The sequence below is a fragment of the Saimiri boliviensis genome, chromosome X, assembly GCF_048565385.1.
Source record: "Saimiri boliviensis isolate mSaiBol1 chromosome X, mSaiBol1.pri, whole genome shotgun sequence".
In the NCBI taxonomy this organism is placed as follows: Eukaryota; Metazoa; Chordata; class Mammalia; order Primates; family Cebidae; genus Saimiri; species Saimiri boliviensis.
Window position 1 is genome coordinate 37,503,307 of NC_133470.1, and position 66,619 is coordinate 37,569,925.

General features: G+C 43.3%; 1 pseudogene; it reads left to right on the plus strand.

Moving 5' to 3' along the window:
- Positions 1-30,886: 30,886 nt before the first annotated feature.
- Positions 30,887-60,563, plus strand: LOC101049346 (large ribosomal subunit protein eL13 pseudogene; annotated as a pseudogene).
- The last annotated feature ends 6,056 nt before the right edge of the window (positions 60,564-66,619 follow it).

The following is a 66,619-nucleotide window of genomic DNA, read 5'->3' on the forward strand; positions in this document are numbered from 1 at the left end:
AGGCTGCAGTGAGCCATGATTGCGCCACTGCACTGCACTCTAGCTTGGATGATAGAGTGAGACCCCATCTCAAAAAGACGGAAACAAAGACAAAACAAAGACTTTGAGCAAAGGAAGATTCTCATGAGAGTAATTATAAACCAGCCTGGTATTAGGAGCTCATCCAAACACAAGCAACAATGTTCTGAACTTATCTCCTGTTATGCTGGCTCTAAGTGCAAACAAGAAATGTAATAAAACATAAAAATAACTAAAAGAAGATGCTAATCAATCCTCCATTTTCCTAATTAAATACACAAGTAATCTATATTTCATTTCAGATAAATTTTTTTTTCTTCTGAGAGTGAGTCTCACTCTGTCGCCCAGGCTGGAGTGCAGTGACATGATCTCGGCTCACTGCAAACCTCTGCCTCCCAGGTTCAAGGGATTCTGCTTTCTTGGCCTCCTGAGTATCTGGGAATTACAGGCGCCCACCACCACACCCAGCTAATTTTGTATTATTAGTAGAGACTGGTTTCCCCATATTGGCCAGGCTGATCTCAAACTCCTGACTTCAGGTGATCCGCCTGCCTCAGCCTCCTACAGTGATGAGATTACAGGCGTGAGCCACAACACCTGACCCATTTTAGATAAATTAAAAAGTGAAAATTCAGGAAAAAAAAATTAAAACTCATAATTCCATTGCCGAGAAATAACCACTCATAATATGTTGGTGTATTCTTTTTGTTACTTTTATTTTATTTTAAATTGACAAGTAATGAGGTACAATATGATGTTACGATACATATAAACATTGTGAAATGAGTGAATCAGGCTAATGTAGCTATCACCTCACATACTTATTATTTTGTGGTGAGAACATTTAAATTCTACCCTTTTTTGGGCCAAGCGCAGTGGCTCACACCTGTAATTACAGCATTTTGGGAGGCTAAGGCGGGCAGATCACTTGAGGTCACGAGTTTGAGACCAGCGTGGCCAACATGCCAAAACCCCATCTCTACTAAAAATACAAAAGTTAGCTGGACGTGGTGGTGGGCACCTGTAATTCCAGCTACTGGGGAGGCTGAGGCATGAGAATCACTTGAACCGGGAGGCAGAGGTTGCAGTGAGCCGAGATCACGCCACTGCACTCCAGCCTGGGTGATAGAGTGAGAATCAGTCTCAAAATGAATAAATATTAGCTGGGCATGGTGGTGCGTGCCTGTAATCCCAGCTACTCAGGAGGCTGAGGCAGGAGAATTGCCTGAACCCAGGAGGCGGAGGTTGTGGTGAGCTGAGATTTCACCATTGCACTCCAGCCTGGGTAACAAGAGTGAAACTCTGTCTCAAAAAAAAAAAAAAAAAAAAAAAAGAATAAATAAAAGTAAAAATAAAATCTACCTTTTTAACAATTTTGAAATATACATTATTATTAACTACAGTCACCATGCTGTGCAATGCATCACCAGAACTTACTCCTCCTGTCTGACTGAAACTTCGTACTGTTTTCCTAACATCTCCTTTCCTCACACAGCCACATCTCAGTCTCTCATAACCACCATTCTACTCTCTACATCTGAGTTCAACTTTTTTAGATTCCACATATCAGTGAGATTATGCAGTATATCTTGGTGTATTCTGTAAAGAAATACCAGTATTCAGGTAATCTTTAAAGAAATAGATATGTATGGAGGTGACTATGAAAAATATTCTGTTCCATATTCCACTTTCCTCACTTAACTATGTTTTCTTTTCTTTTCTTCCTTTTTTCTTTTTTTTTTAAGATGGAGTCTCACTCTGTCACCCAGGTTGGAGTGCAGTGGCGTAATCTCGGCTCCCTGCAACCTCCACCTCTTGGGTTCAAGCGATTCTCCTGCCTTAGCCTCCTGAGTAGCTGGGATTACAGGTGCACACCACCATGCTTGGCTAATTTTTGTATTTTTAGTAGAGACAAGGTTTCACCATCTTGGCCAGGCTGGTCTTTTTTTTTTTTTTTTTTTTTTTTTTGAGATGGAGTTTTCGCTATTGGTACCCAGGCTGGAGTGCAATGGCGCGATCTCGGCTCACCGCAACCTCCGCCTCCTGGGTTCAGGCAATTCTCCTGCCTCAGCCTCCTAAGTGGCTGGGATTACAGGCATGCGCCACCATGCTCAGCTAATTTTTTGTATTTTTAGTAGAGACGGGGTTTCACTATGTTGACCAGGATGGTCTCGATCTCTTGACCTCGTGATCCACCCGCCTCGGCCTCCCAAAGTGCTGGGATTACAGGTGTGAGCCACCGCGCCCGGCCCAGGCTGGTCTTGAACTCCTCACCTCATGATCCACCTGCCTCAGCCTCCCAAAGTGCTGGGATTACAGGCATGAGCCACTGTGCCCGGCCTTAACTATGTTTTTGCATCTTTCCATGTCAATAAATATAGCTCTACTTCATATTTTCATGATCAGAAAGTAACCTGTCAATTAAATGTACCTTGATTAAATATTCAGTTTCCCTTTGGAAATGTTGTCATTTCTACTTGCTTTCCATTACACAGCCTTGCAGTGAACATCTCTGTACACACATAACTGATCATTTCTTTATGATAAATTGCTAGAAGTAGAATAATAGGATCAAAGGGTCAGAACCTTATAGATCTTTTGACAAACCATGCTACATTGCCCTCCAGAAAGGTTATGACAATTTACACATAAACCAGCAGGGTTTGAGAGTACCCCTGCTAACACTCAGATTTATTGTTTTTTTAACTTAGCTAATCTTATAAGCAAAACATATGTACATTGTTGTAATTTGCACCTTTAAAGGTAAATGTGTTTTTGTTTTGCGTTTTGGTCATTTGTAGTTATTTGGGAGTTGTCTGATCTTATTCTTTGCCCCCTCTAATGTATATACAGTTGTTCCTTGGTATCTGCATGGCAGATGCTCAAGTCCCTGAGATTAAATGGTGTAGTATTTGCATATAACCTACAACATCCTCCTGTACACTTTAAATCATCTCCAGATTACTTAAAATACCTAATACAGTCTAAATGCTATGTAAACAGTTGTTACACTGTATGGGTTTTTAATTTGTCTTCTTTTTATTCTTGTATTGTTATTTGTTGTTGTTGTTGTTGTTGTTGTTTTTCAATTATTTTGACCCAAAGTTGGTTGAATCCACAGATACGGAACCCATGGATAGGGAGGGCCTACTGTATATTTATTAATTGGTTCGTAGGAACCATTTATATGTTAAAGATATTAGCTCCTTGTCTATCATAGTTCTTAAGTGCTCATTTGTCTTTTAAAAGTATTAGTGGTATTTCCTTTTCTCCAGATTTTCTAAATAGGAAATACCTTCACACCTAGTGATGATAAAAGAGTCTGCTATTAGCATACACCATATATGCAAAAAGAACTGGGGGAACGAAAGCCTCAAGGGAAGATTGCCCTGAGTGATGCTCTTTGTACATTTCTATACATTTCAGATTTACTAAAATGAATAAATAACTTTTTTTTTTTTTTGAGACAGAGTCTCACTCTGTCACCCAGGCTGCAGTACAGTGGTGCCATCTCGGCTCACTGCAGCCTCTGCCTCCTGGATTCAAGCAATTCTCATGCCTCAGCCACCCGAGTAGCTGGGATTACAGGTATGCGCCATCACACAAGGTTAATTTTTGTATTTTTAAAAGAGACAGGATTTTGCCATGTTGCCCAGGCTGGTCTCAAACTCCTGGCCTCAAGTGATCCACCCAACTCTGCCTCCAAAGGTGCTGGGATTACAGGCGTGAGCCATGGTGCCCAGACTGAATGAATAACTTTTATAATCTTAAAAAGTATTCTAGAGATTTTGTTTTTCTTAAGTGCAGGGAAATTTGTGTGGTCTATGTGAGTGGAAAGCCAGAAGCAGAAAGAGAATGAGAGTGAAATACAATGAGAGGAATAAGAGGTAAAGGGTGAAGTTGAAAAAATAATGAGCAAAACATCGTGTTGTATAACATAAATATACACAATTTTTGTTTGTCAGCTAAAATATATTAAATAAATAAATAAAAAGAAAATAGGGACCAGACCACCAAGGACTTTGGATTTCATGTTTGGGTTGCAGTCTATAGCCAAAGGCTTGTAGACAGTAAAGTGATCTGATAATATCTGTACTTCAGAAATTTTTGGTTACAACAGAAAAGAGAAATTAGATTTTGGAATTAAGAAGTCATCTGTGATGGTATCAGTTGTTTATTGCTATAATAAAATCATGTAACAACCACAAAACCTCAGAGATAAACAGAGTGTTTATTGCTTACATGTCTGGGGTCAATTGCAGGCCAGCTAAACAACTCTGCCTCTTGGCTAAGCTCATCCACATCTGATCTAGACTGCCATTTGCTTGTTCCAGACTATCGTTTTAAGGATGTTTGTGATGGTATCTCCCTCCAGAGTAAAGGGCAAGCATGTTCACCACTTATTATAAAAAATTCAGTTTCCCTAACTCTAGTATTTTTCTCCTTTAATGCAATCCACTGTGTGTGCAGACATTCATCTGAGCACATCCACATCACCATCATCAGATTTGGGAGACACAGGGAACTGATATAAATGTGCTCATGCATATACTGCTTGCTGTGTCGTGAGTAATGAAATCCTTCACGTTTGACCTAAGAACCTCTTGTTTTCTGCCCACATCCATGAAACTCTGACAAGTTATCTTATTACCTTGCAAGTAGGATAAAATCTCAGATCCTTCACAGTTCTTGATACTGGTCTACTCCCCCTTCTCAACCACGGGATCCATGAGGACCTTTCATAGCTATATTCCCAGCACCAGGCGCAGAGCTCAGTATATAATTGGCACTTCAGAAATATTTGTCAATGAAGCTGGGCATTGTGGCTCACGTCTGTAATCCCAGCACTTTGGGAAGCCGAGGAGGGTGAATCACTTGAGGCCAGGAGTTTGAGACCAGCCTGACCAACATGGTAAAAACCTGCCTCTACTAAAAATACAAAAAATCAGCCAGGTGTGGTGGCAGGCACCTGGCGTCCCAGCTACTCAGGAGGCTGAGGCACGAGAATTGCTTGAAACCAGGAGGTGGATGTTGCAGTGAGCCAGGATTGTGCCACTGCACTCCAGCCTGGGCAACAGAGCAAGACTATGTCCCAAAAAAGAAAAAAAAAAAAAGAAATATTTGTCAATGAATAAATTAATTATTATTTATTTACTTTTCATTTTCAGTAGATAGGCTTGAAAATACCGTTTCATTTGACATGGCCATCAATCTCCTGTCATTGTTACTCTAAGTAAGCTTTCCTCTACCTCCTCAGTACTTGTTAAGATAGTGGCGTCCCAACACTGGCATACTTGGCTGTATCCTACTTTTTTTGTTTTTTTGAGATGGAGTCTTGCTCTGTCACCCAGACTGGAGTGCAGTGACACAATCTCAGCTCACTGCAACCTCTGCCTCCCGGGTTCAAGCAATTCTCCTGCCTAGCCTCCCGAGTAGCTGGGACTACAGGCGCCTGCCACCACACCTGGCTAATTTTTGTATTTTTAGTAGAGATGGGGTTTCACCATATTGGCCAGGCTGATATCGAACTCCTGACCTTGTGATCAACCCGCCTCAGCCTCCCAAAGTGCTGGGATTACAGGCATGATCCACTGCGCCCGGCCAGATGTAGCCTACTTTTTAAAGCATTATGGAATGACACCTGACAAGGCTTCCTTATATCCAAAACAGCCATATATTTACTCTTGTAAATATTGTTCCTACTTTGCTGAGATTTATTTATATGTGGGCTTTGATTTCTTTATGAAAATTTTTCTTGAAGACTTTAGAAAAGAAACTTGTAATGCTTCCACGTATACTTGTCAGTTGGATTCCCAACTGTTTGTCCAACTGAGTGGGTAAGCCCAGAATGAAGATGGGGGAAAATAAAAATAGGGAACCAACTAACTCAAAAGGAGAGAAATGAATAAACGTCAGGACATCTTGTCCATTCAACTGTATTGTGCAAGTTTTCTGCAGCTGTCTCCTCAGCTGCCAAAGACTGGGTTAAAGTTCAAGGGGAAAGCTCTCCGTCCACATATTTTCCAATTAAAAAAAAAAGTTAAAGTATTTGAAACTCAAATATTTTTATACATTAAAAATACAGTGGTGAATTTTAATAAAGCCCATGAGCGAGACAGAAGTAATTCAGCTCTGATTTAAACAACATTAATGTTTAAACTGTATTAATTTTAAAACCTCAGCCTTGGCACACTTAGAAAGCTTGTCTTCTTCCTGCTAACTCTGGCAACAATCTCTGGGCTAAATGTGAGTCATAACTTGTGACGCTGCAGACAGCATCTGCAAGGTGGGGTGTTTCACTTCTCACTTTGGCTCATGTTTGCTTGTGCTGGTTGGGAAGTAAGGACATAAGAGGAAAGCAAATGTGGGAACAAGGTTCCCCTAATTTCATTCAAAAGGCTCTAGGCTAGGAAAGGTTTAAAGATTTTAAAAAACAGAAGAGATTTCTAAAAATGGAACAGAGCTTCAGTAAGTATTAAAATGCAGTGGATACTTAATGCCATAAAACTGTATACTTAAAAATGGTTCGAAAGGTAAATTTTGTTATATGTATTTTGCCACAATAAAAAAAGCAACAAATTAAAACCCATAAAGTATGTTTGAATTTTTAAATTCATGGTGATATTTAAAAATTGGCCACCTTGAAGGATGTTAGGGGACCAATTCATCATCTGAAAATGGATAAAAAGGGAAAAGAATCAAACATATATCCCTCTTTTCCTATAGAAACTGTGCAACTAGGTAACCAAATAATCCATCAGGGAAGCATCTCTTCTTAAAATTATCCAACATCCCAACTAATAAATGAAATAAAATGATAGAATTCGATTATAATCATTTTGCAACACTTTATGAATTAATTGATCTAGGAAATAAGAATCAACATTAACAGCTGCTAAAATCACAAAAGGAGACACAACCAGACACTACATGTCTCCTGAGGAAAGAACTCAGCACCACTTATAGTCTTGCAAAAAAGATAGAAATTCAGTCTAATCTGGATCCAACTGACAATTTGCAAGAAAGGCAGGGGACAGAATACATGCTGAAATGACCGTAAGTGTGTCATCAGCAAAATGCAGATTTTAGGAAACTGTAGGTCAAATTGTTTTGTTCTTCAACAAGCAAAGAATAAAGAAAAGAAAGGGTCACAGAGGGCCCGGCGTGGTGGCTCACGCCTGTAATCCCGGCACTTTGGGAGGCCGAGGCTGGTGGATCACCTGAGGTCAGGAGTTCAAAACCAGCCTGACCAATATGGTGAAACCCTGTCTCTACTAAAAATACAAAAATTAGTGGTGGCGTGGATCTGTAGTCCCAGCTACTCGTAAGGCTGAGACAGGAGAATCACTTGAACCAAGGAGGCAGAAGTTGCAGTGAGCCGAGATCCAGCCACTGCACTCCAGGCTGGGCAACAGATGGAGACTCCGTCTCAAAAAAAACAATGATAACAGAGAGGAAAAGATGAATCAAGGCCAGGCACGGTGGTTCATGCCAATAATCCCAGCTCTTTGGAAGGCCGAGGTTTGAGATTAGCCTGAACAACATGGCAAAACCCCATATCTGCCAAAATATATATATATGTATATATATACATACACACACACACACACACACATACATACATATGCATATATATGTGTATACATATATATATATATATATATATATATATATATATATATTAGCCAGATGTGGTGGTGTGCATCTGTCGTCCCAGCTACTTGACTCGGGAGGCTGAGGTGGGAGGATGGCTTGAGCCTGGGAGGCAGAGGTTGCAGTGAGCCAAGATCATGCCACTGCACTCCAGCCTGGGCAACAGAGCCAAACCTTGTCTAAAAACAAACAAACAAACAAGACAAATCAACCTTTTTAATGAGCATGGTGCAACTAGAATGTCTAAGGGTATACATTTAGGTGATAGAGCTGTTAAGAAGAATAAGGAAATGATTGCTATAAAAATCAGGATAGTGGCCATGGAGAGGCTTTCGGGGTGGCTGGCAAAGTACTCCTTCTTGACCTGGATGGTAGTTATGAAGTTGTGGCCATACAATAATGTACTATTCTGTGCATTTGTTTTGTAAGCTTTTCTGTGTTTTATAATAAAAGTAGAGTTTAGCTGGGGCCTCTGGGATGACCTGTGGTCATATGAGTCACCCAGGACTGCTAACTGGACATGAGCAGCTGGTCAGAGAAGGATGATGGGGGAATTGGTGAGCCCCTAGAGGTTACCTAAGGGCCAGGAATTTGCCCAGAGACATGTGAGCAGGTAAAACCTGAATTGTACCATGAGTTTCTGCCAGGACAGAGTTTTGAATTCCCGGCAGAAATGGTTGGGAAAGGACTCAGAAGTTGTTTTGAGCATACCACATTTTAGTTCCTGGAACAGTTTAGTTCTTTGGCATTATAGCTCCGGCCAGCCAACTGCCAGCAAAACTTCAACTTAAGCCTTCAACACTGGACTGTTTGCGAGCTACCAGTGAGGAAGTCCTAGCTCTAGAGATCCCATTTCATTACAGATAAATGCTGCAGCATCCTTATCAGCAATTCACAGTGCACTTGAAGCTATATCAAAGGTTGCAGCCAGCTCTCCTTCCACCAAGAAATCTGGAGAAGGTGAAGACATTATTAAATAAATGATACCAAAAAACCTGGATGTAAGTCCCTAAGGAGAAGGCAGCATAAAATGTCAGAGTGGGAGAAACCGTGTGGTCTACCAAAGACTATTTAACAACAATCGGGTACCAATACACACCTATTAGAATCCCGAAAGCCAAACAAAACTGACAATACCAATTGCTGGGGAGAATGAGGAACAAGAGTAATTCTCACTCATAGCTGACAGGGATGCAAAATGGCACAGCCACTTTGAAAGACCATTCGGTCTTTCTTGCAAAGCTAAACATAGTCTTACCATACAATCCAGCAATTGTACTCTTAGGTATTTAAGTAACTGGTTTGAAAGTTATGTCCACACAAAAACCTGCACACTAATGTTTATAGCAGCTTTATTCATAATCACCAAAAACTGGAAGCAACCAAGATGTCTTTTGATAGGTAAATATATAAACTAACTGTGGAACAGCCATCCAGTGAACATGATTTAATGATAAAAAGAAATGTGCGCCGGGCGCGGTGGCTCAAGCCTGTAATCCCAGCACTTTGGGAGGCCAAGGCGGGTGGATCACGAGGTCAAGAGATCGAGACCATCCTGGTCAACATGCTGAAACCGCGTCTCTACTAAAAATACAAAAAAAATTAGCTGGGCATGGTGGCACGTGCCTGTAATCCCAGCTACTCAGGAGGCTGAGGCAGAAGAATTGCCTGAACCCAGGAGGCGGAGGTTGCGGTGAGCCGAGATCGCGCCATTGCACTCCAGCCTGGGTAACAAGAGAGAAACTCTGTCAAAAAAAAAAAAAAAAGAAAAAAAGAAAAAGAAATGTGCTATCAAGCCATGCAAAAACATGGATGAATCTTAAATGCCTATTGCTAAGTGGAAGCAGCCAGTCTGAAAAGTATAAGTCCATTTCATATGACATTCTGTAAAAGGCAAAACTAGAGCTATCAAACAGATCAGTGGTTGCTGGGGGGCCAGAATGGGGAGGCTTGGGAAGTAAAGCACAGGAGAATTTGAGGGCCGTAAAAATATTCTGTATGATACTATAATGGGGGCTACATGACATTGTACATTTTTTAAAAACCCATAGTACTTTCTAGCACAAAGAGTGACAATGCATGCAATTTAACAAACAGTCATTTAGAAGGTCAGGTGATCCCAAGATGGTATACAGAATATAACAAAGTAATCTAGCTGCATTACAATCTAGCTTCATTTCACTGAAGGGGGTAGGGAGGAAGCGTGCTGACCTACATAACTGGAAATGAGTGGACACTGTAAGACCAGAGACAAAAGGAGCTGTATATAAACACTATATTCTAGTTGTTAAAGTTGTTTCCCATGTGGGTATGTGTTAATAATTCTAATCCTACCGAGGCAAGATGGCTCATGACTGTAATCCCAGCAACTCAGGAGGTTGAGGTGGGAGGACTGCTTGCAGCTAGATTGAGGCTAGGAGTTTGAGACCAGCCTTGGCAAACAGAGAGACTCTGTCTCCACAAAAAATTTTTTTAAAGTTGCTGGGTGTGTGGCAGGTGCCTGTAGTCCTAGCTAATCGGGAGAGTAAGGCAGGCAGATCTCTTGAGCCCAGGAGTTCCAGGCTTAAGTGAGCTATGCCCACACAATTGCCTTCCGATCTGGGTGACAGAGAAAACCCCTCTCTCAAAAAATAAAAATAAAAATAATTCAGGGCAACTGTCAACCATTAGAACTGCAATTTTTACCTACAGAAGGCTGGACCCTTTCAGGGATCAGGGACAAGCTGGGAATGGTAAAGTTGAAAACAAGTGTATTAGTTCATTCTTGCATTGCTACAAAGAAATATCTGAGACTTTATCTGGGTAATTTATAAAGGAAAGAGCTTAATTGGCTCATGGCTCTGCAGGCTGTACAAGAAGCATAGCAGTTTCTGCTTCTGGGAGGCTTCAGGAAACTTACAATCATGGTGGAAGGCAAAGGAATGAGACATTTCTTTTTTTTTTGAGACGGAGTTTCGCTCTTGTTACCCAGGCTGGAGTGCAATGGCGCGATCTCGGCTCACCGCAACCTCCGTCTCCTGGGTTCAAGCGATTCTCCTGCCTCAGCCTCCCGGGTAGCTGGGACTACAGGCGTGTGCCACCACGCCCAGCTAATTTTTGTATTTTTTTTAGTAGAGACGGGGTTTCACCATGTTGACCAGGATGGTCTCGATCTCTTGACCTCGTGATCCACCCGTCTCGGCCTCCCAAAGTGCTGGGATTATAGGCATGAGCCACCGCGCCCGGCACGGAATGAGACGTTTCACATGGCCAGAGCAGGAGAAAGAGAGTGGGTAAGGGAGGTGCCACACACTTTTAGACAACCAGATCTCTTAAGAACTCTATCACGAGAACAGCACCAAAGGGATGGTGCTAAACCATTAATGAAGAATCCATCCCCGTGATCCAGTCACCTTCCACCAGGCCCCACCTCCAACACTGGGGATTACAATTCAACATGAGATTTGGGTAGGGACACAGATCCTAACCATTTTATTCTGCCCTGGCCCTTCCAAAATCTCATGACCCTCTCACATGGCAAAATCCAGTTATGCCTTCCCAACAGTTCCCAAATGTCTAAACTCATTCCAGCATTAATTCAAAAGTCTAAAGTCCAAAGTCTCATCTGCGACAAAGCAATTCCCTTCCACTATGGGCCTATAAAACAAAAAACAAGTTAGTTAATTCCAAGATACAATGGGGGTATAGGCCTTGGGTTAATACTCCCATTCCAAAAGGGATAAATCAGCAGAAAGATAGAGACTATAGGCCCCACACAAGTCTGAAGCTCAGCAGGGCAGTTGTTAAATCTTAAAACTTCAAAATAATCTCCTTGACTCTATGCCTCACATCCAGGGCACACTGATGCAAGAGGTGGGCTCCCAAAACCTTGGCAGCTCTGCCCTTGTGGCTTTTCAGGGTTCAGCACCCATAGCTGCTCTCATCAGCTGGCACTGAGTGCCTACGACTTTTCCAGATACATGGTGCAAGCTGCCAATGGATCTACCATTGTGGGGTCTGGAGGATGCTGGCCCTCTTCTTACAGCTCCACTAGGAAGTGTCCCAGGGTGGACTCTCTTTGGAGGCTCCAACCCCACATTTCCCCTCAGCACTGCTCTAGTAGAGATTCCCCATGAGGGCTCTGCCCTGAAGCAGGCTTCTATCTGGTCATCCCAGTGTTTTATGCATCCTCTGAAATCCAGGCAGACTCCCAAACCTCAACTCTTGCATTTTGGGCATCTGTAGGCTTAACACCATGTGGAGGCCATCAAGGTTTACGGTTTGCACCCTCTGATCACCTGAGGTCAGGAGTTCGAGACCAGCCTATCCAACATGGCAAAACCCCGTCTATACTAAGAAATACAAAAATTAGCTGAGTGTGGTGGCACATGCCTGTAATCCCAGCTACTTGGGAGGCTAAGGCAGAATTGCTTGAACCCGGAAGACAGAGATTGAAATGAGCCGAGACTGGGCCACTGCACTAACAGAGCAAGACCTCATCTAAAAAAAAAAAAAAAAAAAAAAGACACATAATGTGAAGAAGTTGTAATCCTCATACATTGCTGGTGGGAATGTAAAACATTGCAGCAGCTTTGGAAAACAGTTTAGCAGTTCCTCAAAATATTAAACATAAAGTTATCATATGACCCAGCAATTCCACTCCTAGGCATACACACAAGATAAATGAAAACACATGTCCACACAAGAACTTGCATACCAATGCTCATTGCAATGTTATTCACAATAGCCAAAAAGTGGAAACAACAATGTAATTAATTTCCTGGGGCTGCAGTACCATATTGCTACAAACTGGGTGGCTTAAAACAAGAGAAATTTGGCCTTATAAGAGACATATGCAGGAGAAACAGAAGGAGAAGGAGGAGAATGTCATATAGAGACATAGCTCATGCCTATAATCCCAGCACGTTGGGAGGCTGAGGTGGGTGGATCACCTGAGGTCAGGAGTTCGAGAACAGCCTGGCCAACATGGCAAAATCCTATCTCTACTAAAAATACAAAAATTAGCCTGGCATGGTGGCACCTGCCTGTAATCCCAGATACTTGGGGAGACTGAGGTGGGAGAACTGCCTGAACTGCAAGGTGGAGGTTGCAGTGAGCCAAGATCCCGCTACTGCACTCCAGCCTGGGTGACGGAGTCAGATTCCATCTTAAAAAGAAAACAAAACAACAACAACAAAAAACAAAAAACAAAAAAAAAAAACAAGGGAGAGAAATTTATTCTCTCCTAGTTCTGGAGGCTGGAAGTCTGAAACCCCAATGTTGGTAGGGCCACTCTCGCTCTCAGCATTCTAGGAAAGAAAGCCTATCCCACCTTCCGGCCGCTCCAGGTGTTCCCCTGGCTTGCTGTGGCTGCGTCATCCCAATCCCTGCTTCCCTCTCTATATGACATTCTTCTCCTTCTCCTTCTGTTTATCCTGCGTATGTCTCTTAAAAGGGCATTTGTCACTAGATTTAGGACCCGCCTATATAATACAGGGTGGTCTTATCTTGTGATCCTTAACTTAATTACATCTGCAACGAATCTTTCTCCAAATGAAGTCATGTTCACAAGTTCCAAGGGTTGAGAGATAGACATATCTTTTTGGAGGCCACCATTCAACCCACTACAAACCCAAATGTCCAGCAACTGATGAATGGATAAACCAAATGTGGTTCATCCTTATAATGAAATATTATTTGGCAGTAAAAAGGAATGAATGTACTGATGAGGCAGAATAGAGTGTGGAGGCAGGGAACATAAAGTTGTTTCACGCCAACTTCCTAGAACTAAATTGAAAGGAAAACCCTAACTTTCCACGCTTAAGTGACAAAAGGACCAGAGGCTACTCCCTTTGATCTTTTCCGCCTGGCAGATGGGAAGTTGGCTATCCACAACAAATCAGACTTATTGTGCGTCAAGTCTTCCTTTGGAACTTTGTAACTTCACCCTAGCCTCTGATTGGATGCTTTTTGGAACCCACCAATCAAATGTTTGCACAGGAGTGTGACCTTTGTAACTTCACTTCAGCTGCTTTCTTGCAACCAATCACACAGATTGCAGGCTACCACTTCAGTTACATAAGGTGAGCACAACGTGGCCAATGGGAAACTACTAGGGATACTTGAACCCAAGAAGATTCTGTATTTGGGCCCTTGAGCCGCTGCTCAGGTCCGCTCCCACACTGTGGAGTGTACTTTCGTTCAATAAATCTCTGCTTTCGTTCTTTTGTTGCTTCATTCTTTCTTTGCTTTGCTGGTCGTTTTTTTCCAATCCTTTGTTCAAAATGCCAAGAACTTGGGTAGCTTGCAGTCAGGACCCTCTACTGGTGATACATGCGACAACATGGATAAGCCTTGAAAACATTATACTAAGAGAAAGAAGCCAAAGACCACGTGACATGTAATTCCAGATATGTGAAATGTCCAAAAGAGGCAAATCCATTGACATAGAAAGTAGATCAATGGTTGTTTAGGGCTGCATCGAGTGTTGGAAGCGGGAATGACTGTTAATGGATATAGGGTTTCTTCTTTTAAAAAAAATTTTTTTTTTTTTTTAGATCTTCTTGAAAACCAAGGATATAGGGTTTCTTTTTGGCATGACGAAAATGTTCTAAAATTCGATTATGGTCATAGTTGTGCAACCCTGTAAATACACTAAAAACCATTGATTTGTGCACTTCTTTTTTTTTTTTTTTTTTTGAGATGGAGTCCCACTCTGTCACCCAGGCTGGACTGAAATGACTCCATCGGCTCACTGCAACCTCCGCCTCCCAGGTTCAAGCAATACTCCCGAGTAGCTGGGATTACAGGCTTGTGCCACCATGCTCGACCTAATTTTTGTATTTTCAGTAGAGACGGGGTTTCACCATGTTGGCTGGGCTGGTCTCTAACTCCTGACCTCAAGTGGTCCACCTGCCTTGGCCTCCCAAAGTGCTGTAATTATAGGCATGATCCACCACGCCTGGCTGGACTTATGCACTTTAAATGGATGAACTGTGTGGTATGTGAATTGTATCTCCATGAAACTGTCATAATATGAGGAATTTAAAAATGAATAATGAATTGAAATACATCAAATAGACTAAAATCCATAGGCTCATAATGATTTTTTAAAAGTTCGTCTTTAGACAATGCTAGGGACCCAACTGATTTTTATGAAAACTGATGAATAAAGGTAAGAAATCAAGCACTTTTTTCTGCCATTCTAATATGAACTGTACTTGGGGGTATTCAAATAGTTAATGAGAGGAAATTATTTATTATGGAAAAATTCTAGTTAATAAAGGCGGAAGAAATCACAGAATTAGAATCTCACAAATTTGCAAGACCTAATGAAATAACAGATCTAGGCAATGCTTTCCATTATATGAAAGGTTTATGGGTTGATGAGAACACTGAAAGGGGGGCTAACAACACCGGAACCCAGTGATTAATGTTAACATCACTAAAAATGGGACAGCCAGACACCATCGGCCTCCTGATGTGATGCAATGGAAAGTACACAGTATCACCTACAAAGTAATCCTGCTAAAAAAATCAAACCTGACTTGGATCAAGGCTCTAAATCTACCAACTTAAAGAAAATACAGGGTTTAAAGGAATAGATTAGATGATCCTAGAGAGATTGATGAAATCAGCAAAATATTGACTATGGGAAAATTTTCTAGGGCAAATGTCCCAATTTTTTCAGCAAACAATTGGCAAGAACACAAGAGGGAAGGGGTAACCTATCAAATAGATGTAAGACACACACATTTATGCCTAGTGTTCCATTATTGGAACTCTAAGCATGTGGGAGTTATTTATATCTTATTGCTCAAGATCATCGCCAAGGTCTGATTTTGAAATTCAAAAAAATTGCAACCTCAGGCATAAATGGGTTAACCACATGCAGTGATGGACCTTGTCTAGTTTCTGGTTTGAAGAAACCTACTACAAAAAAAATATTTTGGGGAGCTGGGCAAAGAATCTGTAGCCATCTTCAATTCATTACATTAAGTATTCCTGTTTCCCCAGTACTTGATCCATAGATAAAGATATCGATTTCAAAGAAACACACCAACAGATCGAGACCATCCTGGTCAACATGGTGAAACCCCGTCTCTACTAAAAAATACAAAAAATCAGCTGGGCATGGTGGCACGTGCCTGTAATACCAGCTACTCAGGAGGCTGAGGCAGGAGAATTGCCTGAACCCAGGAGGCGGAGGTTGCGGTGAGCCGAGATCACGCCATTGCACTCCAGCCTGGGTAACAAGAGCGAAACTCCGTCTCAAAAAAAAAAAAAAAAAAAAAAAGAAAAAGAAACACACCAACAAACTACTCCATATATATGTTTCTGGAAGGTGCTTGCTAAACACCATTCTTCCTGCTGACATTCTTCCTGCTGCTCAGCTGACTAAGCCAGGGCCTGCGCGGGCGGGGGATTGGGAGCAGTAACTATCGTCCCCACCCCTGAGGCTGGACGGGAGAAAAAAGCAGGGCAGGACTAAGTCTTCACAGCAGAAACACCTTGGCATGAGTTAGTCGTTCGCAAAAATAATTTATGAGATCAAATTAGGTCATCTATTTTTAATTATTGTGGTTATTAATTTGAAAAACTGTAATTCAATACTGTTCTCACATGCAATATAATTCTTGAGACTTGAGGAACCGTTCGTGTTCTCTTCCAAGGTATTATTTCCTTAATTCTTTACTTTTAAGGCACAGGGGCTTTCCGAATATTTCCTTCTCCTACCCTTTAACCAACAACTGCTGACTCTCACATTTTCTCTGGCATTATCTAAAACCACAGTCCAAGAGGAGTTCTTTTTTTTTCTATTTTTTTAAATCTACATTATACAAACACAAAGTCCTCTATTTTGAGTCAGAAACATTTCCTAGAGCTAAAAAAAATGCAGTTAGTGGCAAGCTTGGGCAATCTCTAATTACAGCATTTACAGTAAATAAATGATTGATAAAGACACCCAGACACCTCTATAAACAAGGAAGTACAGAATCAGACATGCTGAACACTGTGTTTATTTTCCACCGAAAGAGGATATAAACTGCTCATCACAGGCATGCCACAGTTGAATTTCCACACAAGACCTTTTCTTAGTTTTCTATTAAAAAATAAATGATGACAATCAGTTTTGTTCACTAAATTTATTTCTGTAGAATTTTCAAATACTGTTAATTTCAATACAGGTTATATTTTTAAAAGTCTTTTTAAAAAAGCCTTAGGCGCTTCTAACCTTGGATTTATTTTGCTGTTGAGAAGATCTCAGCTAACAGGTGTGATGTAAATGCACAGAGAAGGAAATACACACTGGGTCTTTGACCGTGACCTGAAAGTTATGTCAGAAGAGCTAGGCCTTCTATTCATTTGTCACAAAGCAAATGCCGTGGCGGACAAAGGGAGGGAGAAAGGGGATGGATGGAATGGCTACACATTTCTGGCTGTTTCTGAACTTCTGAATGCATAGGGCATACAGCTATAGAGGCCCAGGATCATCGTGGTGATGAAGGAATGGTTAAAAACATTTCCTTAGAAATGAATTGTCCTTAGGCCGGGCGCGGTGGCTCAAGCCTGTAATCCCAGCACTTTGGGAGGCTGAGGCGGGTGGATCACGAGGTCAAGAGATCGAGACCATCCTGGTCAACATGGTGAAACCCCATCTCTACTAAAAATACAAAAAATTAGCTGGGCATGTTAGCGCATGCCTGTAATCCCAGCTACTCAGGAGGCTGAGGCAGGAGAATTGCCTGAACCCAGGAGGTGGAGGTTGCGGTGAGCCGGGATCGCGCCATTGCACTCCAGCCTGGGTAACGAGAGTGAAACTCCGTCTCAAAAAAAAAAAAAAAAAAAGAAAAAAAAGAAATGAATTGCCCTTGTCTAAGCTAAGACCCTTACTCAAATACTTGAGAAGATTTCAGACCTGTTTGAGACTCTTTCTGACTTGAGCCCTTTCTGATTTGTGTCAGACCCTGTCTGGTGAATTAAATACACGTCCTGGTGTGGAAGGGACTCTTCCTAACTTATTTAAGACCCTTTCTGACATGTTTGAGTCCATTCCTAACTTGTTTCAGACCCATCCTTTCATGTAAGAGACTCTTCCTGACATATTTGAGATAGTTTCTGACTTGATTGAGAGATTTCCTGATGTATTTGAGACATTTCCTGACTTGTTTGAGACTTCCTAATTATTTAAGACTCTTCCTGATCTATTTGTTCCTCTTCCTGACTCGTTTGGAACCCTTCCGGACATGTTTGAGATCCTTCCTGATGTATTTGAGACAAGTCCTGAGGACTCTGACACACTTCCTGAGACAGTTCCCAATGATTTGTTTGCAATGATGCCTGCCGTTTGAGACAGTTCTCAATATTTTTGAGCCTTGTTCTGTCTCAGATCCTTTCAGACGTATTTCCAACTCTATCGGACAACTTGGAGACCCATTCTGACTTGTTGGAGACACTTCCAGACCTGTTGGAGACCTTCCTTGGCATGTTTAACACCATTCCAGGCAACTTGAGACTATTTCCATGTGTGAGATGCTTATATATTTTTTTTTTTTTTTTTTTTTGGAGACAGAGTTTTGCTCTTGTTACCCAGGCTGGAGTGCAATGGCACGATCTCGGCTCACCGCAACCTCCGCCTCCTGGGTTCAGGCAATTCTCCTACCTCAGCCTCCTGAGTAGCTGGGATTACAGGCAGGCGCCACCATGCCCAGCTGATTTTTTTGTATTTTTAGTAGAGACGGGGTTTCACCATGTTGACCAGGATGGTCTTGATCTCTTGACCTCGTGATCCACCCGCCTCAGCCTCCCAAAGTGCTGGGATTACAGGCTTGAGCCACCGTGCCCGGCCGAGATGCTTACATATTTAAAATTCTTCTGAACCGGATGCAGTGGCTGACACCCAAGCACTTTGGGAGGCCAAGGCAAGAGGATTGCTTGAGGCCAGGAATTTGAGACCAGCCTAGCAACACAGTGAGATCCACAGAAAATAAAATGTTAGCCAGGCATGGTGGCACATGTCTGTAAGTCGAAGCCACTTGGGAGGCTGAGATGAGAGGATTGCTTGAGCCCAGGAGGTCAAGATGGCAGTGAGGCATGATCATGCCACTGCACTCGAACCTGGGCAACAGAGCAAGACTCTGTCTCAAAAAATAGAAAATAAGGCCGGGCGCGGTGGCTCAAGCCTGTAATCCCAGCACTTTGGGAGGTCGAGGCGGGTGGATCACGAGGTCGAGAGATCGAGACCATCCTGGTGAACATGGTGAAACCCCATCTCTACTAAAAATACAAAAAATTAGCTGGGCATGGTGGCACGTGCCTGTAATCCCAGCTACTCAGGAGGCTGAGGCAGGAGAATTGCCTGAACCCAGGAGGCGGAGGTTGCGGTGAGCCGAGATCGCGCCATTGCACTCCAGCCTGGGTAATAAGAGAGAAACTCCGTCTCAAAAAAAAAGAAAAAGAAAAAGAAAATAAAACTCCTCTGGACTATGTTAGCCACTTCCTAATTTTTTTGTGATGATTGCTGACATGTTTGAGACCACACCTGCCATATTTCAGATCCTTCCTCACATGTTTAAGACCCTTCATGAGTTGTTCTACAGTCTTGCTGACTGCGAGAAAATTCTTGACATGGTTGAGACCCTTCCTAGGTAGTTTGAGACCCTGTTTCATCTATTTGCGAAACAACCCGATACAGTTAAGACTCTTCCAGTCAGATTTCAAACACTTGGTGACTTGCAGAAGACGATCCTGACATGTTAGAGAACTTTGTTGACTACTTGAGATCCTTCCTCTCTGTGACCCTTCCAAAAGTATTTGAGACCCTTCTTGACTCGTTGAGACTCCCCCTGACAGAGACCCTTCCTGTCTGTTTGAGACCCTTTCGGAGATAACAAAAACTAACTGACAACTGTGATATCCTTCCTGCCACGTTTGAGACAATTTCTGCTAGTTTGAGACACTTCCTAACATATCTGACCCCTTCCTGCCTTGGTTGAGACCATTTGTGATTGTTTGATTCACTTCATTACATGTTTGAGACACTTCTTAGGGTATTAGAAATATTGACTGATGTAGTTAATGCCTCCTTGTATGTTTGAAACCCTTTCTGATGAATCTGAGACTCTTCCTGGATGATGATGATGATGATGATGATGATTATTATTATTATTATTATTATTACTATTTGAGACAGGGTCTTACTCTGTCACCAAAGCTGGAGTGCCGTTGCATGATCATAGCTCACTGCAATCTTCACCTGCTGGGTTCAAGTGATCTTCTCACCTCAGCCTCCCAAGTAGCTGGGACTATAGGCATAGGCCATCATGCCAGGCTAATTTTTGTATTTTTAGTAAAGATTGGGTTTTGCCATGTTGCCCAGCCTGGTCTCTAACTCCTGGGCTCAAGTGATTTACCCACCTCAGCCTCCCAAAGTGCTGGGATTACAGGCATGAGCCACTGGGTCCAGCCTCCTCCTGTATTATTGAGAACCTTCCTTGATGTATTTGAAACTTGTACTGACTTTGACACTTTTTCTGACTCATTCAAGATCATACCTGAAGTATCTGAGACTCTTTCAGAGCCTTACTGCATTAGTCCATTCTCACATTGCTAATGAAGACATACCCGAGACTGGGTAATTTATAAAGGAAAGAGGTTTAATTGGCTCACAGTTCTGCATAGCTGGGGAGGCCTCAGGAAATTTACAGTCTTGGCAGAAGGGGAAGCAAACACGTCCTTCTTCATGTGGCAGCAGCAAGGACAAGTGCTGAGCAAAGTAGGGGAAAAGCCCCCTATAAAACCATCAGATCTCATGAGAACTCACTATCATGGATGTAACCACCCCTATGATTCAATTACCTCCCACTGGGTCCCTCCCACAACACATGGGGATTATGGGAACTACAATTCAAGATGAGATTTGGGTGAGATACAGCCAAACCATATCACTTACTAACTTATCTAAAAGGCCCTCTGGGCTGGGTGTGGTGGCTCACACCTGTAATCCTAGCACTCTGGGAGGCAGAGGTGGGTAGATCACTTGAGCTCAGAGTTTGAGACAAGACTGGGCAACATGACGAAACCCCATCTCTACTAAAAATACAAAAATTAGTGGGGTGTGGTGGCAGATGCCTGTGGTCCCAGCTACTCAGTAGGCTAAGGTGAAAGGATTGCTTGAACGCAGGAGGCAGAAGCTGTAGTGAGCCGAGATTCCTTCTTCATTCTTTTGAGATGCTCCCTGACGTATTTGAGACCTTTGCTGACTGTTTAAAACTTTTCCTGTTGACTCTGAGATACATCCTGACAAATGTGAGACCCTTCCTTACTCGCTCAAGACTCTTCCCGAAATATTTGAAACCTTTTCTGATTGTTTAAAGCTCTTCTTGAGCTATCTGAGATCCTTCTGACATGTCTGAGATCATTCTCGAAGAATATGAAAGTCTTCCTGACTCTAAGACTCTTAGTGAAATTTTTAAAACTCTTCCTAGCTACATTCAAATACTGCGGAAAGCAAACCAATCAGAGGCTGAAGTGAAGTTAGAGAGGTTACATTCATATGCAAAGGTCTGATTGGTTGCAGAAGTTACAAAGTTGCACTCCTATGCAAACAAACACTTGGCCCACGATCAGTCTGATTGTTTTCGGGAAGCAACCAATCAGAGGTACTTTCAATTTTCCATCTGCCATGCAGAAAAGCCAGGGATTTGCAAAGGGAGTAGCCTCTGGTCTTTTTGTTACTAGGTGTGGAAAGTTGGGTTTTTCCTTTCAATTTAGTTCTAGGAAATCAGCATAAATCGGCCTTAGGTTACCTGCCTCCAGACCCCATTTTCCTGCTTCATGAGACGGTTTCTGGCTTTTTTGAGCCCCTTCCTGACTTATCTTGAGACCCTCGTGACATGTCTGAGACTCTCTCAGATGTATTCAAGACCCTCCATCTTTTTGACACAACATACAGAATTATTTACACCTCAGACTTACTACTTTGAGAAACTTCCTGACTTGAGATGCTTCCTGATATGTTTGAGAACTTTCCTCTATGTTCTAGATAGCTCTTGAGAAGTTTAAGACACTTTCTCTCATGTCACTTACTGTCAAATACTCATTCTGACTTTTTGTTGTTGTTGTTCCCCAAGCTGGAGTACAGTGCTGTGATCCTGGCTCACTGCAACCTCCGCCTCCCAGATCAAGTGATTCTCCTGCCTCAGCCTCCCAAATAGCTTGGTTTACAGGCACGCATCAGCATACCCAACACATTTTTATATTTTTAGTAGAGAAGGGGTTTCACCATGTTGGCCAGGCTGGTCTCAAACTTCCTACCTCAGGTGATGGACTCACCTTGGCCTCCCAAAGTGCTGGGATTACAGACGTGAGCCACTGCACCCAGCCCACATATCTTTTCGATATAATGATTTTTTTTTTTTTTTTGCTTGGGTTAGATACCCAAATTACTTCTGGATCATAGGTAATTCTATTTTTAGTTCTTGAGAAATCACTATACTGTTTTCCATAGAGGTTGTACTATTCCCACCAAAAGGGTAACTGTTCCCTTTTCTCCACATTCTTGCTCTGTTGCTAAAGCTGGAGTGCAGTGGCATGATCAAAGCTCACTACAGCCTACCTTCTGGGCTCAAACCATCCTCCCACTTCAGTCTCCCAATTAGCTGGGACTACAAGCACGCACCGCCATGTTCTGCAAAATTTTTAAATTTTTTGTAGAGACAGGATATGCCAATGTTGCCCAGGCTTGTCTCAAACTCCTGGCTTCAAGCAGTCCTCTCACCTAAGCCTCCCAAAGTCTTGGGATTACTGGCGAGCCATTGTGCTCAGCGATTTTTTTTTTTTTTTTTTTTTTTTTTTTTTTTTTTTTTTTTTTTTTACCTACCACTTTTTTTTATTTTTTTGAGACAGAATCTTGCTCTGTCACCCAGGTTGGAGTGCAGTGGTGCAATCTTTGCTCACTGCAACCTCTGCCTCCCAGGTTCAAGCGATTCTCCTGCCTCAGCCTCTCGAGTAGCTAGGACTACAGGCATGCAACACCATGCCCAGCCAATTTTTTTTGTATTTTTAGTAAAGACTGGGTTTCACCATGTTGATCAGGCTAGTCTCATACTCCTCAAATGACCTGCCTGCCTCAGCCTCCCAAAGTGCTGGGATTACAGATATGAACCACTGCTCCCAGTCATTACCTGCCACTTTCAAGATTTTCTCCTTGTCTTTGGTTTTCAGCATTTTTGCTGGATATGTCTGTTTGTGGATCACTTTGCATTTATCCTATTTGGAATTCATTGAGTTTCCTATATGTATAAGGTTTTCATCAAATTTAAGAATTTTTCAGCCCTTACTTCTTGAAATATTTTTTCTGCTCCTTTATCTCCTCTCCTTCTTGTATTCCTAGCACATTGGCTCAGTGTGCTCAATGGTGGACCACAAATCTGAGGGTCTATTTTTCTTCATTCTATTTTCTCTTTGTTCTTCAGACTGCATAATCTCCATTGATCTATCTTCAAGTTAACTGATTAGTTCTTCTCTCAGTTCAAATCTACTTTTGAGTTCCTCTAGTGAATTTTTCATTTCAGTTGTAGTTTTCAACTCTGGAATTTCCATTTTGTTCTTTTTCATAACTTCTATTTCTTTACTGATATTTCTCTTTTTTTTTGAGACGGAGTTTTGCTTGTTACCCAGGCTGGAGTACAAGGGCGCGATCTCGGCTCACCACAACCTCCGCCTCCTGGGTTCAGGCAATTCTCCTGCCTCAGCCTCCTGAGTAGCTGGGATTACAGGCACGTGCCACCATGCCCAGCTAATTTTTTGTATTTTTAGTAGAGACGGGGTTCCACCATGTTGACCAGGATGGTCTCAATCTCTTGACCTCGTGATCCACCCACCTCGGCCTCCCAAAGTGCTGGGATTACAGGCTTGAGCCACCACGCCCAGCTCTTTCCTGATCTTTCTTATTTGGTTGGACACTGTCATCATACCTTCCTTTCCCTCTTTAACCATGCTTTCCTTTAATTCTTTGACTATATTTGTAATGGCTACCAAGTAGATTTTTTCCCATTAAAACTTACATCTGGTTGTTCTCACAGTTTCTCTTTCCTTTTTTCCTGGTGTATGAATCACACTTTTCTGTTTCTTTGTTATGTCTTGTAATTTTCTTTATTGAAAACTGGACATTTTATATATCATAGTAACTCTAGGTACTAGTCCCCTTGCCCCAGGGCTTGTTATTGTCATTTGCTTGTTTATTTGCTTAGTGACTGGCTGGATTATTTTAGTGAAGTCTATTTCCTCTGCAGCATGAAGTCCCTAACGTCATTCTTCAGAGAGCAAAGTCTAGGGCAAGAGCAGTCACCCTGGGATGAAAGTGGTTTTAGCAGGGCTCTATCTCTGTCCCTGATCACACTCAGCTGTTAAGTTCCACTAATTACTGGCTGATTGCTCTATTGCTTTCAACAATGGTCTAGGGCATAAATTGTTCCCCAGGCTGATCCCATTAAATTCAGACTCCTTTGCAATGATAGTTGTTGAGGTCAGTGTTTGAGGTTTGTTCTGACTCTAATAGGGCTACTTTTAGCTGTCACTTTCCCTGGTTCTCTCTGGTAAACTAGTTGGCCTATGGTTTATTTATTTCATTTATTTAATCAACGTATTTATTTTGAGACAGAGTCTTGCTTTGCTGTCCAGGTTGGAGTGCACTGGCTGGATCTCAGCTCACTGCAACCTCTGCTTCCTGGGTTCAAGCTATTCTCCCGCCTCAGCCTCCCAAGTAGCTGGGATTACAGGCACACATCATCACACCCAGCTAATTGTTGCATTTTTGTAAAGACAGGGTTTCACCATGTTGCCCAGGCTGGTCTTGAACTCCTGAGCTCAAGCAATCCTCCTGCCTTAGCCTCCAAAGTGCTGGGATTACAGGTGTGAGCCACTGCACCTGGCCTTCTCAGTCTCCTCTTAATTGCATTCCACCAAAACCTCCATTGTTCTTGAGAGCTTCCTTAGGCTTTAACTTCCCCACGACATGTTTCAAATAAAGGTTGCTTTGGGAAGAGCTTCAGAATCCTCTGTTTTATGGCATGCCTGTCCCTCTATCAGAGGCATGTGAACCAGAGCAACTCTATCTTGAATAAGAGCTGGGTAAAATGAGGCTGAGACGTACTGGGCTGTGTTCCCAGATGGCTAAGGCATTCTAAGTCACAGGAAGAGATAGGAAGTTGGCAAAAGGTCAGGTCATAAAGATCTTGCTGATAAAACAGGTGCAGTAAAGCCTGCTAAAACCCACCAAAACTAAGATGGCAACAAGAGTGACCTCTGGTCATCCTCACTGCTATACTTCCACCAGTGCCATGACAGTTTACAAATGCCATGGCAACATCAGAAAGTTATCCTATATTGTCTAAAAAGTGGAGGCACGAATAATCCACACATTGTTTAGCATACCATCAAGAAATAACCATAAAAATGGGCAACCAGCAGCTCTCGGCGCTGTTCTGTCTATGGAGTAGCCATTCTTTTATTCCTTAACTTTCATTTCTTTCTTTTTTTTTTTTTTTCAATAGAGACAGGGTTTCACTGTGTTAGTCAGGATGGTCTTGATGATCTGACCTTGTGATCCGCCCACCTCGGCCTCCCAAAGTGCTGGGATTACAGGCATGAGCCAACCCGCCCAGCCTTATTCCTTTACTTTCTTAATAAACTCGCTTTCACTTTACTATATGGACTCGTCCTGAATTCTTTCTTGCATGAGATCCAAGAACCCTCTCTGGGGGTCTGCATCGGGACCCCTTTCCTGTAACACCTCCGGGCAACCTTTTGGAGCTGTGGCTCCAGAGCTTGGAGAACGGAGATTGGCAGACTTCTCTCGGAGTAACACCTCCACTTTAGGAGCTGGGCACTGCGCAGGGGGTCGGGAGGACACAGTGGGGATAGTTTCTTGTCTATTTTGTGTGCCTCTTCTTTCATGGAACCTCTGCCATACTAAGAAGCTGAGGTAAGCGTGATCAGGGCTCCAGCGTTCTCAATGCAGTGTACCTGAGGTAAGCGTGATCAGGGCTCCAGCGTTCTCAATGCAGTGTACCTGAGGTAGAGCCTACACTCAAGGAATGGGGGCCGTGTGGAAGATCGGAGCCTCTTCTCTCAGCCTCACTCACCTGGAACACCTCTGCAACAGGTACCTAGGGGATGGAATAATAAATGCTGAAGTTCTGCCCCTCCTGGGAACATATAGTAGACTGTGATTGGGAGACTGGGAGAGAGGGAGCCCAGAGTCCTTGGCTGCACCTGCCTGGAGCAGAATGTCCATCTGCTAAGCAGGAAAGGGGAGAGAGGGAGTAGCTTGTGGTTCAAACACCACTAGACTGTCACTGTTCTCATCAAGTTTTAGTAGATTTTCTCGAACGAATGTTTCTTTATTTGCTCTACGCTCTTAGGACCATTTCCAGATACTTTAAATGTGGTTTTAAAAATAAATATCACAGTTTCAAGGAGAAGCAGGTGTGCAAAGCTCCTCGTGATGCCATTCCAGAAGAACTCCCAAAAAGAGTTTTAATGATCTCAGGAAGGGTCTCAAACAGACGAGAAAGGCCTCCGATCTGTCAGGAACAGTCCCAAACAACTCAGGAAGTGTCTCAAACATGTCAGAACAGATTTAATATTTGTCAGGCAGAATTTTAAATAGGCCAGGAAGGGTCTTAAACACAGAGGAGGACTCTAGAATACTTCAGGAATGTGACAAACAAGTCAGGAACAGCCTCAGAGACATTCAGAGGAGTCAGAAATACATGACAAAGAGTTTCAACTGCTTGAAGAAGGGTCTCAGCAACTCAGGAAAGGTCTAAACATGTCAGGAATGGCCTCAGAGTCAGCAAGGGCTTCAAATATGTTGGGACTCAAATATGTGAAAAATGCCTCAAAAAGACAGAAAGAAACTCACACAGCAGGAAGCACCTCAAACCAGTCAAGAAGGATATCAGGATACTTGGAATTTTAAATTTGTCAGTAGGGTTCTCAAACAGATGAAAAGGGTCTCCAATATGCCAGAAAGGTTTTAAATATGTCAGAAAGCGTCTCCAACAAGTAAAAATGAGTTCAAGCAAGTCACAAAGGGTCCCAAATATGTCAGGAAAAGTCTCAATCAGACAGGAAGAGACTCATGCAAAAAGAATTGAATACAAGTCATGGAATGTCTCAAACATTTCAGAAAGAGCCTTACTGTTTGTCAGGTGGTATTTTAATGTATCAGATGGGGTCTCATACAGACAGAAAGAGTCTCATGTCAGTAAGGGTCTCAGAAAAGTCAGGAAAGATTTCAAATATGTCAAGAAGTGTCTCAGTATGTTAAAGAGTCTCAAATATGTCAGAAAGGGTCTCAAACATTTAAAAAAAGGCTCAAATAGTAAGAGTTTCAAATGTGTTTCAGATAACTCAGGAAGGGCCTCAAACATCTCAGAAGCTACTTCACCTACGTAAAAAGGGTCTCAGGCTGGACGCGGTGGCTCACGCCTGTAATCCCAGCATTTTGGGAGGCCGAGGCGGGTGGATCACGTGGTCAAGAGATCGAGACCATCCTGGTCAACATGGTGAAACCCCATCTCTACTAAAAATACAAAAAATTAGCTGGGCATGGTGGCGTGTGCCTGTAATCCCAGCTACTCAGGAGGCTGAGGCAGGAGAATTGCCTGAACCCAGGAGGCGGAGTTTGCGGTGAGCTGAGATCACCCCATTGCACAGCAGCCTGGGTAACAAGAGCGAAACTCCGTCTCAAAAAAATAAAATAAAATAAAATAAAATGGGTCTCAAATACATTAGGTAGTTTCCAAAAAAAGTTGAGAAAGTCCCCAAAGCAGTCAAGAAGAATTTTATTTTTTATTATTTATGTATTTATTTTTCGAGACAGAGTCTCGAAACTCTGTTGCCCAAGCTGGAGTGCAGTGGCATGATCTCAGTACACTGCTACCTCCGCTTCCTGGATTCAAGCTATTCTCCTGTCACAGCCTCCCTAGTAGCTGATATTTCAGGTGCCTGCCACCACACCCAGCTAATTTTTGTATTTTTAGTGGAGACGGGGTTTCTCCATGTTGCTCAGGCTGGTCTCAAACTCCCGACCTCAGGTGATCCACCCACCTCAGCCTCCCAAAGTGCTGGGAATATAGGCGTGAGCCACCCTACCTGGCCTAAGAAAAACTTTAAAGGAATCAATAAGGCTTTCAATTTTTATTTATTTATTTATTTATTTTGAGACAGAGTTTCACTCTTGTCACCCAGGCATCCCGGATTCAAGTGATTCTCCTGCCTCAGCCTCCCGAGTAGCTGGGATTACAGGCACCTGCCACCACGCCCGGCTAATATTTGTATTTTTAGTGGAGACGGGGTTTCTCCATGTTGGTCAGGGTGGTCTCAAACTCCCGACCTCAGGTGATCCACCCGCCATGGCCTCCCAAAGAGCTGGGAATACAGGTATGAGCCACCGCGTCTAGCCAATAAGGCTTTCAAACAGAGGAAGAGTCTCCAATATGTCTGGAGAGTTCTCAAACACATGGAAAAGCATGTCAAGCAAGCCACAACGCTCAAAAATGTGTCCAGAAGAGCCCACAAATAGTCAGAAAAGATCTGACACATTAGGAAGGGTCTCAGCAAACCAGGAAGTGTCTTAAATAAGTCAAGAAGAGTCTCAAATATATCACAAAGGGTCTCCAACTGGATGGAAATGCCTCCAGTACTCAGGAAAGTTCTCAGGTCTGTTAGGAATGGTCTCAACAGCATCAAGTGTCTCACATGCTAGGAAGCATCTCAAACAATTCAGGAAGAGTCTCAAATACATCCGAAATGGTCTCAACTGAACAGGGAGAATTTCAATGTGTCAGGAAGAGGCTTTATCCATCAGGAAGAGTCTCAAACAAGTCATTAAGTATCTCAACCACATCAGGGAGGGTCTCAAATTACTAAGAATCTCAAACAAAAGGAAGAGTCTCGAATAGTCAGAAAAGATCACAAACACATCATAACATTTCTCTGATGAGTCTGGAGAGTTGCCAAGATGACAAGATGTTCTCAAAATGGTCTAGGCGTATCTAGAGTAGTAGAGATGATGATGATGATGATGATGATTATTATTATTATTATTATTATTATTTTGAGACAGAGTTTTGCTCTTGTTGCCCAGGCTGGAGTGCAATGGCATGATCCCAGCTCACCACAACCTCTGCCTCCTGGGTTCAAGTGATTCTCCTGCCTCAGCCTCCCAAGTAGCTGGGATTGCAGGCATGTGCCACCACACCTGGCTAATTTTGTATTTTTAGTAGAGAAAGGGTTTCTCCATGTTGGTCAGGCTGATCTCAAAATCCCGAACTCAGGTGATCTGCCCACCTCGGCCTCCCAAAGTGCTGGGATTACAGGCATGAGCCACCACGCCCAGCTGAGGATATTCTTTAATACACAAGGAAGGTCTCAAACATGTTCCTAACAGTCTTAAGAAGTCAGGACAGGTCTTAAATATGTCAGGAAGTATTTCAAAGTTGAAAGTTATCGGGAAGGTTTTTCTGTAATAAATTTTTTTTAAGTTCCACAGGTTTTTGGAGAACAGGTGGTATTTGGTTACATGAGTAAGTTCTTTAGTGGTGATTTGTCAGATTTGGGTGCACCCATCACCCAAGTAGTGTACACTGAACCCACTTTGCAGTCTTTTATTTCTCATACCCTTCCCACCCTTTCTCCTGAGTCCCCAAAGTTTATTGTTTCATTCTTATGCCTTTGCATCCTCATAGCTTAGCTCCCACTTATAAGTGAGACTATACGATGCTTGGTTTTCCATTCCTGAGTTACTTCACTTAGAATAATAGTCTCTAATCCCACCCAGGTTGCTGCGAGTGCCATTAATTTACTCCGTTTTATAGCTGAGTAGTATTCCATCATATATATATATAATAATTTTTTCATCCACTCATTGATTGATGGGCATTTGGGCTGGTTCCATATTTTTTGCAATTGTGAATTGCTATAAACACACATGTATAAGTATCTTTCATATAATGACTTCTTTTCCTCTGGGTAGATACCCAGTAGTGGAATTGCAGGATCAGATGGTAGTTCCACTTTTATTTCTTTAAGTAATTTCCATACTGTTTTTCATAGGAGTTGTTCTAGTTTACATTCCCAACAGCAGTGTAGAAGTGTTCCCTTTTCACCACATCCATGCCCATATATATATATATATATATATATATATATATATATATATATATTAGCAGAATTTCCCTCTTGTTGCCGAGGCTGGAGTGTAATGGCACGATCTTGGCTCACTGCAGCTTGCACCTCGCAGGTTCAAGCGATTCTCCTGCCTCAGCCTCCTGAGTAGCTGGGATTACAGGCATGTACCACCATGCCCAGCTAATTTTGTATTTTTAGTAGGTTTCTCCATGTTGGTCAGGCTGGTCTCACCTCAGCCTCCCAAAATGAGCCACCATGCCCAGCCATAATTGTTATTAATATATAACTTGCATAGAGTAAAAATTACCACTTGTAAGTGTACAATTCAGTGGTTTCTTGAACATACACAAGTTTGTGCAACCTTCACCACTATCTAACTCCAGGATATTTTCATCACCCTAGAAAGAAACCCCCATGCCCCTTAGCAGTCATTCCCCACTCCTCCCTATTCCCAGTCAGTGTTAACAACTAATCTATTAATACTTTTTGTCTCTACGGATTTGCCTATTCTGGACATTCCGTATAAATGGAATCATACACTATGTGGCCTTTTTTGTCTGGCTCCCTTCTCTTAGTATAATGTTTTCAAGATCCATCTAGGTAGTAACATGTATTAGTACTTCATTCCTTTTTATGGCTGAATAATAATCCATTGTATGGATATACCACATTTTATTTACCCATTTATTAGTTGATGGATGTTTGGATGGTTTCCACTTTTTGGCTATTATTAATACTGCCGCAATGAACATTTGAAAACAAGTTTTTGTGTGAACATGTTTTCATTTCTCTTGGGAAATTCCATCTAGGAGTAGAATTGTTGGGCCATGCAGTAAGGAAGAGTTTTCATCACCTCAGGAAAGGTCACAGATAAAAAAAAGAAGGATCTTGATCATACAGGAAGAATTCAAATACCTCAGGAAGTGTCTCACACATGTCATAAACATTCTCAAAGACAAAGGCAGTGTCTCAAATACATTATAAATAGTATCAAATGACTTGGTAATAGTCTCAAGGTAGTCAGGAAGATTTCAAAATGTCAGTACCTGAGATGAACATCGTAAATATCCCACAAAAGGGTCTCAAAATTAAAGCAACAGTATCAATCAATCAGTAAAGCTCAGCTCATAAATCTGTTAAGAAGAGTCTCGCTTTCCACTCGGCTATTTTCCTGTGCCGGGGCCACAGGGCCGTAGGCAGCCATAGTGCCCAGCTGGAATGGCATGATCTTGAAACCTCACTTCCACAAGGACTGGCAGCGGCACATTCCACGTGGTTTAACTAGCTGGCCCAGAAGATCCTCAGATGTTAAGGCTCAGCAAGCCAAGGTGCACCACATCGTCCCGTGCCCCGCATCTCAGGGGCCCATTCAGCCCATGTGCTCTGCCCCCGCAGTTCGGTACCACACAAAGGTATGCACCGGCCGTGGCTTCAGCCTGAAGGAGCTCAGGGTGGCAGGCATTCACAAGAAGGTGGCCCGGACCGTTGGCATTTCTGTGGATCCAGGGATCCACCGAGTCCACTGAGTTCCTGAAGGCCAATATGCAGCAGCTGAAGGAGGACGGCTCCGAACTCATCCTCTTCCCTAGGAAGCCCTCAGCCCCCACAGAAGGCAGACAGTCTTCTGAAGAGCTGAAACTGGCCACCGAGCTGACAGGACCCGTCACGCCCGTCTGGAATGTCTGTAAGAAGGAGAAAGCTGGAGTCATCACTGAGGAGGAGAAGAGTTTCAAAGCCTTCGCTAGTCTCCACATGGCCAGTGCCAACGCCTGGCTACTCAGCATCCAAGCAAAAAGAGCCAAGGAAGCTGTAGAACAGGATGTTGAAAAGAAAAAAATAAAGCCCTCTTGGGGACATGCAATAAATCAGCAGTCATGCTGGGGGAAAATAAAGAAAGAAAGAAAGAAAGAAAAGAACAGCCTCAAAAAATAACAGAAAGGGTATCAAATAGTTAGGAAAGGTAGCAATGTCAGGAAGTCTCAAATATATCGGGAGTCATCTTCCTCACACAAGAAGAGTCCAAATAGTTCAGATAGGCATCCAACATGGCAGTAGAAGACTCGAATAAGGTAAGGGTGTGAAACTAGGAAAGAAAGGTCTCACATTTGTCAGGCAGAGTTTAAAATATGTCTCTAGCTGGGGTGTGGTGGCTCACGCCTGTAATCCCAGCACTTTGGGAGGCCGAGGTGAGTGGATCACCTGAGGTCAAGAGTTCAAGACCAGCCTGGCCTACAAGGTGAAACCCCGTCTCTATTTAAAATGTGAAAATTAGCTGGGTGTGGTGGTGGGCACCTGCTGTAATCCCAGCTACTCCAGAGGCTGAGGCAGGAGAATCTCTTGAACCTGGGAGACGGAGGTTGCAGTGAGCCAAGATTGTGCCACCGCACTCCAGCCTGGGTGACAGAGCAAGACTCCGTCTCAAAAAAATAATAAATAAATAAAATGTGTCTCTAATAATTCTAACTAGATAGACAAAATTAAGAAGAGTCTCAAATATATTAGGAAGAGTCTCAAAACTATCAAGAAGTGTCTTAAACATGTCAGAAAGGGTCATAAATAGAGAGAAAATGTCTGAAGTCCTCACAAATGATCTCAAACAAATCAGAAACAGTTCCAAAGTAGTCAGGAAGTTTCAAATAGGTCAGCAAGAGTCTGGAATGAAGAGTAACAGTCTCAAATACTCAGGGAAGGTCACAAATACATCAAGAAGTCTTAAGCTTGTCAGGAAGACTCTCAAACAATTAAGTACAGGTTTCAATCTTGTTGGGGAGGATCACAAACAATCAAGACGAGTCTCATGCCAGTCAGAAATGGCTTGGAACGTTCTTCAGGGAGGGCCTCAACATCATCAGGAAGAGTCTCATTATGTCAGAATGTGTTTCAAACATTACAGAGAGTGTCACAAAGAGAGAAGGGTCTATAATGCATTATGAATTCTCTCAAGCCAGACTGGAAGTTTTCTTGAAGTAGTCAGGAAGAGCTTTTAAATTTGTCAGCAAGGGGCCAGGTGTGATGACTCATGCCTGTAATCCCAGCACTTTGGAAGGCTGAGGCGGGTGGATTACTTAAGGTCAAGAGTTCAAGACCAGCCTGACCAACATGGCAAAATGCCATCTCTACTAAAAATACAAAAATTAGGACCAGGCATGGTGGCTCATGCCTGTAATCACAGCACTTTCAGAGGTCAAGGTGGGTGGACCACCTGAGGTCAAGAGTTTGAGACCAACCTGGCCAACATGGTGAAACCTCATCTCTACTAAAAATATATAAATTAGCCAGGCATGATGGTGGGCACCTGTAATCCCAGCTACTCGGGAGGCTGAGACATGAGAATAGTTTGAACCTGGGAGGTGGAGTTTACAGTGAGCTGAGACCACACCATAGCACTCCAGCCTGGGCAACAGAGTGCGACTCCATCTCAAAAAAAAAAAATTAGTCAGGCATGGTGGTGCACACCTGTTGTCCTACCTACTCAGGAGGCTGAAGTATGAAAATCACTTGAACCTGGGAGGCAGAAGTTGCAGTGAGCCAAGATTGCACCACTGCACTCCAGCCTGGTCAACAAAGCAAGACCCTGTCTCAAACAAAAATAAAAATAAAATAAATAAATTTGTCAGCAAGGGATCCAAACATGTAGGAAAGTGTCTCTAGGAAGTTAGAAAAGATCTCTAATATATTAGGAAAAGTCACGAAGGCTCTTAAACCTGTCAGGAAGTGTGTTAAATATGTCACGGCCAGGTGGGGTGGCTCATGCCTATAATCCCAGCACTTTGGGTGGTCGAGATGAGCAGATCTCTTGAGGTCAGGAGTTTGAGACAAGCCTGGACAACATGGCAAGATCCTGTCTCTACAAAAAATACAAAAATTAGCCAGGCATGGTGGTACGTGCTTGTAGTCCCAGCTACTTGGGAGGCTGAGGCAGGAGGATTACCTGAGCCTGGGAGGTTGAGGCTATAGTGAGCTGTGATTGTGCCACTGCATTCCAGCCTGGGCAACAGCAAAAGACCCTGTCTCGAAATTTAAAAATGTTGCAATCGGGCGTGGTGGCTCATGCCTGTAACCCCAGAACTTTGGGAAGCCAAAACAGGCAGGTCATTTGAAATCCGGAGTTCAAGACCAGCCTGGCCAACATGGTGAAACCCTATCTCTACTAAAAATACAAAAATTAGCCGGGTGTGGTGACAAACACCTGTAATCACAGCTACTTGAGAGGCTGGGGAATGAGAATTGCTTGAATCCAGGAAGCAGAGATTGCAGTGAGCCAAAATGGCGGCCACTGCACTCCAACCTGGGCAATAAAGCAAGGCCCAGTCTCAACACAAACAAACAAACAAAAATGTGGCAAAGGTTCTCTAACACATTAAACAGGTCTCAAACACATCAAAAGCAGTCTCAAATATGACAGAAAAGGACTCAAGCTTGTCAGGAAATATCCAGAACAGAGAGAAAGAATTTCATATACTAGCCGGGCGCGGTGGCTCAAGCCTGTAATCCCAGCACTTTGGGAGGCTGAGGCGGGTGGATCATGAGGTCGAGAGATCGAGACCATCCTGGTCAACATGGTGAAACCCCGTCTCTACTAAAAATACAAAAAAATTAGCTGGGCATGGTGGCACGTGCCTGTAATCCCAGCTACTCGGGAGGCTGAGGCAGGAGAATTGCCTGAACCCAGGAGGCGGAGGTTGCGGTGAGCCGAGATTGCGCCATTGCACTCCAGCCTGGGTAACAAGAGCGAAAACTCCGCCTCAAAAAAAAAAAAAAAAAAAAAAAAAAAGAATTTCATATACATGAGGAAGCATTACAAACAGGTAGGGAGGTTTCTCAAAGAGTTACAAAAGGGTCAGTAAAAGTCTTAAATAGAAATGGAGTGCCCCTGATACAACCTAGCATGTCAGCATGTCAGAAATGATCTCCAGCTGTCAGGAGGGGTCTCAAAAAAAATCAGAAAGAACCTCAAATACATCAGGAAGAGTGGCAAACTATCAGGACGTGTTGCAAACAGAGAGGAAGGGTCACATGCATCAGGAATCTTCTCAAACGAGAAGGCCTCTAAGTAGTCAGGAAGAGTATTAAGTATGCAAATAAAGGGCGCCAAAAGAGAGAAAAAGACCTAAATACCTCAGGAATGCTGTCAAACTTGTCAGGAAAGGTTTCAGGTAAGTTGGGAAAGGTCTTAAGCAAGTCAGAGAGACATTCCTAATAGGGTAGAAAGTCACAAAGTAGTTACGGATGCTTGGCCAGGTGCGGCGGCTCCTGCCTGTAATCCCAGCACTTTGGGAGGCCAAGGTGGGCGAATCACTTGAGGTCAGGAGTTCGTGACCACCCTGGCCAACACAGTGAAACCCCATCTCCACCAAAAATATGAAAAATTAGCCAGGTGTGGGACTTTGGGAGGCCAAGGCTGGTGAATCACCTGAGGTCAGGAGTTCAACACCAGCCTGGCCGACATGGTGAAACCCTGTCTCTATTAAAAATACAAAAATTAGCTGGGCGTGGTGGCAGGCACCTGTGATCCCAGCTACTCAGGAGGCTGAGGCAGGAAAATGAGTTGAACCTGGGAAGCAGAGGTTGCAGTGAGCCCAGACAGTGCCACTGCCCTCCAGCCTGGGCTACAGAGTGAGAAAGGAAGGAAGGAAGAAAGGAAAGAAGGAAGGAAGGAAGGAAGGAAGGAGAAAAGGAAGGTTCTCGAACCATCAAGAATGATTACATAAAGATAAGCAGAGTTTCAAATATGTCACAATGGTCTTGAACAGTCAGGAAATGTCTCAAAGACATCAAGAAAATTCTCAAAGACATCAGAAAGAGTAGCAAACATGTCAGAACAGTCTCAAACATAGGACCAGTCTCAAACAAATTAGGAATGGCCTCAAACATATCACGAAGTATCTCCAACAAGCCAGGACATATCTCAAAACAGAGAGAAAATGTCTCAAATACTTCAGGAACAGTCACATATGTGTCAGGAAGGGTCTCAAATATGTCAAGAAGAGTCATGCATGTCAGAAAAGACTTCAAAAACACCAGAGGAGGGCCCCAAAATCATGGGGAAGTCTCAAATACACTCAAAAGAGTCTCAAACATGACAGGAAGTGCCTTGAACATGACAGGAAGTGTTCCTAAGAGAGAGGAAGAGTCTGGAATCTATTACAAATTCTCTCAAACCAGAATGGAAGGATCTCACAGTAGTCAGGAAGAGCATTACATTTTCCAACAAGGGTCAGTAATGGTCTGATACGGTTTGGCTGTGTCCGCACCCACATCTAGAATTGTAGCTCCCATAATGCTCATGTGCTGTCAGAGGGACCCAGTGGGAGGTAATTGAATCACGAGGGTGGGTCTTTCCCGTGCTGTTCTCTTGATAGTGAATAAGTCTCACAAGATCTGATGGTTTTCAAAGGGGAATTGACTTTGCTCCTCCTTTGTCTTCCACCATGATTGTGAGGGCCCCCCACCAAGCCATGTGGAACTGTGAGTCCATTAAACCTCTTTCCTTCAAAAATTACCTAGTCTCGGGTATGTCTTTGTTAGCAGCATTGAGAACAAACTGATACATGATCTCATATACATCCAGAAAGGTTTTAACATTTCAGCAAGAGACATAAATGAGTTGGCAGGCAACTCAAGCATCAAAAAATGTCTCTAACATGTCACAAAGAGTTAGAAGCCTCAGACAGGCTTAGGAAAGTCTTAAATATGTCATAAACTTCTCAAATATAAGGAGGGTCTCAAACACATCAGAAGGAGTTTAACAAGTTAGGAAGTGTCTGAGTCTTCTCAGGGTTTTATCTAGAAGAGAGACAGGAAAGAACTCTATTTCATCAGCAGTCCTCTCAGACAAGTCTAGAAGGGCTCAAAGTACTCAGCAAGAGCTTTAAATATGTCACTAAGTGTCTCAAACGGAGAGAGGAGACACCACAAAAACCTTCAGATAGGTCTCGAACATGTCAGAGAAGAGATCTAATATGCCAGTTAGAGTCTCAAACAAATCATGAAGGATGTCAAACATATCACGGAGAGATTTAAATACAAAAGGAAGGTTTTTGAATACATCAGAGAGCCTCAAACATGACAGGAAAGTTCTCAACTTCTCAGAAAGTTTTTAGAAGAACAATGAAGGGTCTCAAATACATTAGGAACCATCTCATACACATCATGAAGGTTCTCAAACAGGTCAGGAAGAATCTAAAATAAGTTCTAAATACATCAGGAAGGTTCTCAAATAAGTCAGAATGCAGAATGGGCTGGGTCCAGTCGCTCACGCCTGTAATCCCAGCACTTTAGGAGGCCAAGGTGGGTGAATTACCTGAGGTCAGGAGTTCAAGACCAGCCTGGCCAACATGGTGAAACCCCATCTCTACTAAAAATATAAAGATTATCCAGGCATGGTGATGGTGCCTGTAATCCCAGCTACTCGGGAGACTGAGGCAGGAGAATTACTTGAATCCAGAAGGTGGACGTTGCAGTGAGCTGAGATCGTACCACTGCACTCCAGCCTGGAGAACACAATGAAATTCTGTCTCCAAATAAATAAATCAACACATATATATCGACTTCTATGTTTATCCCAGCAATATTCACAATAGCAAAGATAGGGAATCAATCTAAGTGTCTGTCAATGGATGACTGGATTAAAAATGTGACATACGGCCGGGTGTGGTGGCTCATGCTTGTAATCCCAGTACTTTGAGAGGCTGAGGCGGGTGGATCATGAGGTGAGGAGTTCAAGACCAGCCTAGCCAACATGGTGAGACCCTGTCTCTACGAAAAAAAAACAGACTACAAAAATTAGCCAGGCACGGTGGCAGGCGCCTCTAATCCCAGCTACTCAGAAGGCTTAGGCAGGAGAATCACTTGAACTCGGGCGGCAGAGGTTGCAGTCAGCCGAGATCGCACCGCATCACCGCACTCCAGCCTGGGCTACAGAGCGAGACTCTACCTCAAAAAAAAAAAAAAAAAAAAAAAAAAAAAAAAAAAAAAAAAGAGAGAGAGAGAAAGAAACAACTCAGAAAGTCAAACACCACACATTCTCACTTACAAGTGGGAGCTAAATAATGTGTATACATGGAAACGCAGTGTGGAATAATAGACATTAAAGACTTGGAAGGGGGAAGGGAAGGAGGAGTAGATGATGAGAAATTACTTAAGGGGTACAATGTACCTTATTTCAGTGATACACACTAAAAGCCCTGAATTCACCGCTGTACAATATTTCGATGTAACAAAATTATACTTGTACCCCATAAATTTATACAAATAAATATTTAATCTAAAAAAAAACAATAAAAGATTTCAATAGCCTCCCCCTCCTCTTTTTCAGGTTGTTTTTATAAAATCTTTACCTTGCAACAAATTGGGTTGGTATTGAGTAGAAAATGATCTTCGTGTATTTTTTGTTTTTACTTTTAAGTTCACGGTACAAGCGCAGGTTTGTTACATAGGTAAACTCAGGTCATGGAGTTTGTTGTACAGATTATTCCATCACCCAGATATCAAGCCTAGTAGCCACTAGTTGTTTGACTTGATTCTCTCCCTTCTCCCACTCTCCATCCTCCAATTGGCCCCAGTGTATGTTGTTCCCCTCTGTATGTCCATGTATTCTCATCATTTAGCTCCCACTTTTAAGTGACAGCAAGCAGTATTTGGTTTTCCGTTCCTTTGTTAGTTTACTAAGGATAATGGCCTCCAGCTCCATCCATGTCCCTGCAAAGGACATGATCCCATTTTTTTTTATGGCTGCATAGTATTCCATGGTATATATGTACCACATTTTCTTTAGCCAGTCTATCATTGATGGGCATTTAAGTTGAGTCCATGCCTTTGCTGTAGTGAAGAGTGATGTAATGCAATACACTTACATGTGTCTTTATAACAGAATGATTTATACTCCTTTTGGTATATGCCAGTAATGGGATTGCTGGGTCGAATGGCATTTCTGTCTTTAGGTCATTGAAGAATTTCCACAGTCTTCCACAATGAATAGCCCCCATTTTAATAATGAATAGGACAATTAGACAGAAGGTATAACTGGCAGAAGATCAACAAGGAAAGAGAAAACTTGTCTAGCACTATAAACCAACTATATTAAATGGACATCTCTAAAACATCCCACCCAACAACAGCAGAATATATATTCTTCTCAAATTCATATAAAACAGTCTTTACATTAGACCATGTATTAGGCCATAAAACAAACCTCAGTTTAAAAGAACTGAGGCCAGGTGTGGTGGCTCATGCCTATAATCTCAGCACTTTGGAAGGCTGAGTCAGGTGGATTACTTGAGACAGGAGTTCAAGACCAGCCAGGGCAACATGGTAAAACCTCATCTCTACAAAAATTAAAAAAAGTAGGTGAGATGGTGGCACATTCCTGTAGTCCCAGCTTACTTGGGAGGCTGAGGCGGGAGGATCAGAGGATAGCTTGAGCCCAAGAGTTCAAGGTTGCAGGGAGCCATGATCATGGCTCTGCACTCTAGACTGGGTGACATAGCAAGACCCCAACTCAAAAAAAAATTGGCAAACTTTTAGTTAAATTTACCAAGAAATAAAGAAAGGAGACTCAAATTATAATACTAAAATAATAAGTGAAAGAAGGGACATTACCGGCCGGGCACGGTGGCTCAAGCCTGTAATCCCAGCACTTTGGGAGGCCGAGGCGGGTGGATCACAAGGTCAAGAGATGGAGACCATCCTGGTCAACATGGTGAAACCCTGTCTCTCCTAAAAATACAAAACATTAGCTGGGCATGGTGGCGCGTGCCTGTAATCCCAGCTACTCAGGAGGTTGAGGCAGGAGAATTGCCTGAACCCAGGAGGCGGAGGTTGCAGTGAGCCGAGATCGCGCCATTGCACTCCAGCCTGGGTAACAAGAGCGAAACTCCATCTCAAAAAAAAAAAAAAAAAAAAAAAAAAAAAAAGAAGCAATATTACCACTAACCTTACAGAAATAAAGTGGATTATGAAGAAACACTATGGGCTGAGCACAGTGGCTTACGCCTGTAATCCCAACATTTGAGGAGGCCCAGGCAGGCAGATTGCTTGAACCTAGGAGTTTGAGACCAGCCTGGGCAACATGGCACTACCCCATCTCTACCAAAAGTACAAAAACATTAGCCAGGCTTAGTGGTATGCTCCTGCAGTCCCAGCTACCCTGGAGGCTGAGGTGGGAGGATCGATTGAGACCAGGGGATCAAGGCTATAGTGAACCATGCTTGCGCCACTGCACTCCAGGCTGGGTGACAGAGCGAGACCCTGTCTCATACAAAACAAAAAAAAAAGAAATACTATAAATAACTGTATGCCAACAAATTGGGTAACTTACATGAAATAGACAATACCTAGGATACAAACTACCAAAACGGCTCAAAAAGAAATAAAGAATATAAATAGACCTATAACAAGTAAAGAGATTAATTAGTAGCCAAACAACTATTCACAAAGAAAAGCTGAGACTCAGATGGCTTCAGTGATGAATTCTAATAAACATTTAAACATTTAAAGAATTAATACCAGTTATTCACCAACTCTTCCAAAAAATAGAAGAGGAAGGAATACTCAGTTCTCTCTATGAGGCCAGTATTACCCTGATACCAAAACCAGACAAACATCCCAAGAAAAAATAATTACAGGCCAATAACCCTTATGCATATAGACCCCCACACACACAAAATCAGCAAATTATCAACTATATTGTATATATTTTTTATTTTCTATTAGGTTTTAATTTTTTAAATTTAAAAAAATTTTAAAAATATGATGTTTTGAAATCTTAAACAACTTTTCTAGCTGAGGAAAAATTGTCCTTCCCTGGTCTAGCCAATTCTTAAAGATAACAAAGGGCCCAGCCAGGAGCATCTCTTTGATATGCAAACTAACCAATCCAGAGCCATCCCTTCTCTATCTGGCCCATGCACCCCAGGAGGCAATATTCCTCGGCCTTAATCATCCCAGTGTCAGGTGCCAGGCAACCAGGAACCACTACTACAGCTCAAAGCCCTCCAACATTCTTCAAACTAACCAAACCATTCACCTTGCCCTGCCTTGCCTCTCCTATGGAAACCCCAGTAAAGGCAATGGCCTAAACTTTCTCCTTACTCCTGTCTTCTGCCTTCTGACCACTCTGGTGCCTTTCCCATGTGATCCTGTGTGGTCTGCCATGCTTCCTGTCTCTAAGACCTGGGAGTATAATAAACCTTGTGTTCTCCTGAGCTTCTCCTGTGTCTCCTTTTGTGGTCACATCTGACTGATCATCTCATAAAAATACAAAACACTAGGAAATCAAATCTAGCAATGTATAAAAAGGGTTTGGCACGATGATCAAGTGGGATTTATCTATCCCAGGAATGCAAAGTTGGTCTAACATCTAAAAGTAAGTTATTGTAATATACCATATCAATAGAATAGAAACAAAAACCACAGGATCATCTAAATCAATACAGAAAAAGCATGTGACAAAATCCAACATTTTCATGATAAATAACACCCAAGAAATTAGAAATAGAAGGAAATTTCCACAACCTGATAAAGAATGTCTATGAAAAACCCACAGGTAACTTCAAACATAATGTTGAAAAACTGGCTGCCTTCCCCCTAAAGTCAGAAACAGGACACGTATATTTGCTCTCTTTGCTTCTAATCAACCTTGTACTGAAGGTTCTGCCTAGGGCAATTTGGCCAGGAAAAGAAATAAAAAGCGTCCGGATCAGAAAGTAAACAGTATAGCTATCTCCATTTACAGATGACATGATCTTACATGTAAAAAATCCTAAGGAATCTACTTTTTAAAAAGAACTATTAGAACTAATAAACAAAGTCAGCAAGGGTGCAGAATACAAGTTCAATAAACAAAAATCAATTTTATTTCTCTACACTTGCAGTGAACAATTTCTGACTTGTCATTATTCCTGACAGGTTTTCAGTCCTTCCTGACTTTCTGAGACTTTTTCTCCTTTATTAGAGATTCTTTCTGCACGTGTGAGATCCCTTATGAGGTATTTAAAATTCTTCCTGGCCAGGCATAGTGGCTCACGCCTGTAATCCCATCACTTTGGGAGGCTGAGCCAGGTGGATCACCTGAGGTCAGGAATTCAACACCAGTCTGAGCAATATGATGAAACCCTGTCTTTACAAAAAGACAAAAATTAGCTGGGCATGATGGTGGGTGCCTGTAATCCCAGCTACTTGGAAGGCTGAGGCAGAAGAATTGCTTCAACCTTGGAGGTGGAGGTTGCAGTGAGCCAAGCTTGCACCATTGCACTTCAGCCTGGGTGACAGAGCAAATTCCATCTTAAAAAAAAAATTTAAAAAAAAAAGTCTTGACTACTTTATATCTGTGCCTTACAAATTTGGAATTCCTTATGACTCTTTGAGACCCTTGCCTACTCTTTGATCAGGAAGACTCATATACATAAGACCCTCCCTGAAATGTATAAGGCTCCTCCTGATAAAAGCACGAGATACCACTTCTCACCCACTAGGATGGGTAGAATCATCAGATAACAAGAAGTGTTGGTGAGGATGTGGAGAATCAGAACTCGCATACACTGCTAGTGGGACTGTCAAATGGTGCAGCCACTTTGAAAAATAGTCTGGCAATTCTTCAAACATTAGACATAAATTTATGATATAATCTGCCAATTCCAATCCTAGGTATATATCCAAGAGAAGAGAAAACATATATCCACACAAAAACCTGTACACAAATGTTTATTATTATTCATAATAGACAAAATGTGGAAACAATGTCTATCAATGGATGAATGGATGTCTATAAATGGATGAACAAAATAGGCATATCCATACAATGGAATATTATTCAACCATTAAAAAGAATGAAGCACTGATGCATGCTACAACATAGATGAACCCTGAAAACATTACAGTACATGAAATGAGGCCAAACAAAAAAGACCACATATTATATGGTTCAATTCATATGAAAGTCCAGAATAGGAAAAGCTATAGAGACAGAAAGTAGACTAGTGATTGCTTAGGTCTGAAAAAGGAGGGATAATAAAGGGGATGTGTATTAGTCCATTCTCACACTAGTATAAAGAACTACGTGAAACTGAGTAATTTATAAAGAAAAGAGGTTGAATTGCCTCATGGTTCTGTAGGCTGTACAGGACACAGGCTGGGGAAGCCTCAGGAAACTTAGGATCATGGTGAATGGCAAAGGGGAAGCAGGCACGTCTTACATGGCAGGAGGAAGAGAGAGGGGGAGGTGCCATACACTGGTAAACGACAAGATCTTGTGAGAACTCACTATCACGAGAACAGCAAGGGGGAGATCTGCCCTCATGACCAAGACTAGCCTGGCCAACATGGTGAAACCCTGTCTCTACTAAAAATACAAAAATTAGCTAGCCGTGGTGGCGGGTGCCTGTGAACCTAGCTGCTCCGGAGGCTGAGGCAGGAGAATTATTTGAACCCAGGAGGTGGAGGTTGCAGTGAGCCAAGATTATGTCACTGAACTCCAGCCTGGGCGACAGAGCAAGACTGTGTCTAAAAAAAAAAAAAATTAAGATTAAATTAAAATTAAAAAATAAATGGGTGGATTCTATGACATGTGTTTTGAACTCAATAAAGCTATTTTTAAAATGAAGAGAAAAAAAAACAACTCTTCCTAAAATGTTTGGGACCCTACATGACTTGTCTCAGACTCTTCCTGACATGCTTCAGATGATTCTGACTTGATTGAGATACTTTCTGACTTCTGGGAGACACTGCCTGACAGGTTTCAGATCCTTCTGGCTGTATTTGATCTCTTTTTTTCTGTTTGAGATCTTCCTAACTTGAGTGAGACCCTTCCCGTCTCACTTGTTTTATTCCTTCCTTACATGGTTGAGAAAGTTCTTGACTTGCTGAAGTCTTTTCCTGATTATTCAAGACACTCCCTGCCTGGTTGAGATACTTCCTGAAATGTAAATGTCTCTTCTTGATTATTTGAAACCCTTCCTGACTGGTTTAGACCTTGACTAATATGTTGAGATCCTTTCTGGTATATTTTGGACCTTTTCTGATTGTTTGAGACCCTACCTAACTTGACTGGGACTGGTTCTGACTTGTTTGAGATCTTTACTCAAATGGTTAAAACCTTTCCTAATTTAAGACGTTTCAGGATGGGCAGTGTCTCACGCCCGTAATGCCAGCACTTTGGGAGGCTAAGGCAGAATGATGCTTGAGGCCAGGAGTTTGAGACCAGCCTGGGCAGCAAAGCGAGACCCTGTCTCCACAAAAGCATTAAAAAAATTTTAAAAAGCCAGGCACAGTGGCTCATGCCTGTAATCCCAGCACTTTGGGAGGCCAAAGTGGGCAGATGACAAGGTCAGGAGTTTGAGACCAGCCTGACCAACATGGTAAAACCCCATCTCTACTAAAAATACAAAGATTAGCCAGGTGTGGTGTCGCACACCTATAATCCCAGCTACTAGGAAGGCTGAGACAGGAGAATCGCTTGAGCCGAGGAGACAGAGGTTACAGTGAGCCGAGATCACGCCACTAGATTCTAGCCTGGGCGACAGCGAGAATCTGTCTCAAAAATAAATAAATAAATAAATAGACAAACAAACAAACTAGCTGGGCATGGTGGTGTGCTCCCGTGGTCCCAGCTACTCAGGAGGCTGAGGTGGGAGGATCACTTGAACCCAGAAGGTCAAGACTGCAGTGAGCTATGATGGTGCTACTGTACTCCAGCCTGGATAACAGAGTGAGACCCTGTCTCAAAAAAAAAAAAAAAAAAAAAAAAAAAAAAAATTTGTTCTGGTTTGTTAAGTTCTCTTCCTATTTGAGACTCTCTGACTTATCTGAGACCCTTCCTGACTATTTGAGACCCTTCCCAACTATTTGAGACCCTTCCCAACGACTTTGAACACCTTCCTGTCATGTTTTATGTCCTTCTTGACTGGTTCGAGACTTTTTTTTTTTTTTTTTTTTTTTTTTGAGACAGAGTCTTGCTCTGTCACCAGACTGGAGTGCAGTGGCGTGATCTCAGCTTATTGCAACCTCCACCTCCCAGGTTCAAGCAATTGTCCTGACTCAGCCACCCGAGTAGCTGGGACTACAGGCACATGCTACGTGCATGCTACCACACCCAGCTAATTTTTGTATTTTCAGTAGAGACGGGGTTTCACCATGTTGGCCAGGATGGTCTCAATCTCTTGACCTCATGATCTGCCTGCCTCGGCCTCCCAAAGTGCTGGGATTACAGGCGTGAATCACCACACCTGGCTGAGACTCATTCTTACTTGCTTAAGACCTTTTCTCAAAGGTTTGAGATCCATCCTGACCTGGTAAGAGTCTTCCTCCTAATGTTTAGACCCTTCTTGGCTTGTTTACTACATACTTTTCCTGACATATTTTTAAAATGTAATTTAAAGTTCTGGGATACATGTGCAGGACGTGCAGTTTTGCTATGCAGGTAAATGAGTGCCACGGTGATTTGCTGCACCTATCAACACATCACCTAAGTATTAAGCCCAGCATGCATTAGATATTTATCTTGATGCTCTCCTTCCCCCTACCCCACCTCTGCCCCACAGGCCCCAGTGTGTGTTGTTCCTCTCCCTGTGTCCATGTGTTCTCATTGTTCAGCTCCCACTTATAAGTGAGAACATGCAGTGTTTAGTTTGCTGTTCCTATGTTAGTTTGCTGAGGATAGTGGCTTCAAGCTCCATCCATGTCCCTGCAAAGGACATAATCTCCTTTCTTTTTATGGCTGCATAGTATTCCAAGGTGTATATGTATCACATTTTCTTCTTTTTTTTTTTTTTTTTTTTTTTTTTTTTTTGAGACGGAGTTTCACTCTTTTTACCCAGGCTGGAGTGCAATGGCGCGATCTCGGCTCACCGCAACCTCCGCCTCCTGGGTTCAGGCAATTCTCCTGCCTCAGCCTCCTGAGTAGCTGAGATTACAGGCACGCGCCACCATGCCCAGCTAATTTTTTGTATTTTTAGTAGAGACGTGGTTTCACCATGTTGACTAGGATGGTCTCGATCTCTCGCCCTCGTGATCCACCCGCCTCGGCCTCCCAAAGTGCTGGGATTACAGGCTTGCGCCACCGCGCCTGGCCCACATTTTCTTTACCCAGTCTATCATTGATATTGAGACTCTTCTGGACAGACATGAGATGCTTTTTGATGTATCTGAAACCCACCTTAATACATAGGAGACTTTTCCTGATGACTTTGAGATCGTATCTGTTATGTTGGAAAACTTTTCTGACTTGTTTAATATGCTTCATGGCATGTTTCAGATGCCTGACATATGTGAAGCTTTTCATGGTGTATTTAAGACACTTTCCGCCGGGCGCAGTGGCTCAAAGCCTGTAATCCCAGCACTTTGGGAGGCTGAGGTGGGTGGATCACGAGGTCAAGAGATCGAGACCATCCTGGTCAACATGGTGAAACCCCGTCTCTACTAAAGATACAAAACATTAGCTGGGCATGGTGGCACGTGCCTGTAATCCCAGCTACTCAGGAGGCTGAGGCAGGAGAATTGCCTGAACCCAGGAGGCGGAGGTTGCGGTGAGCCGAGATCGCGCCATTGCACTCCAGTCTGGGTAACAAGAGCAAAACTCCGCCTCAAAAAAAAAAAAAAAAAGACACTTTCCCTTTCTTTTGGACACTTCCTGACATGTTTTTGAAACATCCCAATTTGTTAGAGATACTTACTGACCTGTTTCAAAAGTTTCTCAACTTTGAGACTCTTTTTTTCTGTTTGAAATCATTCCTGGTGAATCTGAGACCCTCTATTTGGGACTCTTAAATTCCTGGTGAATTTGAGACCCTAATCTATTTGAGACTCTTCCTGATGCGTCTGAAACCATTTTTGACTTGCCTCATTTTACTTGACTTTTCGTGACATATTTGAGATGCTTGCTGACCTGTTTGAGATACTTCCTGTCCTATTTGGACCATTCCTGATTATTCAAAACTCCCTGAAAATGTTGAGACACCTCCTGATATGTACATGATAGTTTCTGGCTTGTTTCAGAACCTTCTAGACATGTTTGAGACTCTTCCCAAAAAGGGCACTTTTGGGATCCTTAAAAAAAAAAAAAAAAAAAAAAAAAAAAAAAAAAAACAGGTTCTGGCTCTGTCACCCAGGCTAGAGTGCAGTGGCACAATCTTGGCTCACTGCAACCTCTGTCTCCTGGGTTCAAGAGATTCTCCTGCCTCAGCCACCCAAGTAGCTGGGATTACAGGCGCCTGCCACCATGCCTGGCTAACTTTTTGTATTTTTAGTACAGACGGGGTTCCATCACGTTGGCCAGGCTGGTCTTGAACTCCTGACCTCGGGTGATCCGCCCACGCTAGCCTCCCAAAATGCTAGGATTACGGGTGTGAGCCACTGCACCAGGCTTTTCCTAGTCTTTCGATCAAAATTATCTCCAATTCTGCCTAAGTGTCTGTGTTTTTCATTAGAACATAGTTTTGGCTATTATCTCTGAGAACCAAAATAACAATGTCTTACAAGAAAGAAAGCAGAGCATTTCTCCTTCTGGGCATAGGTAGTCCAGGGCTGATCTTTCAGCACCATGGTGGTTCCTCGGCTCCTCCTGTGTTACGAAGCTACCATCCCTGAGTGAAGAGCTGTCCACGTGGTACCAGATGGCTCATTACCACATTCCTCTTCCAGCCAGCAAGAAGGGCAAAGAGGAAGGGGGGTAGGAAACTCTGCTCCTTTAGGGACGTGATCCAGAAGTTGCATACATAAGTTCTGCTCACATATAGTTGGCCAGAATGTAGTCACATGACCACACCTAGCTGTAAGAGAGGATGGGTAATGTAGTCTCTATTCCAGGAAGCCATTTTGCCTTCTTAAATTCAGGGTTTCTATTGCTATCAAAAAATGAACAAAAAGGATTTGGAAGAACAATTAGCAATCTATCCACAATTTCCCATTTTGAAACTTAGATGTTTTCAATTTGGCCAGGAAAAAAAAAAAAAATCCTCCTCTGGCAAGAGAAAAAAAAGGAACTTCCCCCCTTTTCTCTTCCTTAACTTGGTAGCTCCCACAGAGGAATGGTTTTTAAGGCTAAGCAATGAAAGCAGGAGGAAAAAAGGCTGCTGGAATTTGGAGTATGTCTTTGTAATCAAGAATGCTTTCAGCTTTCAGGCTAGGACCTAAAGACCAACTTGAATTTTGTAATTGAGCGTCTGTGTCTGCAGCAAAAGCAGAGAACATTTTTAGATGCAGATAGTATCAGATCACCATCTGGACTATAAATAATTTATACATTTCAGATACCTGGGAATCACATGGGGTCAGGAACAAATAAGGTACTAAATCTCAGTGAGAAAAAATACCTCCAAACATTGTATCTGTGAATCAAATTTCAAATCTAATGACGGTTTGGAGAATTGAATAAAAATACAGTAAAGATCTCTATTGCTTATGCAAAATTGAATTAGCCTTATTTTTTATTTTAAAAAATACACAAAGAAAATGCTGAGCAAATTAAGCTGAATTCTCCACAATCCAGTCATGGGGCTTGTGGATGGGGGGACAACTAGAATTGAATTCCATATCCAATGCCCTCCCTTTGGGTTCTAGAAATAAGACTCTTCATCAGATCCTGACCAAACAGTGACTCTGCATATTGAGCCCCAAGTTTGTAAAATATGATCACTCTTTTTACTATTTTTGTAAAGAGAGTTTGCTGAGGCATCTGATTGAGTCCACTTGAAGAATGACAAAACATGACAGAAAGAGAGTCTGGGGGCTGATCCTGATTGGCAGTGGGAGAATGAAACAGAATACTGGGCTGCCCCAGATCCAATGGATGGGGCACAGACAGGGGACAGGGTTGAGTTGGGCATTGCCAGAAAGTCACAACAGATGTTCTTTCAGAGTGGAGCCAGGAGCCTGAAACCTAGAAATGAACTCAGTTAGGAGCTGGCAAGATAACCTGCCCGCTGACCTTCACCAAGTACTTGTCGGTAGCCTTGGTCAGCCTTTACAGGCCCAGCCACCTACCTGCCAACCTCTCTCTGGACAGTGTCTTGAAGGCCCCACAGAGGAAGTTTCAGCATTGTACACTCTGGGATGAAGTCCAGTGAGGTGGGTGGGCATGTTTCTGTGTTATTGAGAAATGGGTGATCACGTGAGTTTCCTCTGACTTGGAATATGTGTGAACACAAGTAAGTGTCCTTGATCACTTAGAATTTTTATTTTATTTTTATTCAAAGAGTTCTTTTAGACTTATCCAGACATTTGTTTTTCTCATATATCACTTTTGGATATACATTAAAAAATAAAATTTAAATTGGTTAAAGCATTCCTAAAACTTCATTACATTTAGAATCCCGCTTTTCTGAATTAACTTTTAAAAACTGAGATACAACATATGTGTGTGTGTAATTTTTTTTTTTTTTTTTTAAGACAGGGTCTCACTCTGTCACTCAGTCTGCAGTTCAGTGACGCAATCACAGCTCACTGTAGCCTCGACCTCCTGGACTCAAGTCATCCTCCCACCTCAGCCTCCCAAGTAGCTGGGACTACAGGTGTGAGCCACCACACTCAGCTAATTTTTTAAAACTTTTTGTGGGCTGGGCACGGTGGCTCACACCTGTAATCCCAGCACTTTGGGAGGCCGAGGCGGGTGGATCACGAGGTCAAGAGATCGAGACCATCCTGGTCAACATGGTGAAACCCCGTCTCTACTAAAAATACAAAAAATCAGCTGGGCATGGTGGCACGTGTCTGTAATCCCAGCTACTCAGGAGGCTGAGGCAGGAGAATTGCCTGAACCCATGAGGCGGAGGTTGCGGTGAGCCGAGATCGCGCCATTGCACTCCAGCCTGGGTAACAAGAGCGAAACTCCGTCTCAAAAAAAAAAAAAGAAAAACTTTTTGTAGAGACAGGGTTTCACTATGTTGACCAGGCTGGTCTCAAACTCCTGGACTCAAGCGATCTGCCTGTCTCAGCCTTCCAAAGTGCTGGGATTACAGGCATGATCTACCACGCCTGGCCTGTATATATTAAAGTATGTAAAGTACACTAGGCATAAATGTTTATACACACACACACACACACACATACACACACATATTTGTACATACACACACATATATTCTGGTAACTACCATCCAAAAGACGTAGAGCAATTGAGACTTTCATACATCATTGGTGGGAGTAAAAATTCATACCACCACTTTGAAAAACAGTCTTATGGCCAGGTGCTGTGGCTCACACTTGTAATCCCAGCAATTTGGGAGGCCAAGATGGGCGCATCACCTGAGGTCAGGAGTTTGAGACCAGCCTGACCAACATGGAGAAGCCCCATCTCTACTAAAAATACAAAATTAGCCAGACATGGTGATGCATGCCTATAATCCCAGCTATTCAGGAGGCTGAGGCAAGAGAATCACTTGAACCCAGGAGGCAGAGGTTGCAGTGAGCCAAGATCATGCCATTGTACTCCAGCCTGGGCAACAAGAGCGAAACTGTCTGAAAAAAAAGAAAAACAGTTTTACAGTATTTACTAAAGTTAAGCACATGCCTGCGTTATGATCTAGCAATCCCTCTCCTAAATATATACTCAAGAGAAATGAGTGCATATGTCCACCAAAATGCATGTATAAGAATATCTAGGGCCAGGTGTGGTGGCTCATACCAGCACTTTGGGAGGCTGAAACAGGTGGATCACTTGAGGCCAGGAGTTCAGACCAGCCTGGCCAACATGGTGAAGCCCCGTCTTTACAAAAAAAAAATACAAAAATTATCTGGGGGTGGTGGTACACACCTGTAGTCCCAGCTACTCAGGAGGCTGAGAAAAGAGAATTGCTTGAACCCAGGACGTGAACGTTGCAGTAAGCCAAGATCACATCACTGTACTCTACCCTGGGTGACAGAGCGAGACTCCATTTAAAAAAAAAAAAAAACCCATAATATGACGTACTATATTACATTAGATTACAGATGAAACGCTAGAGGAGTCCAGAGATCAGGGAAGACATCCTGGAGATCATTCCTTCATTCATTCATTGCATAGCATGTATCAGTACTTCATTCCTAGCTATAGCAAAATAATATCCATTGCATGGCTAGATAGCATTTTGTTTATCTATTCATCAGTGGATGGATATCCGGGTTATTTCCATCTTTTGGCTAGTGTGAATAATGCTGCCATGAACATCTGCATACAAGTCTTTGTGTGGACATATGCGTTGGCCTCTCTTAAGTAGATACCTAGGAGTAGAATTTCTGAGTCATATAGTAAATTCTGTTTAATTTTTTAAGAAACTGCCAAACTATTTTCCAAATTCATTATACCATTCTGTCATACTACTCAGCAATACATGAGGCTTTCCATTTCTCCACATTTATGCCAGCATTTGTTACTGTCTGTCTTATTTGATTCTTTCCATCACAGTGAACATGAAGTATCTCATTGTGGTTTTGATTTGCATTTGCCTAATGATGATGATGTTAAACATCTTTTTTCTTTTCTTTCTTTCTTTTTTTTTTTTTTATAAAGATGGAGTTTTGGGCTGGGCGAGGTGGCTCACACCTGTAATCCCAGCACTTTGGGAGGCTGGGGCAAGAGAATCACTTGAAACCTGGGGGGCAGAGGTTGCAGTGAGCCAGGATCACGCCACTGCACTCCAGCCTAGGAAACAGAGTGAGACTCTGTCTCAAAAAAAAAAAAAAAAAAAAGATAAGAGTTTTGCTCTTATTGCCCAGGCTGGAGTGCAATGGCAAAATCTCAGCTCACTGCAACCCCTGCCTCCCGAGTTCAAGCGATTCTCCTGTCTCAGGTGCATGCCACCACACCTGGCCAATTTTTTGTATTTTTAGTAAAAGATGGGATTTCATCATGTTGGCAGGCTGATCTCAAACTCATGACCTCAGGTGATCCACCCGCCTCGGCCTCCCAAAGTGCTGGGATTACAGGCATGAGCCACCGCACCCAGCCAGTGTTAAACTAGTCTTTCCATGTGCATTAGCCATTTATATGTCATCTTTGGTAAAATGCCTACTCAAATATTTTGCTCATTTTTAATTGACTTGTTTGAATTTTTTAATATTGAGTTATAAAAGTTCTTTATTTCAAGTTGAAATGAAACATAAATCTATGCAAACTTTCTGGAGTATGATGTGGCTTAAAATGTTTCAAATGCCCTAGAATTGTGTAATTGTGTGTTTATGTGTGTGTGTGTGTGTGTGTGTCCCTTTAAGTAGAGCACTGTGATGCACTACCCAGATTCCCCTTCAGTGTAGGACTTCTTGCCCAACTCTAAGAGTGTGGCCAGCAGACAGCCCTCAGCTGTCATCCCCTCCAGGTCTGCCTCAGCTGCAGAGGGCAGCCCATGCCCACTGACTGATGATCACGCCAAGGGTATAAAGGTCTGGACATTCCCACTCAGCCCTGGACAGCTCTGAAAGGCTGTTCTAACCCCAGAGTTCCCTGTAGGGTCAGCTGAGTCCATCAGTCCTGCATCAAAGCTCTACCCAATCCTGCTTCACCCTCCTGCCTTCCATAGGTATTGATCCCAAGAGCACTTCTTAGTGAACATCCTGCACACTAAACCTCTGCAGTGTCCGTTTCCTGAAGAACCCAGCCTACAACAAGCAGCTTCACCTTAACTCCCTCAAAAGTATCATCTTCTAAGAAATTGTGTGTAATCCTAATGGCGCGCATGCACACACACACACACGCACACACACACCATCTCTTGTAGATTGGCCCAGAAGTGAGCACCTGACCCAGGATGAACCAAACAAAGCTTTTCCCTGGGGGTGTTGAACTTGGGAATCAGAGAGACTAAGTCACTGCACCTGCCCGGTGCGAAGCTGGAAAACAGGAGGGTAGAAAGGAGTAACACAGTATATCTGGTTGTTCACTCCCAGCACAGCTCCAAAGGACCCTAGAACTATGATCAATCCTTGCCCAACCCCTGGTAATGTGGCCTTTGGAAGGTTTTTTATGTTAATGATTGATGATTTTGTTGTGTACACATGGTGCAATGGACCATGCTGTACCAGCTTGTCAGGACTGCTCTGCACAAACATCAAGATTGATGATTGCACCGGAAAGGAACCAACTGTCCAGCCGAGCTACGCAAGGAGATGAAGGGAGCAGAAATGTCCACTTCCTGGGCTATGTGGCCAAAGAGACAGCCAGCATGCTTACCTCTCTGAAGCGTGCATTCTCCCATCAGGACACCTACCCATTTGTCTTCCCCACACTGCAGAGTGAATTCAGCAAGTCTCCCGCAGTCCTTTGATCTTAGAAAGCCAGACCAGAAAATAACAAGTAGCAACCTGGGGACAGTAAAAATGTCTGCCTTGGCAATCGCTTTTCCTCATGGAGCTGATGTACTACAACAGCTCAGAACACATGCAAATGCTGCAGAATCATCCCAGTGACATACGTCTGTATAATCCACAGGCGAATTTTGAATCTAGGACCTCTTTAAACTTCTTTGCAGTTACTTAAAGTGTACTCAAGAAAGGCTAGTCTGTGTTAGTGCCAGACTGAAGTAAGTATTAGGAAGGCAATGGTTTCCAAAAAAGGTAAACATTCTTCAAAGTGAAGGCTTAGAGGAAATGATATTTGTGAAAAAGGGACAGGCATTAAACCAGTGCCCAGAAAAGAGCTCCATTAAATGAGCTTCTTATCAGCATTAAAGTGGAAGTGTGACCTGCTCACTCTTTGTATTTAGAGAAGAAATGAATCAAAAAGTAAAATCTAAGGCTGGGCGGAGTAGCTTATGCCTGTAATCCCAGCACTTTGGGAGGCCAAGGAGGTCAGATCACTTGAGCTCGAGATCACTTGAGTTCGAGACCAGCCTAACTAACATGGAGAAACCTTGTCTCTAAAAACAATACAAAAATTAGCCAGGTGCTGTAGTATGCGCCTGTAGTCCCAGCTATATAGGAGGTTGAGGCAAAAGAATCCCTTGTGCCCGGGAGGCAGAGGCTGCAGTGAGCCGAGATAGCACCACTGCACTGCAGCCTGGGTGACACAGTCAGATCCTGTCTCAAAATAATAATAATAATAATAATAGGCCAGGCGAGGTGTCTTACACCTGTAATCCCAGAACTTTGGGAGTCTGAGGTGGGAGAATAGCCCAGGAGTCTGAGACCAGCCTGGCCAACATGGTGAAACCCCACCTCTACTAAAAATACAGAAAAATGGCCAGGCACAATAGCTTATACCTGTAATCCCAGCACTTTGGGAGGCTGAGGCAGGCGGATCACCTGAGGTCAGGAGTTCAAGACCAGCCTGACCAACATGGTGAAACCCTGTCTCTACTAAAAATACAAAAATTAGCCAGGCATAGTGGTGGGCGCCTGTAGTCCCAGCTACTTGGGAGGCTGAGACAGGAGAATTGCTTGAACCCAGGAGGCAGAGGTTGCAGTGAGCTGAGATTGTGCCACTGCACTCTAGCCTGGGCAACAGAGCAAGACTCCGTCTCAAAAAAAAAAAAAATAGCTGGGCATGGTGGCACCCACCCATCTGTAATCTCAGCTACTTGGGAGGCTGAGACAGGAAAGTCACTTGAACCCAGGAGGCGGAGGTTACAGTGAGCCGAGATTGCACCACTCTACTCCAGCCTAGGCGACAGAGACTGTGTCTCAAAATAAATAAATAATAAATTAGCAGTTCTGTGGTATTCTGTTAAAGCAACACAAAATAAAGACAGCTTCCCTCGGCAGGTCACTGTGACATATCTTCTGGGATTTAAGAACTTTCATTTTTAAGATCCGGCTTTCTGAAAATGTTTTATAGGCAGCGGGGCACTAAATCCTCTCAGAGAAGCCAAGTCACTGAGTAAGGAAAAGTGATGAATAGCACTTCTCTGTATTGTCAGAAATCAGTGATTGGAGGATTACAGGCTTATAAATGGTTAGTTCTCTAGGAGATATCTTTCCACTTATGTCTAGCTCTGGTTAAGAATTGTTAGGAACACAAAGAAATAGACATTATTGATACTGATTTCATCAAACATTATCAGAGTACAAAGAATATTAAACTTGACCTTCACCTCATATCATACACAAAAATTATTCCTGGATAAAGTATTAGAACTTTATCAGAAATATAAATACTGGACAGTTGAAGGGGTGGGTATACTTTGAATCCTCAAGCAAAAATGATTAATCTTCTAAATACTTAAAGCCCCTTTTTATCAGGCAGGTCATTTGACCTCTAAGTGAATTCAAAGACTCGGAAGGCTATGTTATCCTAAAATTCCAGCATAATTAAGCTACATGCTAACATAAAAATGGTTTTATCGACCGGGCACGGTAGCTCACACCTGTAATCCCAGCACTTTGGGATCTGCCGAGGTGAGTGGATCACCTGAGAGGTCAGGAGTTCAAGACCAGCCTGATCAACATGGAGAAACCCCGTCTCTACTAACAATACAAAATTAGCTGGGCATGGTGGCTGAGTCAGGAGAATCGCTTGAACCCAGGAGGAAGAGGTTGCGGTAAGCCAAGATCGCACCATTGCACTCTAGCCTGGGCAACAGGAGTGAAACTCTATCTCAAAAAAAGAGAGAGAGAGAGAAATGCTTTTATCTTCTATCTTCAAAATGTTTTCCTAGGCTGGGCACGATGGCTCATGCCTGTAATCCCAGCACTTTAGGAGGCTGGGACAGAGGATTGCTTGAGCCCCGGAGTTCGAGACCAGCCTGGGCAATATAGTGAGACCTAATCTCTACAAAAAAAATTTCTAAAAAATTAGCCAGGTATGGTGGCACATGTCTGTAGTCCCACCTAGTTGGGAGGCTGGGGCAGGAGGATCACTTGAGCCCAGGAAAATTGAGGCTGCAGTGAGCAGTGATCGCCCCACTGAACTCCAACCTGGACCACCATGTGAGACTGTGTCTCAAGAAGAAAAAAAAAAATGTTTTCCTAATAAAACATATAAATGAGAAGAAGTGAAATCCAAGTCACATATCAGTGAATTATTTTAACAATTATTGTAGCCGGGCGCGGTGGCTCAAGCCTGTAATCCCAGCACTTTGGGAGGCCGAGGCGGGTGGATCACGAGGTCAAGAGATCGAGACCATCCTGGTCAACATGGTGAAACCCCGTCTCTACTAAAGGTGCAAAAAATTAGCTGGGCATGGTGGCACGTACCTGTAATCCCAGCTACTCCGGAGGCTGAGGCAGGAGAATTGCCTGAGCCCAGGAGGCGGAGGTTGCGGTGAGCCGAGATCGCGCCATTGCACTCCAGTCTGGGTAACAAGAGCGAAACTCCGTCTCAAAAAAAAAAAAAAAAAAAAAAAAAAAAAACAATTATTGTATTCCCTAATCATAAAAGTAATAAATATTTACTGTAAAAAAAATCTTAGAAACTAAAGAAGGTATAAGGGAGAAAAAATTAAAGTTATCCATAATCTCACCACTGAGGGACTACCATTTCAAATGTAGGGTTAATATGGTTTACTTCTCTTTCTGTGGACACCTAGACGTTTGCACAGTACCTCTATGAAACTGGGATCTCAGTATTTGCACTGTTTCAAAACCAGCTTCTCTCATTCCACAGAACATGTGCCCTTGTCATCATTTCTAATGGCTGCATGAAAAAGAAGCATCACAACCTAGTTTATCACTCTCTCGTTGCCAGACATCCAAGCAGCCTCCCAATATTTGCTGATGTACAAACAAAAAAGGCAAGGCCAGGTGCAGTGGCACATGTCCGTGTTCCCAGCTACTCTGGAGGCTGAGGTAGGAGGATCACCTGAGCCCAGGAGGTCAAAGCTGCAGTGAGTGGAGACGGCACCACTGCACAACTCTGTCCTCAAAAATAATAGTAATAATGCTGCTGGCTGGGCATGGTGACGCACACCTGTAATCCCAGCACTTTAGGAGGCTGAGACAGGAGGATCCCTAGAGCTCAGGAGTTCAAGACCAGCCTGACCAACATAGTGAAACCCCATCTCTACTAAAAATACAAAAGTTAGCAGGGCATGGTGGCACGTGCCTGTAGCCCCAGCAACTCAGGAGGCTAAAGCAGGAGGATCGCTCCAGCCTGGGAGGTGGAGGTTGCAGTGAGCCAAGATTGCCCCACTGCCCTCCAGCCAGGGTGACAGAGTGAGACTCTATCTTAAAAAAAAAAAAAAAGCTGCTAAGAGCACGTCTGCACATGTATCCTTGCACACTTTCCATTTATTTTGTGGCTCCGGGTCCTTCAGCCTGCACAATTCACCTTTTCCTTTAATATCTAAAGAAAATGCTGGAGACACATCCCCTCTAACAAAGGAAGTTCAGCACTTCCCCCAAGGTCTTCAAGAGGTCTCAGCGGGGTTCCGTTTTTCTCAATCGTCTCTCCCTCTGTTTTCCTGTTTATCCCTGTAAGCATTTCATCCTCTTGGGCAGCTGACCCCTTTCAACATTCCTTTGCCTTTCTTCCTTCATCTGTCCAAAGTGCCACTAATGCGCGGGAGCCACATGTAGCTGACTTTCACTGAGTTTGGGGGAAATGAAAGACAATCACAGCATAGGGCAGGAAGTAATCAAATTCACACCAGATATTACTGTTCCTAGAAAGTTGCTGGCCATTCTCCACCACCTGGGGACTTCTCATGGATGGCATTCCTTTATGGGTCCTGCCATGCTCCTAGGATCTTCTACCGTCTCTCTTTACTGGCCCCCTGACTTTTTTATATCTTCTCTCCTTTCTGTGTACCTAAACTCTTCTATTATTTATTTATTTATTTATTTATTTATTTATTTTAGACAGAATCTCACTCCACCTCCCAGGCTGGAGGGCAGTGGCTCATTCACAGCTCACCACAGACTTGAACTCCTGGGCTCAAGCGATCCCCCCACCTTAGCCTCCTTGGTAGCTGGGACTACAGGCATGCATGACCACGCCTGGCTAATTAAAAAGATTTTTTTTTTTTGGTAGAATAAAGGTCTCCCTACATTGCCCAGGCTGGTCTCAAACTCCTGGTCTCAAGCAATCCTCCTGCCTCAGCCTCCCAATGTGCTGGGATTACAGACATGAACCACCGCGCCCAGTCTTCGTACCTAAAATATTTATCTCCTCACTCAAGCAGCCCTGAAAATTCCAAATGCCTCTTGCTTATTTTTATTTGTTTTTTTTTTTTTTTTTTTTTTTTTTTTTTTTTTTTTTTTTGAGACGGAGTCTCATTCTGTCACCCAGGCTGGAGTGCTGTGGTGCGATCTTGGCACACTACGACCCTTACCTCCCAGGTTCAGGCGGTTCTCCTGCCCAGCCTCCCACGTAGCTGGGATTGCAGACATGCACCACCTTGCCTGGCTAATTTTTGTTATTTCTTGTAGAGACGGGGGTTTTGCCATGTTGGCCAGGCTGATCTCGAACTCCTGACCTCAGGTGATCCACCTGCCTTGGCCTCCCAAAGTGCTGGCATTATAGGCGTGAACCACTGCACCTGGCCCCTCCTATTTATTATTTAATCCCTCCCACATCCCAGGCAGCAGCTTCCTCCGTAAAACATTTTCTTCATTTAGCTTCAAGAACACTACATACTCCTGATTTTCTTCCTCAATCACTGGCTCATTCTCTTCATCCTGACCTTTCAGTATCAGGATGTCCCAGGACTCAGACTTTAGACTTCTCTATTATTGCTCACTCTATTATTGCATGAGCTCACCCAGTCTAACAGCTTTAAATACCCTCTATACACTAATGAGTCTGAGTCTCAAATTTGTATTTTCTGTCTTGACCTCCAGACTCATGTGTCCAATTGCTCTACTAAAAATACAAAAGTATTGGATATAACCTAAATAACTTCATTTGAATGGTTATTCTGTATCCCTTCTTTTTCTCTTTCTTTTTGAGACAGGGTCTCGCTCTGTCGCCCATGCTGGAGTGTAGTGGTGCACTCTCAGCTCACTGCAACCTCTACCTCCCAGGCTCAAGCGATGCTCCCGACTCAGCTTCCCGAGTAGCTGGGATTATAGGTGTGCGCCACCACGCCCAGCTAATTTTTTTTGTATTTTTAGTAGAGACGGGGTTTCACCATGCTGCCCAAGCTGTATCTCATTCTTATTCTGTCCATAACTAAACTCTTCACTATTCCCAAACCTGATCCTGCCTAGCATTTCCCTTCTCAGTAAACAGCGGCTCCATTCTTCCACTTGCTCAGGCCAAAAACCTTGAAGTCACCCTTGACTCTCGTCTTTCCATTTCAATTCACATTTGACCCAGGAGCAAATCCCTTCAGCTTTGCTCTGATCGTGTATATTGTCCCTGACCACTTCTCATCTTCTCCACTGCTGCCCTGCCCTGCTCCAGCCTCCTGACAGCCTCCTGGATGGACCACTTGCAATAGAACTTAATTGGTCTCTCTGCGTCTACTCTTGCCCAGCTGTAATTTACTCCCCATGGATATCCTTTCAATATTTAAGCCAGCAAAGGTCATGCTCCAGTTCAAAACTTTCCAATGGTTTCCCATCTGACTTGACCCAAATCAAAAGCCAATGTGGTCTGTCCCTGGCTCCCTCTCCAACCTCAGCTGCTATCACCCTCTCTGCTTGCTCACTGTGCTCCAGCCACATTGGTCTCCCTGCTGTCCCCTGAATAAAGAAGTTCATTTTTGGGAGGCTGAGGTGAGAGGATCGCTTGAGCCCAGGAGTTCGACGTTACAGTGAGCTACGATCACGCCACTGTACTCCAGGCTGGATGATAGAGTAAAACCTCGTCTCAGAAACGAAGTTTGTAGACTTCGTTCTCATCTTCGAGATGGTGCATTACTTTTCCCCCCTCCTGAAATGTTCTGTCCTCAGATATCAGCATAGTTTCCTGCCTTTGTTCATTTTTGTCTCTAACCCAACGGCACCTCCTCAAAGAGACCCTCTTTGACTACCTTATCTAAAAACAGCACCCATATCACTCTCTAATCCTTGACACTGCTTTAATTTCCCTCTTGGTACTTAATCTCACATTTGGTGACATTTTTCATTTTTATTTTTATTTATCTATTAATTTTTTGAGACAGAGTCTCTCTCCGTTGCCCAGGCTGGAGTGCAATGGCGCGATCTCGGCTCACTGCAGCCTCTGCCTCCTGGGCTCAAGCAATTCTCCTGCCTCAGCCTCCCGAGTAGCTGGGATTACAGGCACCTGCCACCATGCCCGGCTAATTTTTATATTTTTAGTAGAGAGGGTATTTCGCCATGTTGGCCAGGCTGGTCTTGAACTCCTGACCTCGGGTAATCCGTCCACCTTGGCCTCCCCAAGTGCTGAGATTGCAGGTGTGAGCCACCACGCCTGGCCCATTTTTCATTTTTAGATTGCCTCTCTCCCCCATGAAGGCAGGAACTTGGTCTGTTTATTGTTGTATTTGTATTATCTGGAAGAAGAACTGACACGAAGAAGTGCCACAAATTCTTGTTAATTCTCTTCATCTACGTTATGGAAGATCCAAGTTCTTCCCAAATAGAATGTAGCATGGAAGTTCTTCCAAGCGCTCTCTCTCCTCAATGCAAGACACGGCCACCGCTGCGATACAGTTAGCTCACCCCTACAATGCTAAAGCCTATCGGTCACACATGCACACATATTAGAGCACTTCCTTCCCATAAACTCCCAGAAGCAGAATTACTAGGTCATGGACTAAACTCCCAAATTAACCTCCTGAGAGGTCAACGCTAATTCCTTTCCCATCAGCAGTGCTGCATTGTGGTGTCCTCTGGGCCTTCAGGCAAATAACGATGATGATGATGATGATGATGATGATGATGATGAAGTCCCTTTCACTCTTTGTTAACTGGAAAATAAACAGATCTCTTCAGTGACAAGGAAACTTCTGGGTTATCAGGCCGCCACCAATGAGGGTCTACAGGGTGGGCTGACTTTTAGGAGAAAAGATGCCCTTCTGGAGGCTTCCATCTCTGAAATTATGTCCCCACCATAAATTGTTTCCCCATGATGCCAAGTCATGTTCATTCAGGATTTTATTCACGTCATAATTCCTTCGGAGTATGTATTTTGTACATAAACACCAAACATTGGCCAAGCTGAAGAATATTCCTTGACATAAAGGAATTTGGTGGGGCACAGTGGCTCACACCTGTAATCCCAGCACTTTGGGAGGCCAAGGCAGGCAGGTCACCCTAGGTCAGGAGTCTGAGACCAGCCTGGCCAAAATGGCGAAACCTGTCTACCAAAAATACAAAAATTAGCCGGGCACAGCAGCAGGCGCTTGTAATACCAGCTACTTGGGAGGCTGAGGCAGGAGAATCGCTTAAACCCGGGAGGCAGAGGTTGCAAAGAAAAACAGAAAGAGAGAGAGAGAGAGAGAAAGGAATTTATAACTATCTTGGCATTTAGCAGTTTACAAGGAGCTTTCACTTCCATTTTCTCATCTGAACTATGCAAAAGCCAACTAAGTACAATTCTGCCCATTTTACAGATGAACAACAGAGGCACAGAGGGGAAGGATTTGCCCGAGGTTACACAATGCCTGTGAGTCAGAGCCAGGACTAAGGAGCCTGTGAGCTTCTCAGCACATGCCACTCCCTCCTAAAACACCCTGCCAAGTCCACCACCTCCGAAAGCAGAGAATCTTAACAAAGGGAGGCCTATGCACGCATCTGACTGCTGAGCTGAGGGACAGTAGAATGAAGGAGTTATTTTTTTAATGGCTTTTGCCGATCTAGTGATGTCATTTCATTGGTCACGCTGGAAGATGAGGTGCTGAGCTGTGCTATGGCAACTCGATGAAGGCTGGGAGCTCCATTTCCTAGAAGCCCCTCCCTGCTGTGATTCCGGGTTAGAGTTGGCCAAAAGAGAACCTTGTGCAAGAATTGTAGGGCGGAAGGCAAGCAGCAGTCACTGCCCTTGGCAGGTTTCCCGTCAGATACAGTGAAGGACAGACACAGAGGGGCCCTGAGAGGCCCTGCAGCTCCTGGCTTATCCGGCTCTCTCCTCTGCTCCCTCCCAGCTAACATTTCCTGCTGTTGGCTCTGCTACCCAACAGCTGCCTCGGGCCCACCACCCAAGCTTGGCTGTCGCCCCACATGGGGCGGGAGCTACATAGAGGCCACAGCTTCCCACAAACCTCTCCACAAACTCCCCCTCCGCGGCCCCGCTTTGGTGGCTAGATGTGCTTTGGTTTCTGGAATTTTCCTGCAAGCTCTGATTTGTCCAACTGCACCAGTGCTTCCGGCAACGGCTAGTGACTCTCTGATCTTCTGACTCCTCCTTCCAGACATTCACTTCCCCAGCTCTTCCCACAGCTGTGAACGGTTTTATTCCTAGAATACTAACAGTGGCTCTGTTTCCCTGGCTGAATCCTGTTTCGATACTTACAGATTTTGCTTTATAAGAAAAACAGTGTAAGAAAAAAAATTGTTCTGGAGTGTAAGGCAGAATTCCACCTGATACTTAGAATCTACATATCTCATGGGTTTGATTTATAGATTGGATATGTGGGAACTAAGGAAAGGAGATTATTAAATGAACCAGTGGAGGATGAATCGTGTATGCCTTCAGTGTAGACCAAACTGGGGAAAGAGATGAGAAAGGAATAGCTGAAAAGATATAACCCTCTTTACCTTGTTTTCATAAGCCCCAAAGGCAGAGGAGGGGATGGAATTGGTAGTGAAGCCATTTTTGTAGTCTGGAAATTTTCTATCAAGTTTTACATAATTCCTTAGGACCATATCAAAGAAAAGAATCAGTCCTGCCTATCCTCTAAGTAACTATCTTCTCTTGTAAGAGAAAGGAGTGATTCTTACTTAGGAAATCTAGTTCTTTAAATATAAAATACAAAATTCAGCCTGGGCAACATAGGGAGACCTTGTCTCTACTAAAATTCAGAAAGAAAAAACATTAGCCAGGTGTGGGGTGCAAGCCGATAGTCCCAGCTACTTGGGGTGCTAAAGTGAGAAGATGGCTTGAGCCCAGGAGGTCAAGGCTGCGAGAACAATGATCTCACCACTGCACTCCAGCCTAGGTGATACAGGGAGACCCTATCTCAAAATATATACATTAATCAATTTAATTAAATATGAAATTACACATGAACAGGAGCAAAGTCAATGTTCAAGGATTCTTAAATAGTATAAAACTGGCCGGACACAGCGGCTCACGCCTGTAATCTCAGCACTTAGGGAGGCCAAGATGGGTGGATCACAAAGTCAGGAGATCAAGATCATCCTAGCCAACATGGTGAAACCCCGCCTCTACTAAAATACACAAATTTAGCTGAGCGTGGTGGCGCACACCTGTAGTCCCAGCTACTAGAGAGGCTGAGACAGGGGAATAGCTTGAACCCCGGGGGCAGAGGTTGCAATGGGTCAAGATCACGCCACTGCACTCCAGCCTGGCGACAGAGCAAGACTCTGTCTAAAAAAAAAAAAAAAAAAAAATTATAAAACCAACAGGATATCTACCTAGATGATGCTGAGATATATAGTCAAAGCTTTAATGTTAGTAAATAAATACGCCAAAGGTCCTTTCCTTCTCTTCCTTATCATAGCCCCCTCTCTTTGCAACAGAGAAAGGAGGTCTTTGAACAGTTTCCAATGGAGAAAAATTTTGGAACTCAGTTTTTTCTTCCTAGGAGCCTATCTGTATGTGAACGTTCTATGGCATTGTTCTTTCAAAATCATACGTGTTTGTTTCCCTCTTCCACCCTCACGCAGTGAGCGTTTTCACCCAGTGTCTTTCAAACGTGCCTGCCTCCGGTGGCCAGTCACCTTTCAAATAAAAGGTGGCTGGCTTTGCCAATTTCTTTTCCCTACTCTGAATTAATAAGCCTGGCTCACAGCACAGTAAAATTTTATTTACCCCAAGCAAATATAGATTGCTTTCTCCTTGGCAGCTTTTTAAAAGTCTTCTCATTCTCACTTGTGTCTAGAGCATCCCTGCAGCACTAATGCTGACAGTGGCCAAGAGTATGAAGTGTTCTCAAGCCAGTCCTCAGCACGCGGATTCCTCTTGGTATTGGTCACAGAAGTGCACAGAGGAACCACTGTGCAAGCCAGACAGCCGCCAGCTCATCCTCACAAAGAAGAGACCATCTCCACTCCTGGAACGTCCGAGACCCGCAGGGATCCAAACTCTTGGCTCTGCCTGGAGTTTTACCTCCAGCTTGCTGGGTTTACTACCAGAGTCCTAGTTCTTTAGGGCTGCCATAACAGATTACTACCAACATGGTGGCTTCAACCCTCAGAAACACATCCTCTCGCACTTCTGGAGACCAGGCATCCAAAACTAAGGTGTCCACAGGGCTGTACTCCTAGCTTCTGGTGGTTGCCAGCAATCTTTAGTCCTTGGCTGGCGTCCGATTCACTCCAGTCTCTGCCTGTTGTCACAACTCCTCTGTGTAGCTTTTTTCTTCTCTTCTGTCTCAAGTCTCTCTCTGTCTCTCCCTTTTTTATTTTTATTTATTTATTTTTTTGAGACAGGGTTTGCTCTGTCACCCAGGCTGCAGTGCAGTGGCATGATCATGGCTCACTGCAACCTCTAACTCCTGGGCTCAAGTGATCCTCCTGCCTCAGCCTCCCAAAGTGCTGGGGTTACAGGTGTGAGCCACCGCACCCAGTCTACCTTTCCCTTATAAGGACACTTGTCATTGGAATTTAGTGCCCACCTAGATGATCCAAGGCAATCTCCTCATCTTGAGATCCTTAACTTAATTACACTTGCAAAGACCCTTTTGCCAAATAAGGTTCTGGAGTTAGGAATGATTCTAACAGGTTCTGGAGTTAGGAATGAAGACACTTTCTTTGGGCGCTGCCCTTCAACCCACCAGGCCTTTTCTGCCTGGACTCAGAAGTATTTCCTTTCTAGTCTTAAAAAATTTTCACACCTGTAATCTCAGCACTTTGGGAGGCAGAGGCAGGCAGATCACGATGATCAGGAGATTGAGACCATCTCGCCAACATGGTGAAACCCTGTCTCTACTAAAAATACAAAAATTAGCTAGGCGTGGTGGCGTGTGATCCCAGCTACTCCGAAGGCTGAGGCAGGAGAACCTCTTGATCCCAGCTAACCTGTGATCCCAGCTACTCTGAAGGCTGAGGCAGGAGAAACTCTTGAACATAGGAGGCAGAGGTTGCAATGAGCCAAGATCACACCACTGCACTCCTGCCTGGCAACAGAGACTCCATCTAAAAAAAAACCAAAATTCTGGCTGGTGCTAAGGTTCACATCTGTAATCCCAGAGCTCTGGGAGGCCAAAGCAGGAGGATCACTTGAGCTCAGGAGTTCAAGACCAGTCTAGGCAACATAGTGAAACCCCTGTTTCTACAAAAAAATTAAAAATATCCAGATGTGATGTGCATGCCTGTAGTCCCAGCTACTCTGGAGGTAGAGGTGAGAGGATCCCATGAGCCCAGGAGTTTGAGACTTCAATGAGCTATGGTGGCACCACTGCACTCAAGCCTGGGCCACAAAATGAGACACTTTGTCTAAAAAAAAAAAAAAAAAAAGCCAGGCACAGTGTAGTCCCAGCACTTTGGGAGGCCAAGGCAGGTGGATCACTTGAGGCCAAGAGCTTGAGACTAGCCTAGCCAACACAGCGAAACTCCGTATCTACTAAAAATACAAAAAAAAAAAAAAAAAATTAGCCAGGCATGGTGGCACATGCCTATAATCCCAGCTACTCAGGAGGTTGAGGTAGGAGGACTGCTTGAGCTTGGGATGTCGAGGCTGCAGTGAGCCATGATCATGCCACTGCACTACAGCCTGAGTGACAGAGGGAGACCCTTGTCTCCCCCAAAGAAAAGAAAAAAAAAAGTTTTTTTAAGCCAATGTATTTCCTCTCCTTTAAGAGGAAGCTTATGGCTGGTGCTGGTGCTAGTGCTGACTCAAACAAAACTAATTGTGTCAAATCGAGTGGTTTGACATCTTTAGGGGTCTAGCAGAATTCCTGGCCCTGTTTCTGAGTGATTTTAGGATAATGTCACCAGAGCTCAATGCTGATTTCAGCACTGCAATTCACTTATGTCCTTCAGGTTTCTGGATCATTCTAGCTCTTTCTGCCTAACTATAACTGCCAACGAACAGGCAGGGTTTAAAATGACCATGTAGGCAATTTCAGCTCGTTATCATTTCTTTTAGCTCACATTTCTGCCATTATCTTGAGCCTAGTTTGGTTCTTTTTTTTAACAAGACCTTAACAAGAACAAACCTTGTCTTTTTAAGGGGAGAATGGCTGTACAATCGCGGGACTGGGGGAAGGCAGCAACAGGCCGTCATGAAAAGTTTAGAGAGGAAGTGACCACCCCTGGGTATCAATTAAAATGGTTGAGAGTTTCTCTGTCCTGATGTTCCACACGCTACAGCTCACCTCAATCAAAAGCAGTCCCTAAAAGGCAGTCATTAACTGTTCAATTGAACTGATTGGGGACTGATGGATGAGTAATACAAATTGGCCTTAAGTAGAACCCACATATCCCACACATGTACAGTAATTCAGAGTTTATTCAACCAAATTCTATGGCCACAGATAAAATATCATTTGATTTACCCACACTGTGATGAAAGACTCTTACTTCATTATGTGAATTATTATTATGCCTTCACAGTAATGACTAAGATGAGTTTGGGATGAAGAGGTAACAACGACATATACTGACTCATAGGCTCAGGTAGAGGTTGGGCAAGAGGGTGGAAGAATAACTCAAAAACGGTATTTGACGGTGATTGTGGTAACTCATGCCTGTAATCCCAGCAGTTTGAGAAGCCGAAATGGGAGTATTGCTTGAAGCCAGTAGTTCAAAACCAGCGTGGGCATAGTGAGACCCTGTCTCTACCGAAAAAAAAAAAAAAAGAAAGAAAAAAAAAGAAAACCGGGGAGGGAGTGGGGAATGA